The sequence below is a fragment of the Trichomycterus rosablanca genome, chromosome 1 (genome assembly GCF_030014385.1).
Source record: "Trichomycterus rosablanca isolate fTriRos1 chromosome 1, fTriRos1.hap1, whole genome shotgun sequence".
NCBI classification, from domain to species: domain Eukaryota; kingdom Metazoa; phylum Chordata; class Actinopteri; order Siluriformes; family Trichomycteridae; genus Trichomycterus; species Trichomycterus rosablanca.
This window is the reverse complement of record NC_085988.1, coordinates 35,118,644-35,190,732: the sequence shown is the minus strand read 5'-3', so window position 1 is coordinate 35,190,732 and position 72,089 is coordinate 35,118,644.

The following is a 72,089-nucleotide window of genomic DNA, read 5'->3' as shown; positions in this document are numbered from 1 at the left end:
GTTTTAATCTAATCTCCAGTAAAATATGTTTCCTCTCCTAAGTTATGGGCAAAATTAATTATTTTTCATACTGGTTTGAGGCATAAAAATGAGTGAGTCAGTTCGGAACTAATCACATTTGTTTCACATATCATCTCATCTCGGTGCGTCAGATAAGGCCGTCCTGAGGTGCAGACTATCAGAGGCTGCCTGATTTTAATTGAAATAAGGCATTTTGAGCTGCACTCACAGACTCAGAGTAGGAGTAGAAGTAGAACGAGATGTGAGTGATATAATGTGGTCATCATGTGTTTATGTATGAGTGGCTCATAGCCGGCTGCCCTGTGTGATCAAGGTTTCAGCCTTTATTAAATTTCATTTGAATTCAGACCCTGAAAGGCAGTTATTGAGGTTGGTTCTTTTTCTGTTATGTTAGGTGCTCTGCACTAATACATCTCTTTCTCTCTCGCTCACTCTGTCTAACTCATTTGATGTTCATTATATCATCATCTGGCAGCCATATCCCTTTCCTGGCACCCATTGGAGCGTACAAGAATAAACGAGAGAGAGAGAGAAAGAGAGAGAGTAGAGCACAGATGCTACATCCATGAAATGACAGCCATTAACTAATCAACTGCAGTTTATGTAATTGTTGAACATCTTTCGGAGCAAATTGTGTACATGGATTATTAACTGAATAAAAGCAAACATCTCCCCCTTTCTTTACTTCGTGCTTTCTCTTTCATGCGTAAAAGCACACACATATGTTCTAACGCTGTGTTGTGTAGATTTGTTTGGAGTCATCTTCACAGCAGCATCAATGGGCTTGAGCCATTTTTCTATTAGTGGTATTGAGGTGCTCTTCTTTTGTCCTGATTTCCTTTCAGTCTTCGTTTTAAGAAAACATTTTTGATAAAGTGATTACGATTAGGGAGAGGCGTACAAGCGTCAGTGGATGGTGAAACATTTACTTGAAAGGAATAAATTAATATAAAACTGATGTTTATTTTTTTCCTGTTTTAGTTTGTATGGGGTTTTTAATTTGTTTGCCCTTACATCATTGAAATCTGTTTCTTTTCATTGTTGTGAAGTATAATGTACACACAAACAGAAAAAGAGCATACTCCCTCTTATTAGTCACATTATAATCTATATACACCGATCAGCCTTAACATTAAAACCACCTCCTGGTTTCTACACCCACTGTCTATTTGATCAGCTCCACTTACCATATAGAAGCACTTTGTAGTCCATTTATTTCTCTACATACCTTTTTAGCCTCCTTTCACCCCTTTCTTCAGTGGTCAGGACTCTCCCAGGACCATCACAGAGTAGGTATTATTAAGATCGTGGATCATTTTCAGCACTGCAGTGACAATGACATGGTGGTGTTGTGTTAGTGTGTGTTGTGCTGGTATGAGTGGATCAGACACAGCAGCGCTGCTGGAGTTTTTAAATACCATGTCCACTCACTGTCCACTCTATTAGACAATCCTACCTAGTTGGTCCACCTTGTAGATGTAAAGTCAGAGACGATCATCATCTATTGCTGCTGTTTGAGTTGGTCATCTTCTAGACCTTCATCAGTGGTCACAGGACGCTGCCCACAGGGCGCTGTTGGCTGGATATATTTTTGGTTGGTGGACTATTCTCAGTCCAGCAGTGACAGTGAGGTGTTTAAAAACTCCATCAGCATTGCTGTCTTATCCACTCATACCAGCACAACACACACTAACACACCACCACCATGTCATTGTCACTGCAGTGCTGAGAATGATGGTCCTGTGGGGGTCCTGACCATTAAAGAACAGCATGAAAGGGGGCTAACAAAATATGCAGAGAAACAGATGGACTACAGTCAATAATTGTAGAACTGCAAAGTGCTTCTATATGATAAGTGGAGCTGATAAATTGACAGTGAGTGTAGAAACAAGGAGGTGGTTTTAATGTTATGGCTGATTGGTGTATATGTATGATTTATGGCATAAATATGCAGATTCCCCTTCTAATCATTGGGTTCAGGTTTTTCTGCCACACTTGCTGCTGTATACGATTAATGATCAAATAATCTTTTGTGACAGTTTGGGAAAGGCCCTTTTCTTCTTTCAGTATGACTATGCCCTTGTGCAAAAAGCCACATCCAACGAGACATGGCTTGATTAGACTGGTGTAGAGGAACTCCAGCAGCCTGTATAAAGCTGTGAACTTAACCGTTTTGAACACCTGTGGAATTACTTGGAACACTGACTGCAAACCAGGCCTTCTGGTTCAACATTGGTGTTTGACCTCAAAAATGCTTTTTTGACTTACTGGCCACAATGTCCCACATCCACACACATCTTGAGAAAAGCCTCCAAAAGAGTGGAGGTTGTTACTGTAAGAGCATTCAGGGGGTAATTTTATATTAAGGTGTCCACATACTGTATATGTATTCTTTTGGCCGTATTTTACCTGTATTAAGCAGCACAGTAACACAGCTGGTAAAGTGGATGCCATACAGCAACATGGGTCCACATGGCCAAGGTTCAGCCCTGGCCTCCAATTACTGTCTGTTTTTGCATATTCTCCCTGTGATTCTCTCCTATTGGTACTCAATTTCATTCAACGTGCCACAGATGTGTAGAAGATAAATTGCCTATTCTAAATGACAAATGCCCTTTCATCATAATGAGTAAGTAAATGAGAAAGTGTTAGCTGCCCGGTAATTGATTGGCACCCTTTCCTGGGTGTGTTCCTGCCTTTTTTTAGTGCCTCTGGGCAGTGATACAGTGTATAACAATTATATTTCCTGTTCTAAGGAGCTGACTGGAGCAAAGCATTCTGGGAGTTGTAGTTTTACAGCTCATAAAGACCTTACAGTGAATAAATAGATACATTTTCTAAGATGTGGTTCTGTTCTAACATATTTGGACTGTAATGCCCAAATTAGGGCATTACAGACTCACTATTTACTTTCTTACTACATATTTTAAGCAGCCAGTCCACCTAAGGGCTTGTTTTTGGATCAAAGTTAAGATAAAACTCAGGTCCCTAAGACTGTGATATGAAGCACCCACAACACCTTTACTGTCATTATCGCTGGCCTATTAATGCTGGGTTTTTTATTTGCACTTTTGCATTGTATTCAACCTACAGTCATGTGAAAAAGTTTGGACACCCCATGAAAACATTTGTCTTTTTAAACATATTTAAACATATGAACATTTGAGCTTCATTTGAACAGTACTGAGAGCTTATAACTAAACAAGAAAATGTAAAAAATTACTTTAAGTTGTAAAATGTAATGAACAAAATGGCCAAAAATGGAAATTTATTGTGAGAATAAAGGAAAAGCATTCCAGTAAATCCACCAAGAAATGGCTCAAAAGAAAGAAATGGAGAGTTCTGGAATGGCCATGCAAGAAACCCCTCAACCCTCACACAGCTGAAGAAATTCTGCATGGATGAGTGTGAAAAACTTTCTCCCAGTCAATGTCAGAGGCAGGTAGATGGTTATAGGAAACATCTAATTGAGGTTATTTCAGCCAAAGGGGGAAATACCAGCTATTAGGGCATAGGGTGTCCTAAATTTTACATTTTTGTTCATTACATTTTACAACTTTAAAAGTATTTTTTTTTTCAGTTTTAGTTGTTTATTTATATAAGCTCCATCTCTCAGTACTGTTCAAATGAAGCTCAAATGTCCATATGTTTAAATATGTTCAAAAAGACAAAGGTTCTCATTGGGTGTCCTAACTTTTTCACATGACTGTATATGATTTCAGCTGATGTTCAACCAGATTCTGATTAAAGTCTTTAGTGGTCATCAGAGAAGATTAGCCATAGCAGTATAGAGCTCTCATATTCCAGACACCCTGCATCCATATTCTTAAAGTTAATAAAGTTAATCTGTGCACTACAAGGCTAATCATGATTCAAACTCACGAAGTACATTTATCTATACATTGTTTACATTAACATTCATACACGCACACACTTCCAGCCTGACTTGTATGAGCTGGATGGCTCTAGCTCATTTAAAGCTACACACAGGGAACAGTGGGTAATAACAGTTCCTTATGTTGTGCCATGAATCTTATTTATTGAGCATAAGTGCTTTTTCAAACCACAGTTTACAGCCTCCGTTTAAACATCATCTATTTTATGTGGAACTGGCACCTGCTATTCCCTGTGGTGACATTCTAAAAAATGTACCTCAGGATAGCATAGTCACTTCAGCATGAATATATCCAATGATTTAGATCTATTGAACGCAGGTTGTTAAAAGCAAAGACCCTTGAGTCTCTTCACGAGTTTTGCTGATTATGAGTTTGTGTTACCTGAATAGAAATACTTATAATAGATTTTCATAACAATAATAATAATAGTAATAATAATAATAAAGAGTCCAGGATACATTTTAAAAATGCAATATAATAAAAACTTGATAATATTGTAAGGAAAACACTTCTTAAACAATAAAAAAAAAAACCTTAATACTATGTTTCCTAATTGCCTTTTTGTATGTGATTAGCACACATGTTTTGTAATGTTTGTTAGTGTTGACCTAAACATGCATTAATGATGGGAAGTACAGTAAACACTCCCTAATGTTTTTGGTCCTTACTGGACACAAAAATTAAAATCAAAATCATTTTTTATTTGATAACTATATTATTTAATATTTTCTGTATATCTTGCTTATTTAAGTTACCTTGCCATGTCTCCTAATCATCATGCGCTGGTACAATTGTTTATTGATTCGTTCATTGTACCACCTGTCCTATTCAGTGTCGTGGTGGGTTTAATTCACTGGGAAAAAGTAGGAAACACCCTGGACAGGTTGCCAGTCCATCACTGGGCAAACACACTCTTACACACATTCACACACACACACACACACTCAGGGTCATTTTGAATTTCCAATTAACCTAACTGCATGTCTTTGGACTGTGGTTGGAAACCAAAGCTCCTGCAGAAAACCCACATAGACACAGGGAGAACAAGCAAACTCCACAAAGAAAGGACCCAGACTGATTCATCTGGGAATCAAACCCAGGAACTTCTTGCTAAGAGGTGCCAGTGCTACCTCTAGCTGCCCTGCTACAACGAATTATTGTTACTAATTTTTGTTTGTAGCCTTATTTTGCATTATTGCAGCATGTGAGTAGGAATGAGCATATATAAATCTAATAGAGTGGCTGCTTTCCATACAGCACTCCATACGACACTCTATACAGGGCTTCTAGGTGTATTTGTTCCATGTAAGATTATATAAACAATTTTTATTAGACTTAAAAAGACGTTAAAGAATAATTGATAACTTTATGGTATATTTATATTGAATAATATATTAAGCTATTAATATTTTTATATTTATAATATTTATCTTGTCACCAGTTACATAATTAGGTTTAGTAACCTAAGTAGGGTACACTATAAATCAGGGGTGTTTTTAGACTTATGTTTATAACCAAGGTATACTTAGACCCAGAGTTTGGTATGTTTGGGCATGCTTTGACTAAAAGACTTAACTTTTTGACATGAAAAAATATTGATGATCTGAATAATCAAGCCAGTCTTATATGTGTGTGAGTGCAATCCAGCTGATGGGTATGTTTTCCAAAGTTCAGAATCCATCCTGACTAAGCATATGGACTAAGCATATTGTGTAAAGTTGACGTAATTGTATTCAAAATATGTGCTGTATATTCTACCCTGTATTTTTCAGTAAAATATGTGAAATACATTTAGAACAATAAATTCAGTATTTAGACAACCAGAGAAGTACTGTAGGACCTTTGGTCTAACATTATTTGGGACCTTTTAGAATAGAATGCCTTTATTTGTCATATATACATATACAGGTGTACAGTACAACGAAATTCTTTCTTCGCGTATCCCAGCTTATTTGGAAGCTGGGGTCAGAGCACAGGGTCAGCCATTGTACGGCACCCCTGGAGCCAAGAGGGTTAAGGGCCTTGTTAAAAGCCCAACCCAGTGGCTCATGACAGAGCTGGGATTTGAACTCTCAACTTTTCAATTGATAGCCCAAAGCTCTACCCACTAGGCTACCACTGTCCCACACAGACATTTTTGGTTGAACTCTATTTGCCATGCTGTTTTGATGAAGCATGGAGCGTTTGAGAGTGTCAAATGTTACAATGTTGGTAGCAGGCAGTTTAGACCAACAGTGAGGTCAGTTCCTCTCTGCTGCAGCATGATACACTTTGTGTGACAGTAGTCATTGGTCCTATAATTGTGTGTTTGTGTTTGAGTTTGTGTTTTTAGGTTTTCAAAGCCTTATCTTGATTCCTTACCTGGGCAATGATGATGTGAGGCAATGTTTTTTGTATGTAACTTAAGCAGTGCTCCACTGACCTACTTCACCTTAATCCCTTGATATGATGTTAATAGACTTCATGGGAGGGGACAGTCTGTATGTAAGGGACGGAAGAGGAAAGTAGACAGAGGAGAGAGTGAAACAGTGAATTTAGGGGTGAAAAAGATGTAATATAAAGGAAAACGTAAAAGAAACATGGTGTCATTTTCTGTCAACATTATGGCCAGCAAATGAGTTTAATGCCATTATGTAGCCTAAATCATTATCTCTTCTAATCACATCATCAGCTTTGTGATAGAAATAGAGGGATTATGGAGTGAACTCTTTGCATGGGTTACCAAGCATGATGGCCAGACAAATCACTCAGGGTAATAGGACTGTATTGACAAGGATATGGAAAAACAAGTCAATTAGCACCATCACCAGGCTACAAAGCTACTATTGATGAAAGCTTTGGTTTGGCCAGTAGCCACATGTGGATCAAAAGCCTGGACACCGATGCAAGAGGAAGAACTATGCATTTAGGCTTTTAAGAACAAGTGCATTGATAAACTGCTGAAAAGCTTATGGAGGAAGATGATAACCACCGAGTAAGCGTATAAGATGGCTAGAATATAAAAGTAGCTACTGAAAGCTACTGTCCCATAAGTTAGGGGCACCCACATGACAACATTGAAGGCAGTGTTATGACAGGAATTAGAAGACTAGGAAAAGCAAGAATAAGCTGGATTGACAACATCACAACATGGATTGCATTATCAGGGGCTAGTCTGCTACAGATAACATGAGAAAGGCACAGTTAGCTGTGCCTGAGGGAGGGGCAAGGAGGTTAACAGAGTTTCATTGTCACTGTACAACAGTGAATTGGAATTTTGTCACATTTTTTAATTAAACAATACCAGTAAAGTACAGTCAGCTACAGCAGAATTTGCAGGCATGCAACTGTCACATACATGTAAAGCACCTTTTGCCAGATGCACTGCCCCATGCATACACACTCACAAACTCAAGATCTTACACAAAATATCTTACCCTTACATGCACATGGAAACTGATTTACTGACCAATCAGAGCACACAGATACATTTTTTAATCAAAGATTCTTTGTCAGAATATGGATTTAATAAAATACATAAAATAAAAGGTCTCTCTAGCACTGCTGTTTACCCGTATTTGTTATGGTAAGGTAAAGAATTTCTTACATTTCCCATAAACCTATAAATACAAACCCTATCTCCAGAAAAGTTGGGTTTCCTTCACAAATGGCTGGTTTTTGCCCTTTTTATTGGACACTGGTTCATTGGTCTGGATGATCTTTTTAATTTTTGGCACATTTTCCACAAAAACAAGCTGAAACATGGACTTGTCTGACCACAGAACATGTTTCCACTGTCTTTTGGACAGTTTCAGGTTGCATTTCTTGATGCAGCGGCGGACTTAAATAAGTTAAATGACAATGGTTTTCCAAAGTACTCCCAAGCTCATGTGGCTATATCAATCAATCAAGTTTCTTAAACAATATCGGCTAAGGGCTTGATGGTCATGTACATTCAAAAGCAGGTTTCCACCTTGGTCTTTCCAAACTTGCACTACAAAACATTGGCTTTGAACTGTCTTTGACTGACAGTCTCTCTCATGAAGTTTGGCAAAAGTGGTCAACCACAACCCATCCTTGCTTGCAAAGACTAAACCTTTAGTGGATGCTCCTTTGATGCTCCTCGGTTACCTCACTTGTTACCAATTAAAGTGCTATTTGTGGAACCTTTCATGACAGTGTGACTGTCAGTCTTATACAGTCTTATTCTACTGTTTTTTTTTTTTTACTTTTCCAAAGACAAGGTTTGGTTTTATTGCATTTTTAGAAACTATGATAGCCAGTAATAGCAAAGTATTTGTCAGAATATGGTAGAAAAATGGCATCACCAAAATTCTAAACTAGGCCCTAAAATTAAAAACCTTAATACTGCAGTTATAAAATGCAGCACAAAGTAACAAAATTTTAATCTTGACAGCCCAGTGTTGGACCGTTGCTGTGGATGATATCCAGTATACAGCAATGAGGCATAACATTATGATCCTAATATTGTGTTGGTCCCTCTTTAGCTGCCAAAACAGCCCTGCAACTGCAACGCACTGTGTATTCTGACACCTTTCTATCAGAACCAGCATTAACTTCTTCAGCAATTTGAGCTACAGTAGCTCATCTGTTGGATCCGACCACACGGTCAACTTTGAGAATAAAATGGCCGCTCAGGTGGCGCAGCGGTAAAAAGAAACCTTGCTTTACCGGTTCGAAGCTGAGTGGCTATATGAGCAACGATTGGCCGGTTGCTCATGTGGGGGGTGGGACAAAGAACCGGATGTGGGTCTCTCTCTGTCAGAATGCGATTGCGTTCTCTGCCGGCTGATTGGAGGCGCTTACACAGAGATGGGAGAGGGTGCCCTTAGGGTGTGTCTCTCCGCATGCAACGCTAGGTGGCGCCAAACTCGTCAATGTGTGGGTGGCAAAGATGCATCTGGCTGCTGCTCGTGTTTCGGAGGGGATACGGGTTAGCTTCAATCACCTCCGTCAGGGCAGGGTTCGGCATAGACAGAGAGGAAGCACGATGCTAATTGAACAATTGGATGCGCTAGAAAAGGGGAGAAAAAGGGGTAAAAAAAAAAAAAAAAAAAAAAAAAAACTTTGAGAATAAAATGTTCACTTGCAGCTTCATATATCCCACCCACTAACAGGTGCCGTGATGAAGAGATAATCAGTGTTAATCACTTCACCTGTCAGTGGTCATAATGTTATGCCTGGTCGATGTATTAAATATAGGGAATTAAATATTTAAAATTATACTGCAATTAGTTTAAAAAACACATAGTAAGAGTCTTTTTCTGTTTTGTTGTGTTTAGCTTTTCTAGTTTAGCTGCAGTTGTCAGGCAATACAAGTGCTAAGAGCTTTAAATCAAACTTTGTCTCAGTTACTGCTGCTATTCTACAGTGTATTAGACAGTCCCTGGCCAGAGCACCTCAGGCTGACTTGTAACACTGTTACTTCTAAACTACCCTGTTTCCCTGCCAAAATTAAATCTAGCAATAAATCAATCTTTTACTTAAACACCTCTAGAAGAGAGAAAGGAAATAAAGGAAGTGAAAGGCGAGCATGATACGATCTTGTTCTTGCACGCTTGATAAGATCTTGACACATGTTCCTGTGAAACAGGTAATTACCTCACAAATTTCCTTGCCTTGCATCCATGCTGTCTAAATGGATCCTGTGATCATTCAAATCCATTAGACTGACATTTTTAGTTTGAACAGTTTAATGTTTTTGTAATGTCACAATGATCCCAATTATTTATAATTGTCTACAAAAACTGACAAAGCCTAATAATTTTACATACAATTTTACTTTATTTTAAACATTTAACAATATGTCTTGAGAGACTGGACGTTTTGTAAAATGCAGTGAACAGAGGAATCTGTGATTTGTTTACTCGCTAAAAAAATCTGTGTTTTTACTGAGCAGCTTGATTCTATTTAATAAATATAAACAACTTCTGCATTTAATGCCTACAACGCAGATGCATGTTTACTACTGTGTTTCTATTAATGGGACTTTTTAATTGTTTGGAAACTGAAGACACTAATTGTTTCAGTTTTACAAGTTGTATTCTAGCCCATTCTTGCTAGATGCAAGACTTCAGCTGCTCAACAGTCCATGGCTGTTGTTGTCTGATTCTTCTCTTTATGATATGACATACATTTTCAATAGGGGAGAGATCTAAGGGACTGCAGGCAGGCCAGTCAAGCACACCTACTCTGTGTTTATGAAGTCACGCACGCTATTGTAGCACATGCGGAATGAAGCCTGTCATTGTCTTGCTGGGAAAAGTCATTAACATAATACCTTGCTGAAATCCCAATAAATACCTTTGTGTCAATAGTACATGGGCATTGATGCACCCCTATCCCATGACAGTCTGGATGGTACTTTTTGTCTTTGGCAAGAAGAACTTGACATCTGATTTTTTTATTCAAAACAAGCTGAAATATTGGCTCATCTGACCACAGCACATGTCCACTGTATTTTGGTCTGGTTGAGATGAGCTTGGGTCAAGGTGGCGTTTTTGCAAATAATTAATGTATGGGTTTCTGTTTGCATAAAAGACTTTCACATTATAGCTCTTCATGCAGGGGCTATCAGTGTTAAGCCACAACAGTTGAACTCCAGTACTAATGTAGTACCACTAGTTAGTGAATTGGTGATTTCATGTTACATTATATTTAAAAGGTGTTGAGTTTTAAGGTATTTTTTCCAATAAGAATGTATGGGAAACCTGTTAAAGTGTTCCATGGTCCTGTGGAACTGCATATATTTTAGGCTAATGTAAAATAATGGGGTTGTTTTGGACAACATATACACTAAAAAAATAACACAAATATAATACAAAAACACTGAAATACAATTAAAAACAGTTAAAAATGTATATAAAAATACAATAAAACCTGCACTTTACCTTTACTTTATTGTTGCCAAGCGCTTAACAAAGCGGCTGTTCATTGTTAATTTAAAAAATAAAAAAAGTAAATTTTTTATAAAGGCTGAACACATTGAATTTAAGGGAAATGTCGAGTTTAGAGTACAAATTTCTCCACGAAGTGCGTTGAGTTTCAAAGATTTCGAGTTTAAGGGACGTCGAGTTACAAGGTACCACGGTAATTATTTAATAATAATAATAATAGTAAATGACTTTTTTATTTAGTTACACTATATGGTCAAACATATGTATAGATCTTACTTTGAGTTTGTTGGACATTTTTGTGAGAGCATTTGTGAGCTCAGACACTGCTGTTGGTTAAGAAGACCTCACTTGCAATCAATACTGCAAATCACATCAACAGTATTCAGTGAGGTTCATGTCAGGGCTGTGTGTAGTCTTTCACACCAAACTTGTCAAACCATACCTCCTTTTAACATATACTGCTTATGAGTAAATGGAGATTGGTGTCTAGTCAAAGCAACACACACCTAGGTCACACATGGTTTCCTGTTAAGATGATATGATATCAACAAAAAAGATGTGTCTCACAAAGAGTCTTTATCCCAAAATCTAGTGTTCTGTCAGAATTTTAAATATTGATTGCATGCTGGAAATAAAGATCAGAGTCCCTCAGTGCTGTAGGCCTGTCTCAGATGTAAGTGTAGACTTGCAGCTGATAAAAGCTGATGGTGTGTGATAGAATTAATCAAGATGTATTTTTCATAGCTGCCCAGACTAAAGGCATAGAAAATAATGTCTTTCCCGCATGCTGTCTTATATCGGCTTTCCTTTCCGGCTCTAGGCTGAGACTCTGCCAGCTGTAGTGTTGATAAGCAGACTGAGTGAGAGGCACAGAGACAAAGTGAAACCTATTAAATTGGTTTAATAAATGAGAAAAATATATATTCATCCATGTTCTTCGTCCTTATCACAGAATGTTTGGGTAGTATTGGTGGTATTTCAATTTTTGACTCTATTACATTTTCTTAAGTCATTTTAAACCAATTGTTCTTGTAGTAATAGTTTTAAGAGTGCTACATTTCGTCAAATTGTATTATTTATGAAAGCAACATTATTTATTTAAGCTTCTGTAAGAAATTATATGTGTATTAAAATTCCAATAGAGCTTTTATATCAGAAGTACATCAAAAACTGTCAAACCACTCATTCTAAGACCTTCAGTAAAATGTTTATGATCATCTGTGTGACTTCCCTGGTGACTTCAAACTTTAAAAAGAGGTAAAAACACTAAATTGTTTGGTTCATTAAAATCAGTTTGTTTTAAACTCCAGGCTGCTCAGGTGGCGCAGCGGTAAAACACGCTTGCACACCAGAGCTGGGATTTTGAATACATAGTATCCAATCTCAGCTTTCCGGCTGGGCTGGGCGGCTGCATGAACAACAATTGGCTGTTGTTCACAGGGTAGGACAAGGGACTCCTCATAACTGAGCGAATTACGACCTCTGCTGGCTGGTTGATAGCGTCTGCACAGAGTCGAGGAATAATGCTGATCAGGGTGTGGCTCTCCGTGCACAAAGCTGATCGGCATATTAACTCACCTCGTGCAGGTGAAAAGATGCAGTCGGAACTGCGCACGTGTCGGAGGGGGCATGTGACAGTCTCGCTCTCCTCAATCGGGGCGGGGGTCAGCTCCAGTGAAGAGGAAGCATAACGCAATTGGGTAAAAATTGGACGCACTAAAATCGGAAGAAAATAGGAGAAAATGCACTAACAAACTAACTCCAGTATATGGTTATGTATTTTTTGTTTATAAATTTTGTACAAGAGACATGGTGGCTGGACAAAATGCTCAGGACTGCTGTTTACCGAACTATGACTAAATAAAAGAAAAAAAGAAAGCATAAACAGTGGTCATTTTTATAAGGGTTGCTGTGTTCAGAAATAATCAACAGCATGACAGTCCTAATTGCTAATGATTTAATATAAGCGTTTCAAGAAATTACAATTGGCGAGTATTTACAAAGATAAATGATAAAAAATTTTGTATGTTGAATGTTTGTCAACACCAGTATCAGTAACAGTATAATGTACCACTGTTTGTTAAAAATGTAAATATGATTCTTTCTAATGTTTAATACAATCCTTAGGGTGGCACTGTGGTTCAGTAGGTAGCACTGTCGCCTCACAGCAAGAAGGTCTTGGGTTCGATCCCCAGGTGGGTCGGTCCGGGTCCTTTCTGTGTGGAGTTTGCATGTTCTCCCCGTGTCTGCGTGGGTTTTTTTCCGGGAGCTCTGGTTTCCTCCCACAGTCCAAAGACATGCAAGTGAGGTGAATTGGAGATACAAAATTGTCCATGACTGTATTTGACAATAAACTTGTGAACTGATGAATATTGTATAACGAGTAACTACCGTTTCTATCATGAATGTAACCAAAGTATGTAAAGCATGATGTTAAAATCCTAATAAATAAATTATACAACGCTTTTGTATTATTTTACTAGATCTGTTATTCTTGTTCCAAAGTAGTTATTTGGATCACTGCTTATAATAGGTAGGGTGACTTTTGCACACTCCTACCTAGTTGGTCCACCTTGTAGATGTAAAGTCAGAGACAATCGCTCATCTATTGCTGCTGTTTGAGTTGGTCATCTTCTAGACCTTCATCAGTGGTCACAGGATGTTGCCCACGGGGCGCTGTTTGCTTGATATTTTTGGTTGGTGGACTATTCTCAGTCCAGCAGTGACAATGAGGTGTTTAAAAACTCCAGCAGCGCTGCTGTGATCCACCACCCGAATAATACCCACTCTGTGGTGGTCCTATGGGGGTCCTGACCATTGAAAAACAGAGTAAAAGGAGGTTAAAAAATATGTAGAGAAACAGATGGACTACAGTCAGTAATGACAGGCTTGAATTTAATAAGATGATTAAGTCATTATCATATGACATTATGACATTGCTTAAAATAACATTTACAGTTATTACAAGCTTATAGCACTGTGTGTATGGCTCCACCAGTACTGTGTATGCAGAGGCAGACTGCACCTGCAAAGAAAGGTTTCAGTCTCCGTCTGAATTAAGTTAGTAAGGTTTTAGTACCAGCGGGGACGGGAGGGGGAGAATCCGACAAGGCAGAAAAAAATTGATGTATCGAGTTAGCTCATACTTAGCGGGAGAGCAAGGAGGGAAGCAGTGATGCGCGAAGTTGTATTATCAAATACAGATTTCCTGGCAAGCTCCCGAGACTCTTTCTGCTGCCGGCTTACGCCAACTGGCAGCCTACAATTTGGTGACTGAAACAGTCATGATGCTGATGGGCTGTCAGGCTGGTCAGCTGAAACTCTAGGGAGAGAAAAGTCGTTTTAGACACTATCATCAGGTTTTTTTAAAGATACACCCTGATCCTGACTTGTTGGTGTATAGAATCCTTTCCAAAAATGTATATGGCATGCCTGGCATTGCTAATGCCTTGTGATAAGATGCTATATTGTACCATTCAATATCCACACATGCATTTGAGATTATTGGATTAAATAAAATGACTATTTAAAGCACATTGACTTGGTAAACTTTGTGGATCATCCTATAGTGCATCCTGGTGCCTTCCTTTCCCTGGGTAAATGATACACATGTGCCCATCTGTCCACATTATCTACAAAAACGTATGATTTATTAAACCAAGTGACCTTCTTCCCTTGCTCCAATGTTTAGTTAGCTGTCTTTAATGAGGTGTTTTTGATAGTGGACAGGGGTTAGCCTGGGTACTTTGACTGGCCTGTGATTCAGCTCCATAGGTCCATAGCTCCATTGATGCACTATATGTTGTGACATATTCCCCTCTCATTAAAATAATATGCAATTTAAACCAATTTGTTAGTCTGATTCAAAGCCCATAGCTATCTTTGTCCTTTAGTATCAAGAGATCTAGTTTCGGATGATACTTCAACCCTGTCATCTGGCCAAAACAGGGCTATATTATGCTGTCCATATAACAAGCAACCACCATCAGCCCAGTATTTACTATATTCCTGACTGTGACGTGCACAATTGCTAGAAAAATAGGAGTTGCTATTCACATTTTTTGGGGTGCTCGTAATGTTTAGCTCATTGAAGTGTAAACCAGATTATATACAGTCTACTGAAAGTGAACAACGTTCACTAGGTCTGTGTGTCTTGCTCTCGGCTGAGACAGTCTTAAGTAGAACACAGCAAATCACTGTTGTTTAGTTTTTAGCAAAGGCTTATTAAAAATTTTAAAACAAGTTGATCTTTCTAAAAGGAACTGAGTATGAATCACAAGCTGTGCTTTTTGACTATTATCAGTATGTCTTCCATGGTTTCTGTATTATTGCTGTCACACAAAATAAAAGAGTTAATATAAAGTAACCTGGCTCATTGTTTGACTTTTAAAGCAATAAAACATCAATAATATAATACGTATAATACTGACTGACTATCAGGTTCAAGTTTCCTTTCTTGGGATTGACTTAACAATAGTCAATCAGTATTATTTGTTGCTGAATAGTTGAACCAATTTTAAATAATTGGGCATTTTTAGGTCAGTTGACTCTGATGGGCAAAATAATAACTTATGAAATGAGCATAATTAATTATAGTGCAGTCTGTGTATTCCTGTTAACAGTCTTTTGTCAATGAGCCTTTTAACAACCTTTCATGTTGCACTCAATATACACCGACGAGGCATAACATTATGACCACTGACAGGTGAAGTGAATAACACTGATTATCTCTTCATCACAGCACCTGTTAGTGGGTGGGATATATTAGGCAGCAAGTGAACATTTTATCATCAAAGTTGATGTGTTAGAAGCAGGAAAAACGAGCAAGCGTAAGGATCTGAGCGAGTTTGACAAGGGCCAAATTGTGATGGCTAGACGACTGGGTCAGAGCATCTCCAAAACTGCAGCTCTTGTGGGGTGTTCCCAATCTGCAGTGGTCAGTATCTATCAAAAGTGGTCCAAGGAAGGAACAGTGGTAAACCGGCGACAGGGTCATGGCTCATTGATGCACGTGGGGAGCGAAGGCTGGCCCGTGTGGTCCGATACAACAGACGAGCTACTGTAGCTCAGATTGATGAAGAAGTTAATGCTGGTTCTGATAGAAAGGTGTCAGAATACACAGTGCATCACATTTTGTTGCGTATGTGGCTGCATAGCCGCTGACCCCTGTCCACCTCCGAAAGCACCAACAATGGGCACGTGAGCATGTGAACTGGAGCACGAATCAATGGAAGAAGGTGGCCTGGTCTGATCATTCACGATTTTTTTTACATCACATGTATGGCCGGGTGCATGTGCACCACTTACCTGGGCAACACATGGCACCAGGAGGCACTATGGGAAGAAGGTAACCTAAATTTTGGATTGACATGCTAAAAATATATATATTTTGGAGAAATTGTACTTCATTCTTATTTTTTCTATATCTATCATTTTGGGTATTATGAATAAGGTACTGTATGGAGGCATTAAAACGTATTTTGTCTCTTTTTCCAAAACCAATGAAGACAGGTTTTTAAAAAATGACAGTGATTCCTTGTCTATGGTAAGCTGGTTTTGCATACTTGTATTTCTTATTCAGAATAAAACCTTCTTAAAAACTTGACAACCCCATGCAGGCCTCTGAGGCGAAAGCAGGCTCAGCCACCTTTGTGTCTTGCCTGGTGAAGACAACAGTTTGACAAACGCACAAGGCCCAGGTATTCTTGTAAAGCCATCTTTTGCCTTTTATCATATGTGAATCTGTTCCGATGAGCAAGGGCCCTAACTACATGTTGCTTTTTCTCAGCAGAGTGTTGTCACTCTCTTGGGGAAACAGATATTTGGGTGCTGAGGCACAGCAAAAGCTGCAGCTTGGCCTGACAGGATCGGTTCGAGATGCTTGGCCAGACGGGTTTGTTCCCTTCCTGCCACTTTACATCCACTGGCTCTCCGTTTAATTAGAATCACTTGTCATGTCCCGTTTATCACCTGGGCTTGGCCATGGCAGCTGTCAGCAAAAGAAATGTGATAGTTATTCATTGACTCGATAGGCATGCAAAAGCAAGGTCGTGGGACAGAATGCACCTTGAGATAACCGAGTGAGAAAAGTCGAAGTCTGTGTATGAGAATCTGTTAAAGAGAAGTGACGGCAGATGCAGGTATGGCATGATAATTAGGTGTTTTTTTTTTCATTACAACAAGCTGTACAAGCTTAATCATATTATTTTGAATCAGTGAATCACTTTCTCAGTCATTCAGGACATGTTTAATTTGTGTCTATTAAAATATACCTGAATAAAGTGAGATAATAAGCCTGTTGCTTGTGTGTTCTTAAAAGCTTGGTGTACAGAAGTAAAAAAACAGTGTTTTTCAGCCTGATTTGTGTAATTACCCCTTATTGCTACGACTTCTTTGGTAACATTCATTCATTCATTATCTATTTTACCACCGTAACGAGCCCACCTGCCGTGGAGATCGGTGACATGACTAGGTTACAGAATAAATTATGAGAATTAATGAAGCTTAGAGTTGATGTGTTCTAAAAACATTCTGTTACCTAAGCAGCAATACAGCTTTGATATTTGCGTCATGATTTCATGTTCTTAATGTCCTAATATTTTTTTTTAGCTTATTAAGGTGTGGTAACTCTTTTTTAATTAAGCATTTAAAATAGGTCACAAAGAGCGCTGTTATTACTACTGTCTGGTCTGTTTACTAACCCCCTACTGTTCTGCTAAGACACACATTACAGTGTAAGTGTAGTTATTTCACATTATATTGTAATTGTAATAAATGTAATATTTATATGTAAATTACCACACCCATGTGATAATCTGTCAGTAAATAACCTTTTTAATTAAAGAATTAAAAAAATAAAAGGCATACCATTATGACCACTGACAGGTGAAGTGAATAACACTGATTATCTCTTCACCATGGCACCTGTTAGTGGGTGGGATATATTAGGCAGCAGGTGAACATTTTATCCTCAAAGTTTGACAATGGCGAAATTGTGATGACTAGACGACTGGGTCAGAGCATCTCCAAAACTACAGCTTTTGTGGGAAGTTCCCGGTCTGCAGTGTCAGTATCTATCAAAAGTGGTCCAACCGGCGACAGGGTCATGGGCGGCCAAGGCTCATTGATGCACGTGGGGAGCGAAGGCTGGCCCATGTGGACCTATCCAATAGACGAGCTACTGTAGCTCAAATTGCTGAAGAAGTTAATGCTGGTTCTGACAGAAAAGTGTCACAATACACAGTGCATCACAGTTTTGGCAGCAAAAATGGGACCAACACAATATTAGGAAGGTGGTCATTATGTTATGCCTTATCGGTGTATATATATATATATATATTAGGGCTGTCAAACGATTAAAATTTTTAATCGCGATTAATCTCAGAATTTCATATAGTTAATCGCGATTAATCGCATTTAAAAAAATCTGTGTAAATGTTATAGAAAACAAGGATTTTTAAGTGAAATGTTACAATTACAATGGTGAACACATTTTATGCTAAATGTACTAATGTTAAAAACTGCTGGGACAAGAGAAAACTGTAAGGGAGTTTTATTCACTCACATACTAGGCAGTAATACTATCCAGTGGTTTAATGGACGTTTCTACACGAACTGAGTGTGTTTAGACTAGGGTGGCCAGATTCATAGTAACAAAAAGGAGGACATTACACCCCAAAAAGCCGGACATCTTATTAGGAACAGGGGGACATGCTACTGCAACACACAGAATGAATCCAGAACCCATATAACAGTTTTTGACCAATTTAAGCAAGAATTATATAACAAATGACTGTTTTACTCACTAAATGTTGTGTCTTTTCATATTTAGGTCCGTTCATCGCTGCCTCAAAAGTTTACTTTTTGGCATTTTCACCGCGTTCCTGATCATGAGAGCTGAGTGATTGACTCAGGTAGCGCGGTGTTTACAAAACAGAGAGGGCGGGCGAAATTCAACCACCCAATCACAGACTAGCATTTAGAGGGCGGACCTTCTCCGATTGGCCAGTGGTAGCTCTATAAGGAGTCAAATGAGGCTGTTAAACCAATGAAATACAAAGCATTTGTTTCGACATGTACCTGAGCCAATGGTAAATAATATTGATCAAAAATGAAACCAGTTCACTCCAAAAGGAGGATTTTTAAGTGTCCGTCCTAGCGTTACGTGAATGGAGGACTGGCAGCTTCTTTATTATGCAAGTGCATTACTACGACACTACGACGCTCGGTAACATTATGTTAACAAACCGCAAATAAAAAACGGTGGCAAGTCCGACATTAAAACGTTTGTTCTACCAGTCAAGTCTCAACATGAACTAGAATTTGCGTTAACGGCACTAATTTTTATAATCGCGTTAAATTGAGATTGCGTTAATGCGTTATTATCGCGTTAACTTCGACGGCCCTAATATATATATATATATATATATATATATATATATATATATATATATATATATATATATATACACATACAGTGTATCACAAAAGTGAGTACACCCCTCACATTTCTGCAGATATTTAAGTATATCTTTTCATGGGACAACACTGACAAAATGACACTTTGACACAATGAAAAGTAGTCTGTGTGCAGCTTATATAACAGTGTAAATTTATTCTTCCCTCAAAATAACTCAATATACAGCCATTAATGTCTAAACCACCGGCAACAAAAGTGAGTACACCCCTAAGAGACTACACCCCTAAATGTCCAAATTGAGCACTGCTTGTCATTTTCCCTCCAAAATGTCATGTGATTTGTTAGTGTTACTAGGTCTCAGGTGTGCATAGGGAGCAGGTGTGTTCAATTTAGTAGTACAGCTCTCACACTCTCTCATACTGGTCACTGAAAGTTCCAACATGGCACCTCATGGCAAAGAACTCTCTGAGGATCTTAAAAGACGAATTGTTGCGCTACATGAAGATGGCAAAGGCTACAAGAAGATTGCCAACACCCTGAAACTGAGCTGCAGCACAGTGGCCAAGATCATCCAGCGTTTTAAAAGAGCAGGTTCCACTCAGAACAGACCTCGCGTTGGTCGTCCAAAGAACCTGAGTGCACGTGCTCAGCGTCACATCCAACTGCTGTCTTTGAAAGATAGGTGCAGGAGTGCTGTCAGCATTGCTGCAGAGATTGAAAAGGTGGGGGGTCAGCCTGTCAGTGCTCAGACCATACGCCGCACACTACATCAAATTGGTCTGCATGGCTGTCACCCCAGAAGGAAGCCTCTTCTGAAGTCTCTACACAAGAAAGCCCGCAAACAGTTTGCTGAAGACATGTCAACAAAGGACATGGATTACTGGAACCATGTCCTATGGTCTGATGAGACCAAGATTAATTTGTTTGGTTCAGATGGTCTCAAGCATGTGTGGCGGCAATCAGGTGAGGAGTACAAAGATAAGTGTGTCATGCCTACAATCAAGCATGGTGGTGGGAATGCCATGGTCTGGGGCTGCATGAGTGCAGCAGGTGTTGGGGAGTTACATTTCATTGAGGGACACATGAACTCCAATATGTACTGTGAAATACTGAAGCAGAGCATGATCCCCTCCCTCCGGAAACTGGGTCGCAGGGCAGTGTTCCAGCATGATAATGACCCCAAACACACCTCTAAGACGACCACTGCTTTATTGAAGAGGCTGAGGGTAAAGGTGATGGACTGGCCAAGCATGTCTCCAGACTTAAACCCAATAGAACATCTTTGGGGCATCCTCAAGCGGAAGGTGGAGGAGCGCAAAGTCTTGAATATCCGCCAGCTCCGTGATGTCGTCATGGAGGAGTGGAAAAGCATTCCAGTGGCAACCTGTGAAGCTCTGGTAAACTCCATGCCCAGGAGAGTTAAGGCAGTTCTGGGAAATAATGGTGGCCACACAAAATATTGACACTTCAGGAACTTTCACTAAGGGGTGTACTCACTTTTGTTGCCGGTGGTTTAGACATTAATGGCTGTATATTGAGTTATTTTGAGGGAAGAATAAATTTACACTGTTATATAAGCTGCACACAGACTACTTTTCATTGTGTCAGAGTGTCATTTTGTCAGTGTTGTCCCATGAAAAGATATACTTAAATATCTGCAGAAATGTGAGGGGTGTACTCACTTTTGTGATACACTGTATATATATGGTAAATGCATGCTGGTTTCACTGACCCTACCTGTTCTTTTATCTGTTTTACATTCCTATTCAATCTGTGTTTTTGCCTTAAGCAGTTATATACTGTAGATATACAGTGGGGGCCAAAAGTCTAAAACCACTAGTAAAAAAGCTTTTATTTTGCATGTCTCTAGGATTTAGTACAGTGGTTTCATTGCAAATTATATAAATACCATTAAAACAAGGTACCACTGTATATCCCCATTTTATGTCATGTTATAACTTCAAGGTCAATACAGTGGTACCTTGTAACTCGATGTCCCATAAACTCAAATTCTTTGAAACTCGATGCACTTCGTGATGAAATTTGTACCATTTAACTTGATGTTTCCCTCAAATTCAACATGTTCAGCCCTTTTTAAAAAATGCATTTATTTAATTTTAAATTAACTATGAACAGTCACTTTGTTCAGTGCTTGGTTGAGCAGTGCAGGTAAATGTCATCAAATGTGCATATGAGACGAATCTGCATGTTTGTGGAATAACCATCAGATTGACTCTGAAAGCTCCACATGTATCTGTGTTTATCTGGATTTTCCTCCTGTTTCACTTTAAACTTGTGTTACAGCTCGGGGTACTGAGAAATTGTGAGAATCAGCTTTTCCAAGAGAGTCTAAAATGCTTATCGTAAAAAAAAATAATAAATAAGCTCAACCGGGATAAATGTACTAAAAGAACGACACAGGAACACTAAACTTCTCTTAATTAGTACTATTCATAATTTCTACCCACTAATGAAATTCCTCACTTATCGTTTTAGTACACATTAGTGTAGTCACGTTAGGTTTTGTGCATCGCCACAAATTTTAATGTAAAGAAAAGCGGAAAAGCACTCATGTGAATGTGCCTTTACTGAACGAAATACGGTATTCCAAGATCAAGCATCTCTACGATTAAGAAGCATAATGAAACAATAAAGAAGTAAAGATAAAGTGCAGGTTTTATTATATTGATTTTTAACTGTTTTCAACTGTATTTCAGTGTTCTTATATTATATTTGTGTTATTTTCAGTGTATGTAAGTGTCAAAAACAACCCCATTATTTTACAGAAGCCTAAAATGATGTTACTTGGCTGTCTCTGTCTTTAAGTGCCTTCAAAAATCCAGTTAGGTTTTGGTCCAGTAATTGTGGAGAACATTCAACACTCCTTAATCTCCAAGTAGTTGCTGAAAAGCTTTCAGGTTATAAAAACAGTGGATCAAATCCAAGATACAAAATACCAGCATTTTCACTAGTGGTTGTAAATTTTTGGACCCACTATATATGTATATACACACATACCTGGAACCCTTTAGCTAACTGCTTTTCAGTTGGACTTGTGGACATCCATCCACTGGCCATGTCATTAGCCAGCAGTTTCGGAGTCCAGGCTCTACTCCTGCTATTCCACCTTTCTCTCAGGCTGCTGTCAGCACCCTCACTCCTCCAATAAACACTCTCACTTCTCTTATTCTCACTTATTACTTTCTCTCTTTTTTCCACTACTCTCCCCCTCTTCTTTTTTAGCTTTTTTCTGATCACTGATTGATTTTGGCCAGCTTCCCTATATTGCACCCCCAGCCACTTTCCTAATATTAGCACCGTAGGCCACATTAAACAGGCAGATATGCATTGGCTGCCACGGCCGGTGAAAAACGAGCTTTGGAAAGGCAATAAATTGCATCCAATTTAAAGATGAAGGCAGAAATAAATTTCTCTTTTCCAAAGACTGAAGAAAGAAAAGGAAGAAGGAAGAATGAGGGTGGGGGTATGAGGCCTCCAGATAATGTCATCCCCACCTTTTATTTTTCTTGGCAAAATATTCTTTTGAAAATTCCCCTCCTGTATTTATTCATTTAGAATTTGCACAACAATTTGTGTTCTTATGCTCAAATAGCTTTTTTTTTCGGGTCATGAAAATAATCACTTTTGCCTCGCCTGACGTGTTTTGAATCTCAACTCGACGATGTTTCGACTCTGAGGCAGTATTTAATGAAAGAGTTTTAATCAGACATGATTTGGCATAGACGCTGTTTTTGTTTCTTCTTTTTATCTCTTCTCATTCTACATCCTTACTGCATTATTTAAATGAACTGAGACGTAGACTCTTCTATTGTAGCTGTTAAAGATCCAGCAAATGAGCACTTTTGTGGGGTAGTTTCTAAAACGATTAAAGGAACTGTCTTCTAATGGGCACTTGAACACAAACTCATTTTCTTTTAACTGGCTGTTTCTTAAATGCCTCCAGAAGCTTAGATTTTCTTTTCCTGACACACGCACCTAAATATGTTTTTAAATCATAAAACAAATCACAAAACCACTTTAAACTGAACAGGTGTACATCTTATCAAATACATACATAAAAAATAGACCCTTTGTTTGTGCAGCACTGCCTAAGAGTCTTAAGAGAAAGGTAAAATGGGAAACAATCGTCTGGTGTGTTTTTGTACATGTGAAAGACAGTGTTATGGGCTGTTGCTTGTAATGCCCTTGCTGGTGAAACAGAAAAAAGAGAAATCATGAGAGTAAAGCACTCTGAAGAATTGTAGCCCATTTTGCTTTTTTCCACTTCCCATGTTTCTTTTTACTTAAAAAGAAAATGTTTCAATTTCTTCAATGTGGTATTTCTGGGTTCTGACACCTAAGCTGTGTGAAAACTGACAAAAAAGAGAATTTTACAGTTTATTTTGTGTCAGATTTCATGTGAACCAGAAATTAATCTTTAAGTTAAAGCTTAGAGACAGTGACAGGGCCCGGCAGCCACCCAGGGGCCACATTAGCACTATTAGGTTGTGACTGTTCAATATTGTTGACAACCAGGATTGCTGGTGCTATAATATTGCAATTAATAATGATTAATTGTCATGTCTCAAAGACTGACATTAAAAAAACATATATTCATTCATTTATTTAATGTCATTATTTATCCCAAAAGCCATTTCTAAAACTACAGAAAAAAGGCAGAGTGAACTACACATTACACTAATGAGAAGGTCCTGGGTTCGATCCCCAGGTGGGATGGTCCGGGTCCTTTCTGTGTGGAGTTTGCATGTTCTCACTGTGTCCGCGTGGGTTTCCTCCAGGTGCTCCGGTTTCCTCCCACAGTCCAAAGACATGCAAGTGAGGTGAATTGAAGACACTAAATTGTCCATGACTGTGTTTGATGTAACCAGTACTACCACAGTAACATTACACTTATGATTACACTAATATTTTTAAGTATAATATTAAGTATCTGGATCACTCACTTATACACAGCTTGAAGTAGGGAGTTTCCCCTAGTCTTTAGTTAAGAAGTGTTAAAGTAGCACCCAGGTGGCACAGTGGGATATTCCACTAGCACACCAGTGCCGAGATTCTAAACTCCTCAGTTTGAAATTTGGCGTTGCCACCGGTCGGCTGGGTGCCATCTATCAGGCATAATTGGCATTGTTTGCAGCAGACACGGTTCTGCTAGGGCGGGATAACCGGACTATGTGCATGGGGTCTTCAAACGCTGTGTAAGGACCCTGACTGTCAGATAGAGAGGTGTGTGTGCAGAGTGCATAGGTGAAAAAGGGTTCCGCTAAGGGCTGTGCGTGGGTCGGAAGAGGCGTGAGCATCAATATACCCACCCCAACAGCAATCAGGGATCTCCAGCAGTGGAAGACAAATTGACTATGCTAAATTGAGAGAAAATGGGAGAAAATGCATAAATAAATAGAAAAAAGAAGTGTTAAAGTTCTAAGCTTACCCTGGTTTGTCACAGTTACTATACTCTAACCTCTAACAACTTTACACCACAAAAATGATATTACAAACAGATATTGTTATGTTTTTGTGAGTCATAATTGGGGTGTACAGTTGTATTTCGCACTTAAATCACATAAAAATAGACTTTAGACTTTACGTGTAATTGGTCCTTAATGACTCCAGACTCAACTCAGACACATTAAAATAACTGTAAACATCTTTACATATATACTACAACAGGTATAACCTGTTTATTAAGTTGTTGCCCTTTTCCACAGTAGTTCCTGATGTGACAGGTGGGACCCAGTTACCTAGTCACAGCTCTTAATCTTAGTATGCCACATAAAGACATACGAACTGTAGTGTGGTTGCCCTTTTAAAAGAGCATTGTCTCTGTCAGAGTGGAACTGGCGTTTAGTCTTGAATAGTTGGGTTGCAATGAACAGCTTTTAGTCTTTTGAGTTTACCTGTTTTTACATCCTAATTGACAGTGCTGGACAGTGCAGCAGTTTAATTTAAGTTAACGCTTGCTTGTTTATTGAGCATGTTAGCAATGTGCTAATTTAACTATTGTGTATTGTTGCCTATCTAAGAGCCACTGTGCTTTTTCTAGTGTCTTTATGCAGCTAGTTTACTGAGCCAGGACAGCAGACGGGAATGTTGCTATCTGCAGCCGAATTGTGCTTATGGTTTACTCTGTGAAGAAAGCTAACCTATTGGTGTGTTCTAAACAGTAAATACTCATACTTGAGGATAAGTGCTTTCAGAGCAACCTATTATCCTTGAAGTACTTAAGTAACTAGCTCTAAGATGCAGTTAGGCCGTGTACATGGAATTGTTTTGTTGGCATACCTTGCCCTTTGTGGCGGGTGCTAATGGCTGGTATTTTTACAGGATCCTGCAACTTGCTGAGCAGAGTCAATCATTATTTTCTTCCTCTCTACTTTTGTTGTTGTTGTTGTTTTTGCTTTATTGGTTATTATTTAGAATTATTTTGTTTAAAGAAAAAAAATTGGTTTAAACCAATGTGTTCGATTGTTTAATAATGTATATGACCAGCAATTGGTGAAGACCATTAGGTCTGAGCCAGAGTGATGGGTTCTATGTTAACAGTTGGGTTAACAATTGCTTTATGTATTTGGTGGCTTTTTTGTGGTGATTTGCTTTAACCTCGTTCTTGCCTTCATCTCTTCATTTCTTCACCAGTCTTTTTTTGTGACGCATCACAACATCCAGTATCAAGTGTAAACAAAGCAGCATTACATGGCTACAGCGGAAGCACTGTACAGTGATTTAAAAAGTGAGTGGCAACGTGTAGAAATGTGGGAAACATTAAAGACACTGGATCTACCACATCAAACTTCATAAGGCATCTAAAAAACACACCTGTATAGGTTTGTTCAGTGCACAAGTTACTTATTTGTCATTCCAGCTTCATAAAATACAATTATTTTCCATTTGCTTACTCTAAGCTTACCTTGGTTTGACATAGTTAATATACCTGTTTATCTGCAGGTTTAAAGAATTTAGATACACATACTGACATTGTTGCAGTTTTCAAGCAAGGTATATAAAAAACCAACAACTTTACACAACAAAAATGATATTACAAGATATTACAAATAGAGATTGTTATGTTTTTGTGAGTCATAATTGGAGATGTACAGTATTTTGCACACAAAGTTAATCTCTTGTGCATTTCTTTTCTAAACGTATATATTAGTTTTGTTACATTTACCAAGTATGATATGTGTACGTTATAGTATTTACTAGAGACTTGACTTAGACTCTAGCCTAAAGACTAATTACTTGTCTTGGACTCTGGCCATCCTATGAACCATGCAATGGACATCCAATAAACAGCTTTTAGTCTTTTGACTTGTGACTTGACTTGGACTTTTTGTGACATCTCTGAACTTGCACAAATGCACTGTAAAATTGTTTTTTGTACACAGTATGACAGAAGTAGTTTTATGTCTCTGAAACTACTCACATGAGATCATTTTATGCAGTTTTGGTTAAAGAAAGCCAAACTGTCTGCAATACTTTGATTTTCCTAAGATATGATTAATTAATTAGAAAGACTTAATGGTAGATATTAAATTTTAAATCACTTAGCATCAAGCTCAACAAACTTACTTGTCTTGAGTCAGCTTGAGGTGTAAATAAAAGAGTTCAAATCCGTTTGTAAAATGTAGTAATTCTACATTGTATTGGCTGTAATACAACAGTTGAGTTTTTCTAACACTACTACAACATGACAATTTAAAAGATTTGTTTAGTGGGATAAAATATTTTAGTGACTGATTCCCATCACTTGAAGGTCATTGCAGTTTCTGTATACGTATCAGGTGTCAGTTCACAGGCAAAAACCTGGTCTGTGAAATTACTTGTGCATTTCCACTGCCATAATGAACTAGCGTAAATGTATCTTGCACTTCTATAATTAGATAGGTGGCAAAATTATTTTTAAGTTCAGAGGCATCCATTTGGGAGCATGAATACTATTATGATCAGCGCAGTAGTATTCTTTTGGGAGGAAGACTGCTATATGAGCATATCAATTATATGAGCTAATTTCTGGTGTTAATAACTGGAGTAAAACACACATCCATCAAAAAGGCTGTTTAGTACATTAAATTAACTTTGTGATTTCAATAGAGATTATTATGCGTTACTGTATATAAACAACTCGGCTAGTTAGTGGATCCGTGTATTAAGGACTAGTTTATTTGTCAGAAGATGCTCTAACATAGAATACCCTCTTCTCATTTATCCAGTTCTTTAAATTACTGCTCTGCTAGAGCTGCCTCAGTCAACAGTAAGTAATGTTATTATGAAGTTAAACCATCCAGGGGAAACAATAGCTCAACCATGAAGCTAAAGCATATGGTCTTATTATTAAAATAATTGGTCTTCAGTTGCAAAACACACTACCATGTTCTATACTGCCTCTAGAGTGGCATTTAACCCAATGGACACCACTGGACATACTGGAGCAGTGAAAACATATTACCTTGGGTGATAAATTGTTCTTATCTATCTTATAGTCTGACAGGCAAATGGTGGACACCAGCAAAACAACACAGGCTTAATGTATAGTGCTGATTGTAAATTTTGTGTAATTATAATCTGGGTCTGTTTATAATGGTTTAAGGCACTTAGTTTTAGAGAATGTTAAAGCTACAGCACACGGTATTCTAAAGAATTTTGTGTTTCAAACATTGTCACTATTAGTTTGGGAAAGGCCCTTTAATGTTTCAACATAAAAGCCTCTCCATGACTAAGTGAGGTCCAAGAAGAATTAGTTTGTTGAATGATGTAAAGGAATTTGACTTATTTTAGTCTGACCTTAACACCATCCAGCACCATTATTGGACTTTTCAGTGCCCAACCTCACTAATGCTCTTGTAAACAATACAGATTGTCACATTAATGTATTATAATTTAATCATTATTGTGGTGATAAATGTGGTGGCACAGCTAATAGAGTGGGTGAAGCCTAGCAACAAACCAAACCAAACATCACCAAACCAAATTTTCTATCTTTATCTGTGCACAGAAACACGAGAATTGATTGGATCCTCTAAATTGCCAGAGTTATTATTGGTAAGACGATAAGTGTGTGGTGCCCTGTAGTGGATTGTCCAGGGTGTATTTCTGCTTTGCACACATTGTTTCTGATTGGCACCAGCTCCATCGTGAACCAGACCCAGGTTATTTAAATATAAATAAATAAATGATCAATAAATCAGCACTAGGGCGGCACGGTGGCTTGTGGGTAGCACTGTTGCCTCACAGCAAGAAGGTCCTGGGTTCGATCCCCAGGCGGGACGGGGTGAGGCGTTCCGGGTCCTTTCTGTGTGGAGTTTGCATGTTCTCCCCGTGTCTGCGTGAGTTTCCACCGGGAGCTCCGGTTTCCTCCCACAGTCCAAAAAAAACATGCAGTCAGGTTAATTGGAGACACTGAATTGCTCTATAGGTGAATAGGTGTGTGTATGTGTGTGTGTGTGTGTTTGTGTGTATGTGTCTGCCCTGCGATGGACTGGTGCCCCGCAATTGGATAAGCGGTTAAGAAAGTGAGTGAGTGAGAGTGAAATCAACATTAACTTTATGTCAGACTGACTCTCTTTTCATAGTAAATAGTCAGTGGGTATAGGCATCATTCTATACTGTATGTGAATATACCTTTTTATGTTTCTACCTATAATCCCCCTGTTTCTACCTATATCAGTACTGCACCCCTTTACTCTCTTGCCTTGCTTTCAGCCCTGTAAATTATGTAAGTTTAAATGGCAAGATGGGAGGCCTAACATCATGGACCTTTTAAATTCCATAGCTATGCATTTTTAACTAGTGTCTGCACTGCGGTTTGACTAGACATGGGTTACTTACCGCATGTGCATGTAGGCTGGATAGGAATATTTCTTACCTCAGGCAATACTTGCCTTGTGCAGTGCTTTTAAACATTGGCTTTTTATGTTGTTTGTGCATGGCACTTTAGAAAAAAAGGCTTATAATTTTTAGTGTCAATAAATTTAATAAATTTTTTATTTTCAAATGCCTACATTTTAGGCACTTTAAAGTCGTCTTGAACTCAAAAGAATATATTTTATAATATATTTTAATTAGGGCTGTCGAAGTTAACGCGATAATAACGCATTAACGCGACCTCAATTTAACGCGATTAAAAAAATTAGTGCCATTAACGCAAATTCTAGTTCATGTTGACACTTGACTGGTAGAACAAACGTTTTAATGTCGGACTTGCCACCGTTTTTCATTTGCGGTTTGTTAACATAATGTAACCAATCGTGGTAGTGATGCACTTGCATAATAAAGAAATAAATACACGCTATATTCACAAGTTGTCGGGAGCAGAACACTTTATTACACTTAATTAACTTCTTCTTCTGTACCGAATACCGGAAAGCTGAGTCGAGCACGTTAGTTCATGAACTATGGAAGCCCCAAAGGGTCAAAACACACTCACTTCGTGTAGAAACGTCCATCAAACCATCGTCACGATACAACCACAGACAAGTCTGATACAATAACTACGCCTTATCCCACCTAACGCACCGCTGATCTACAATGTTTGCTGATGGAGAAATTCTAACCTACAATCTGACATTTACTGCCTAGTATGTGAGTGAATAAACTCCCTTACAGTTTTCTCTTGTCCCAGCAGTTTTTAACATAAGTACATTTAGCATAAAATGTGTTCACCATTTTAATTGTAACATTTCACTTAAAAATCCTTGTTTTCTATAACATTTACACAGATTTTTTTTAATGCGATTAATCGCGATTAACTATATGAAATTCTGAGATTAATCGCGATTAAAAATTTTAATCGTTTGACAGCCCTAATTTTAATGTTTAAAGGGAATGTCAGTGATTTTTAAGAAAGCTACTGTAACTATCCCAAGCTGAACCTTAAAGCAAATACTTAACAACCAAATTAAGCCCCCTCCTATAATGTTGTCTCCAGAACTATGCCGCACACACACACTCAAAATGCATAATATTCCTTATTGTGCTGATTGGTTGGATATTTCTTTCTTGACTGTACATAACTGACACCCTTGCAACAGTTGCCTCAAAAGGAAACTACATTCATTATTCTTTGTATTTTGTTGTTTCTATATACTTCTGGCAAATGAAAGTTGGGAAACATAAGGTTTTATTGTGTTGTTTTAAATGGTCTGTGTACTACAGTATTTACACTTCCATCCAAATATACAGTAGAATGTACCAGGAAGTCTTTGTACAACGCATTGCCTACAATGGACTTACTAAGGCTGTGGGCTGCCACACTGTTAGTGTGTTCCATTTGCTGAAGGGAAATCGATGTTGAGTCTTCACGGAACGCTGATTCTGTCTGACTCCTGTGGAATAATTAAAGAGCCCCTTGCCCCCTTACCGCCATCATGATGACTAATGCACCTCGAGGAATTCAGCTCTTACATAAATCGATAGCATTTTTATTTATTAATTTATTTATTTTCTTGCCAGTAAGAGCTAGAGATTTCCTCCTGGCGGTTATGGGTCAGTGTGTCACTGTGCCGTGTCAGCGATGGTGATCCATTCCGACAGGCTCTCTTTCTGCACAAGTATAGAAAAAAACACACATTCCCTTTTCCATCATAGTAGGGCGGAAGATGCCGTATTAGTCACATGGAGGGAGGGCACAACATTCTTGCTTTATTACATCAGAAGATTAAATAAATGCCATTGCAGGGCTAAATAATTTAAGGTTAAGACATCTGCTTCATTTGTTTACACTCCATTCAACTTTGCAGACAAAAACAAAGAGGCCATAGAACCATAGAATCTATGTATATAAATATAGCAATGTAATTATAAAACATTTAATAACATTACATGTTATTAAAATAAACAATTCACTACTAATTAAAGTCTGATGTTATCAGTGTAAGTTTATTATTTTATTTGTTTCTGGTTTCACTGGAAAATCACTCACTCTCTCACTTTTTTAACCGCTTATCCAATCAGGGTTGCAGGGGGGTGCTGGAGCCCATCCCAGCTTCAGTGGGTGCAAGGCACATAGTAACATCCTGGACGGGGCGCTAGTCCATTGCAGGGCAGACACACATACACACACACACATTCACCTATAGGGTAATTCAGTATCTCCAATTAACCTGACTTCATGTTTTTGTACTGTGGGAGGAAACCGGAGCTCTCGGAGGAAACCCACGCAGACACGGGGAGAACATGCAAATTCCACACAGAAAGGACCCGGACCGCCCCGCCTGGGGATCGAACCCAGGACCTTCTTGCTGTGAGGCGACAGTGATACCCGCCGAGCCACCGCGCCGCCCACTGGAAAAAAAAAAATAATAATAAAAATAATAATTACTGCTGGTAATAATTTCTGCCCTGTTTGGAAGTGAATAATCGTATTAAAGCTTTAGATCTGGACAATGGTCTCACAGCCATTGGACAATAGCTTTTGGGTGCAGTTACTTCTCTTGATCACCGTTCATTTTGATGTTCATTACAATAAAACCTCAACAACAATTTTAGTTTAGGATTAAATTTAAGACTCACACGTATACCCATTACATTCAGCCAAGAGAAAATGAGACATGGGCAGGCATTAGGCAAAGGCCTGTAAGGTAAGGAAACATTGAATCAATATGCTCTAATAAGAATTGACTGCTGACTTTGATCATCAGCCTTGGGAGTGCTTTAGCTGAATGCTGTCAGATTGACTGACTCAAATATTCATCAGGCAGGAGGATCGAGAAAGGAGGGGGGCACTGCCACATATACTCAACCAGAGAGTTAAACAGACACATTTAACAAATCAGGTTTTATTACTGCTCAACATGAAAGATCAGACATTTTATTTTAAATAATCTTGTCTTTAAATTCTATACAAAGCATATTGGGACTGTGGGTTAACACTGACAGAACGGGTCAAGCTGAAGTGTCTCAGTTGTCATATTCTGTTGTTAAACAGTAAGCTGATAATGTAGTGTGTCAGACCTTACCTGCCCTTTCACTGCTTCTGACTCTAATACATGTATCTGCCTTAACTTAAGCCAATTTGACTTTTAAACAGCAGTTTATATATTGAATGGGCACTTTTCTTAAATTACATTCTCTAATACTCCAGTATTAGAAAAAGATCATAAAACTCATGTGTTTCTATGCTTTAAAAACTCTTTTTACCACACCACAAATTTTATGGCATCATATATTTACTTTGGCAAGTCAGTTAGTGCAGCTGCTTTGTTAACATCAAAGTCATTTTAAAAAAATTATTATAGACAGAAATATTTCTGCTATAATACACTATATATGATTTTCCATTGGCCAAGACCTTAGAAAACAAAAATCCTGTAGACCACCACAAGTCTGGTTCCTCCATAGGAGCAATTTGCAAAACACTTAAGATACTACAAGCAACTGCACGAACAATTGTACAATTGTATGCAAGCATAAAAAACAAAGGGTTTTAATAAGCCCAAAGACAACAACACAAGAAAAGTTGTGACATTTTGTAAAATGCAATAAAAAAAAGAGTCTGTGATTTGTTAATAATGTTTTCACTGACCAACTTCATTGTAGTTTGTAAATATAAACATATTTAGAATTTGATGCCTGCAACACTTCAAAAAAGTTACAATCAATGCAAAATAAGAGTAAAAAGTTTAAAGAGTATTGAAGATACAGTGTTTTGAAACATTCCATAATAAACAGGTGAATTGGTAACAGTTGAGGGAATCGTGATTGGGAATAAAAGAAGGATCCACCAACAGCTCAGTCTGTACAAGCAATGATGGGTCGTGGCTCACTACTGTTTTCCAAACTTAAGAGAAAAGTCAGTACGTTCAAAAAGAACATTTCTCAATGCAAAACTGCAAATAATTCACCATCTACTGTTCATAATATTGTGAAAAGGTTTAGGGAATCTGGAGAAATCTCAGTCCCTATAGGGCAAGAATGGAAACCACTAGTGGAAAATTGAAGTGGAGAATTAAACAACGGCAGCCATGGACTGCTGAGCAAGAATTGAGAAAAAATCGTCTGCTCAGTGGTAAAACAGTTAAATAAATATCCAAGAAATTACCATATCACAGATTGTTGTACTGCATTTTATGAAACATCCAAACTTTTCTGGAAATGGGGTTTGTAAAATAGATGACATCATGAAGTAGAATTACGTAGAAATAATAAAGAAACACTTCAAGTCATCATTCAAAAAACTTGATCAAGACAACAAGATAAATGTATTGGAGTGACCATCTCAAAGTTCTAGACCTGAAAGTTTGTGGGCTAAACTGGAAAAACAAGTACAAACAAGGAGGCCAACAAACAGGCTAAAGTTCTAAAAAAAATAGGAACTTCTAACAAATACTAAGAAAGTGAATGTTTTGTAAAAAAAAAAATAGTTTCTTAGCTATTCTTTTAAAATGATTATTGTGGAAATAAAGTATATGCCTTTATTGACCTAAAACATGAAACATTTGGTGACATAAAATATGTACAGTATGTGTACATACATACATGTGCAGTATTAAGATTTGTCCAGATGGCCAAGCAATCTTTATGTTGTCTGTGGCTTAGAGGCTTTAGTGCAAGAGAAAAGCCCCTGATCCTGCTTTATCTTTGTCAATATCATCAGCAACAAGCATCAGATGAGCTTTAAGAAGCTGATTTAGAATCAGTGGCTTTTTTTCTCGCACAACTAAGAGATAAGGAGGTGTTGAATAGAGGACAACGTAATTTAAATTCTAAACCCAAACAGCTGCCATTACCGGTTGGCTGAAAAAAAGTGTGGTGCAACCCGGCAGGTAATGCTGCTGTAAGATGCATCTCCTAACAAGCCCAACTGTTCAAAGGCTTTTCCATGCTCTGGAGAACATGAAAGGCATATTTAAAAATTTAAAGTCCTGATATGTTCCAGTGCTGTAAAGCGGCAATAGGAGAGCAGATTTCCTCTTCACTGTAATCCCCCTGTTGCTTGCTTAGTAAATTAATTAAGATGTTTATGACAGATGCCTGTACCTAATGGAATGTTTATTGGCTTTTGTTGCTAATAGTTTCTGTGCGTAAAGCTTACTATTCTTTTCAATACTTTAGTAAAGTATAGTAATGTATTGGTTCTATGCATAGTGGTGGGTTATTCTGTATTACATGCATTTTCTGTGCTTAAGTGCCTCATTTTGCATAAAAATAACAAATGGACAGCACGGTGGCTCAGTGGGTAGCACTGTCGCCTCACAGCAAGAAGGGCCTGGGTTCGATCCCCAGGTAGGGCGGTCCGGGTCCTTTCTGTGTGGAGTTTGCATGTTCTCCCCGTGTCTGCGTGGGTTTCCTTCGGGAGCTCTGGTTTCCTCCCACAGTCCAAAAACATGCAAGCGAGGTGAATTGGAGATAGAAAATTGTCCGTGACTGGGTTTGACATTAAAACTTGTGAACTGATGAAACTTGTGTAACTACCGTTTCTGTCATGAATGTAACCAAAGTGTAAAACATGACATGAAAATAACAAATAAGTGTCACATTATTTTACAAAGGCAGTCAGAGGTCTATTACACTATCCCACCACTGCTAAGGTCTGAAGCGTAGAGCGGCCTACACAGTCATGGTGCCCTGTCCAGTGTGTTCCATGCCTTGTACCCAGTGTTTCCCAAAGAAACCAAACCTGCCGTGACCCTAATCAGAATAAAGCAGTTGAAAGCAGTTGAACGCCGTTGGCCAGTGATAGCTCAGTGGTTAAGGTACTGGACTAGTAAACAGAAGGTTGCCGGTTCAAGACCCGCCACCACCAAGTTGCCACTGTTGGGTCCCTGAGCAAGGCCCTTAACCCTCAGTTGCTCATTGTGTGTAAGTCGCTTTGGATAAAAGCGTCTGCTAAATGATGAAAATGTAAATGAAATTATTTTACAATCGCACCTTAATATGAACACATTTTCATTTTATCCCAAAGCCCAAGATAATGTGACCATCCAACCATATATAGTCAGTTAAAAGCATACCCTTTTCATATAAATTTTTGTCAAGACTTGTGACAATTTGTATTAGTTTGGCTAGGATACAATAATTTTTTCAATCGAGATATAGATTATAAAAAAAGTATTCATTTTCTTTTTTTTTAGTTTTTGGTTAAGTCACTGTTACAGCCAGTAGTTTTCTGGCTTAGGCTCAATTAGGTGATGTACCAAGTTTGACGCCACTGGTGTACAGCAGTCTTGAGGTCCTGACAAATGTGTTTGATAAGTACTACTCAAAGACATACATCTCAATTTTTTTGCTAATTTCAGTGTTGCTTTGCAGTGTGCATTCTGTACTGTGTACTATGTATCACAGTAACATTGGTCTATTCGCCAAAGTTAGGAAGAAAAGCCAACCGGTCACCTTAGGATAATGTGACAGTTTTTGGGACAGTGGTAACCTAGTCGGTAGAGCTTTGGGCTATTGATTGAAAGGTTGAGTTTAAATCCTTGCTCTGCCATGCAGCCACTGTTGAGCCCCTGAGCAAGGCCCTTAACCCTCTTAGCTCCAGGGGTGCCGTGCAATGGCTGACCCTGCGAATAAAACATTTAGTTATACTGTACACGTGTATGTATATATGACAAATAAAGGCATTCTTCTGCATTTTTCTTCTTATTGCTTAGAGGAAATTTCTCCAGATTTATCTAGGCTCTTTAATCCCAGAATCGATAATAAGTTAGAAGGTGCTTTGTAACAAGCTTGGATGCTGCTATGCTGAAAAAGACACACCACAACCACAAAACAACGTTTAGTCTTTTATTTCCAACAAAATCCCATGATTTTAAGTAAACGTGTTATAGTGAATTGAAGAAAAGCTTGATTTAAAGAAACTCCACTAGTCAAACTCCCACAGACATACTTCAAAGTCTTGTGAGAAGCCTTCTCAGAAGAGTGGCTGTTGTTATAGCTGAAAATATCACATATACACTGATCAGCCGTAACTGATATGCTAAAAAAGACACACCACAACCACAAAACAACGTTTAGTCTTTTAATTTCAACAAAATCCCATGATTTTAGGTAAACGTGTTATAGTGAATTGATAAGTAATGACTCAAAACAAGTGTAACACAAAAAACACATTAGATCTGTGAATCCATGGTAGTGTACATATTCTATATACACTATATCACTTAGTGGCTAAAATATTATATTTTAATTATTTTTAAATGTTGTTTGTCACTGACCCTTAAGCACATTATTCAGATTTATGTGCAGAATCTAAATGTTTCTTGCAATATATCCACATTTATGTGTAATGTTCTGTCTCATCTGTGACACCTTTTTTATGAATCTCCTCCATTGTTTTACTGTGTAAAAACAAACAGAGATTACCTACATTTCATAAGCACATACAATAGTGATAGAACTGGAGTGAAGCAGCCGCCATGAAGCATTACAGAGAGTGACGCCTAAGTGTGTGATAAAACATTAAACAACATTGAGCTAAAAGAGCCTCCATTTCCTACATTTGGATGCTGTTAAGAGCTCTGAGAATGAAGTCCATGCTACATGGCAGACTGGGATCAGTGAGTTTATTTTTATCACAGTCATTTGCTATATGTGGTGTGGTTCAGCCAGATCCAAAGGAAAATGCATCTTTGCATTGAACCTAACAACATGTTTAGCAATAGTCTATGTATGGCATGAATGGTGGCTACGTTTTTTAGACACCTCTAGAGCAGGTTATCACTAAGCCACTGTTAATAATGAGAGTTTTACTACATTCGGTCCAGAACACACAGAACACAATAGAGAAGGCAGTTCACGTTCTTTGTAGTTTTGTACCACTTCTAGTGTAAAATTCCTGATCTCACATCTGAAGCAGCTATCACAGAGCTCTAAAGTGCTCTTGTTTGTCATTGCCAGACCTGCGCGACAGTCCAGAGCCTCTTAGGCTCTTTTTAGTCAAACTCAGACAGGAAACAAAGAAAGGAAGCTAGCGAGTGTATATAAGGTCCGTCAGCTTTCTTGGTAAAACAGAAATGTTTCCTGTTAACATGATGTTTTGTTCTTTTGGGTTTTTTTTTGGTCAGAGACAATTGTCTGAACTCTGTGTGACCCTGGCCAGATGAACAGGGGGGCAATCATTGTGCCTACAGTTCTTTTCTCTTTATAATAGCTTACTATTATTTAGGACCCACAGCAGAGGTGGCATGAATGAGGCGATTGTTACAACAGATGCTCATCTTCCTAAAAGATAAGACAGTGATTCTTGATTCAGTTATAATAGCGTATAGTCATAGTTTCTGTTGGCTTTAGTCTGGTTGGTTTTTTATTGTAAACTGTGTGTGCACTTAGGTGAATAAACAAGGGTTTGGACACTAAAACTACAAATATACTCTATACAATTTATTTCCATAATAATTTTATAGTGAATGTAGTTTTAATCATTTGTAGCATGCTATATAAACAAAAGTTTTGGGACACCCCTTTTTTATTGAATCCACATGATACAGCCACAACAATTGCCAAAAGGTATAATAAATCAGTGAAATTAAAAATTCATACAGTGGGGCCAAAAAGTATTTAGTCAGCCACTGATTGTGCAGGTTCTCCTACTTAGAAAGATGAGAGAGGTCTGTAATTTTTATCATAGGTACACTTCAACTATGAGAGACAAAATGAGAAAAAAAAATCCAGGAAATCACATTGTAGGATTTTTACAGAATGTATTTGTAAATTATGGTGGAAAATAAGTATTTGGTCACCCACAAACAAGCAAGATTTCTGGCTCTCACAGACCTGTAACTTCTTCTTTAAGAAGCTCTTCTGTCCTCCACTTGTTACCTGTATTAATGGAACCTGTTTGACCTCGTTATCTGTATAAAAGACACCTGTCCACAGCCTCAAACAGTCAGACTCCAAACTCAACCATGGCCAAGACCAAAGAGCTGTCGAAGGACACCAGGAAGAAAATTGTAGACCTGCACCAGGCTGGAAAGAGTGAATCTACAATAGGCAAGCAGGTTGGTGTGAATAAATCAACTGTGGGAGCAATTGTAAGAAAATGGAAGACATACAAGACCATTGATAATCTCCCTCGATCTGGGGCCCCACACAAGATCTCATCCCGTGGGGTCAAAATGATCATGAGAGCGGTGAGCAAAAATCCCAGAACTACACGGAGGGACCTGATGAATGACCTGCAGAGAGCTGGGACCAAAGTAACAAAGGCTACCATCAGTATACACACTACGCCGAGAGGGACTCAAATCCTGCAGTGCCAGGCGTGTCCCCCTGCTTAAGCCAGTACATGTCCAGGCCCGTCTGAAGTTTGCCAGAGAGCATATGGATGATCCAGAAGAGGATTGGGAGAATATCATGTGGTCAGATGAAACCAAAATGGAACTTTTTGGTAAAAACTCAACTCGTCGTGTTTGGAGGAAGAAGAATGCTGAGTTGCATCCCAAGAACACCATACCTACTGTGAAGCATGGGGGGGGGGAAACATCATGTTTTGGGGCTGTTTTTCTGCAAAGGGGACAGGACGACTGATCCGTGTTAAGGGAAGAATGAACGGGGCCATGTATCGTGAGATTTTAAGCCAAAACCTCCTTCCATCAGTGAGAGCATTGAAGATGGAACGTGGCTGGGTCTTCCAGCATGACAATGATCCCAAACACACCGCTCGGGCAACGAAGGAGTGGCTCCGTAAAAAGCATTTCAAGGTCCTGGAGTGGCCTAGCCAGTCTCCAGACCTCAACCCCATAGAAAATTTGTGAAGGGAGTTGAAAGTCCGTGTTGCCCAGCAACAGCCCCAAAACATCACTGCTCTAGAGGAGATCTGCATGGAGGAATGGGCCAAAATACCAGCTAAAGTGTGTGCAAACCTGGTGAAGACTTACAGGAAATGTTTGACCTCTGTCATTGCCAACAAAGGTTATGTTACAAAGTATTGAGTTGAACTTTTGTTATTGACCAAATACTTATTTTCCACCATAATTTACAAATAAATTCTTTAAAAATCCTACAATGTGATTTCCTGGATTTTTTTTTCTCATTTTGTCTCTCATAGTTGAAGTGTACCTATGATGAAAATTACAGACCTCTCTCATCTTTCTAAGTAGGAGAACTTGCACAATCAGTGGCTGACTAAATACTTTTTGGCCCCACTGTATATACTGTATATGCTTCCAACTTTGCAGCAACAGGAAGGTCCTTCCCTGTTCCACCATGACTGTGCTCCTGTGCACACAGCAAGTTCTATAAAGACATGAAGAAAAGCTTGATTTAAAGAAACTCCAGTAGTCAAACTCCCAAAGACATACTTCAAAGTCTTGTGAGAAGCCTTCTCAGAGGAGTAGCTGTTGTTATAGCTGAAAATATCACATATACACTGATCAGCCATAACATTAAAACCACCTCCTGTGCTGGTATGAGTGGATCAGACACAGCAGCGCTGCTGGAGTTTTTAAATACTGTGTTCACTCACTGTCCACTCTATTAGACACTCCTACTGGTTGGTCCACCTTGTAGATGTAAATTCAGAGACAATCGCTCATCTATTGCTGCTGTTTGAGTTGGTTGGTGGACTACTCTCAGTCTAGCAGTGACAGTGAGGTGTTTATAAACTCCATCAGCGCTGCTGTTTCTGATCCACTCATACCAGCACAACACACACTAACACACCACCACCATGTCAGTGTCACTGCAGTGCTGAGAATGACCCACCACCCAAATAATACACTGCTCTGTGGTGGTCCTGTGTGGGTCCTGACCATTGTAGAACAGCATGAAAGGGGGCTAACAAAGCATGCAGAGAAACAGATGGACTACAGTCAGTAATTGTAGAACTACAAAGTGCTTCTATATGGTAAGTGGAGCTGATAAAATGGACAGTGAGCGTAGAAACAAGGAGGTGGCTTTAACGTTATGGCTGATCGATGTAGGTCTCTCAATTTTAATACCATTTGTTTTTGAGATGGGCTGTTGAACAAGCTCATGATCAGGTGTTCAAATACTTTTGGTCACATCGCGTATTCTGTGGTTATTTCTGCAATAACTAATAGGTTATAATAAATATACTTTACAATTAGCTTGTCGTAGTCACTGTACAAAGTACAATAACTGTACAATTTACCAATTAACCACAGAGGTGTTAGACTTGGGATTTAAAGTGAATGTGCCTAGTGAAATGGCAAATTCTTCAGGCATATAACCCTCAGAACACTACACTACAAAATCCATCAAATTGTCTCACTTAAACACTTTTACCTACATTAATGGTTTAATGTTTCTACAGCTGTTTCTGCCCTTTTAATCTACTCATTTGTTATGGACAATGCGGTTGCATTTGATCATATTTTGATTAAAATGTATTTTTACAATCTTTATTTTTTTCTTTTTACAGAACAAACTAAATAAACGCTGTGGTTATATCATTAATTGGGCTCTGTTGCATCATCCAACAGCTCTCTTTATGTGGATATTTTTTAGATGAAAAAATATGTTTATTTGTTTTGGCTTTCTGTCTATACTGAAACCACATTAAGACAGTATAAAAAATATTAAAATTGTCATTTTGAATTGTATTGTAGATAGAGAATTTGGGGATTTTCTGCATTGTAGTTCTGTAATAAAGTGGTCACATCATTCTAGCACAAGCATTTCCAAAATGCAATCTAAAACAGACATTACAGTCTGTGTCGGTTTATAGCTTTGGCTTGGCCATTCGTATATTACATGTTATACATAAGCAGTTTTACCTCATTAGCCAACAAAAAAGCATAATAAATAGTATGTCAAATTGTAGTTTGATGTATTTTCAGTTGGTGGTATGTGTTTTTGGACAGAGATACTGACTTGTTTTTGTTGGGAATTACAACCCCAAATCAGAAAAAGTTGGGACAGCATGGAAAAAGCAAATACTAAAAAATACAGAGTTTCTTACATTTACTTTGACTTTTATTTGATTGCAGACAGGATGAACCGCTCACGATTTGTCTGCTCAACTCATTTATTAATAAACATCCATTCCTGCATTTCAGGCCTGCAACACATTCCAAAAAAGTTGGAACATTGAAGCATTTACCACTTAGTAATGTTACTTTTCCTTTTCACCACACTTAAAAGACGTTTGGCACCGAGGATACCAAGTGATTTAGTGTTTCAGCTTTTATTTTGTCCCATTCTTCCTGCAAACACGTCTTAAGATGTGCAGCAGTACGGGGTCGTCGTTGTCACATTTTCCGTTTCAAAATTCTCCACACGTTCTCTACTGGGGACAGGTCAGGACTGCAGGCAGGCCAGTCCAGTACCCGTACCCTCTTCTTCCACAGCCATGCCTTTGTAATGTGTGCAGCTTGTGGTTTTGCATCGTCTTGTTGAAACATACATGAACTTCGCTGGAAAAGATGACGTCTTGAGGGCAGCATATGTTGCTCTAAGATCTCATTGTACTTTCCTGCATTAATGCTGCCATCACAGAAGTGTAAATTACCTTTGCTAAGGGCACTGACACAGCCCCATACCATTACAGACCCTGGCTTTTGGACTTGTTGCTGATAACAGTCTGGATGGTCCTTTTCGTATTTGTTCCAGAGCACACAGCGTCCATTTTTTTCAAAGAATGATCTGGAATGCTGATTCATCTGACCACAATACACATTTCCACTGTGTGATGGTCCATCCTAGATGCCTCCGAGCCCAGAGAAGTCGATGCCGCTTCTGGACATGGTTAACATAAGGCTTCTTTTTTTGCACAGTAAAGTTTTAAGTATCATTTGTGCATGTAACTCTGTATTGTAGAGCTTGACAAAGGTTTGCCAAAGTAATCCCTTGCCCATGTGGTTATATCAGCTGTTGTTGAGTGGCGGTTCTTGATGCTGTGCCATCTGAGGGATCGAAGATCACGGGCGTTCAGTTTAAGCTTGCACTCTTGGTCTTTACGCACTGAAATTCCTCCCGATTCCATGAATGGTTTAATGATATTATGCACTGTAGAGGAGAAATATGCAAATTCCTTCCAATCTTTCTTTGAGGTACATTGTTTTTAAACATTTCAATCATTTTCTCACACATTTGTTGACAAACTGGAGATCCTCTGATCATCTTTACTCATCAAAGACTCAGCCTTTCCTGGATGCTGCTTTTGTACCAAACCATGATTACAATCACCTGTTGACATCACCTGTTTGGAATCACATCATGATTTAGTTTTTTCACCTCATTACAGCCCTAAATTGTCCTTGTACCAACTTTTTTTGGAATGTGTTGCAGGCCTGAAATGCAGGAATGGATGTTTATTAACAAATGAAATGAAGTTGACAAGACAAAACATGAACTATCTTGGGTTTAAACTGTCTGCAATTAAATAAAAGTCAAAGAAAATTTAAGAACACTGCATTTTTATTTTACTGCATTTTCCATACTGTCCCAACTTTTTCTGATTTGGGGTTGTACATACATAATATATGGGCGTTCACAATGTGAACATAAATGTGTAGAAAAGCTAAGATTGCATTAAAAAAACTGAGCTTAAAAACTGTGTTAGTATGGACAACTGACAACACAATTCCAAAAAACATATTATACTTCAGAGCCAAATTCAAAAATTCAATCTACGGTACTTCTATTATTTTTTATACACCCTGGGACAAGTTGTTCTTTTATTGTTTTATTCTTGCCAGTTTTTGATATGTAAGAGGGGTTGATTACTAATAATTTATCAAATCTTTATATAAGACGTCTTTTACAATTTCAGGAATTTGTAGTCTGGGCCAGGCATTAGGTTTTGGCTTTTTCAGTTGAACTTCAGCCTCTTCAGCTGGTCTCTTTGTGACATATGAATAATTGCAGGATATTGCTGTTTTAAGTGTGACTGCAAGCGAGAAATTTGGAGTAGCTCCTCTGATGTACACTGCTCTCTAATAGGAGAACCTTTGATCTATTTTGAGCTGCAGAGAGCATGCTCAGCCTTCAGGTTTTAATTATGAAAAACATGAAAAATGGATGGTGTGCAAAGTGCCAGTCTTGATGACAGTCATATAGAGGAACAGGCATGGCTTCTTTCTGTCTCTGATGTATTGGCAAACACACTGAGAAACAATTTTCATGTCCCGGTCCAGGGGGTACACAGCATTTTCATGATATTAATGTGATCACTGGCTAACCTCTAATTCCACTCATGAAGCACTTATTACCTGCGAGGTTTGTTAGGGTAGTTAGCTTTATTGGTCAGGGCTTAGCATGGGCCACATTTTTTCTCCCACTTGTACTATTAAACTAATGTCCATCTCCTGTCCGGCGTGCTCCAGGTCTAGGCAGATCTCTGCACTTTTTTTATTTCATGCACACTCCCACTCTCCCCAGCCTAGACTGAGTGTCCGACAGGGATTATAAGAGATGTTTAATTCATCTGTGCTCAACCTGCTTGCTTAACATTCTGTCTGCTCTGCCACATCCAGGTGTCTGAGGAAAAGAAGGGAGGAGGAAAGTGAAAAAGATTTAGATGAAGCACTAACAGTTCAAATAAGGGGATGTACAAGGGAGAAATGGTGGCAGGCTTGCATTTTAAGATGTGGTTTAATTTGGAAAGCACCCCGGCCCACTGCTTCTTTCACAAGTGTGTGAGACGCTAAAGATTTCACATAAACTGTCTTGGTGAGATGAGAAAGAAAAACAACACATATCTAGTGGTTTTGCAGACACAAGACATTGTTTTCTGTACGACAGTGGTTTTCTATTTGTGGCCATTCGCTGATTTTATACTGTAGCCTCACTATAATTGCTCATTAGTAACATAATAATGTGCTTTATATATACATTACTTTTTATTTTCAGTCAGACATCTTAAAGTGACTAATACAATATCATAACAAATACTCCTTATAATATACACCGATCAGCCATAACATTAAAACCACCTCCTTGTTTCTACACTCACTGTCCATTTTATCAGCTTCACTTACCATATAGAAGCACTTTGTAGTTCTACAATTACTGACTGTAGTCCATCTGTTTCTCTGCCCCCTTTCATACTGTTCTTCAATGGTCAGGTCTCTCCCAGGACCATTGCAGAGCAGGGTTTATTTGGGTGGTGGATCATTCTCAGCACTGCAGTGACACTGACATGGTGGTGGTGTGTTAGTGTGTGTTGTGCTAGTATGAGTAGATCAGACACAGCAGCACTGCTGGAGTTTTTAAACACCTCACTGTCACTGCTGGACTGAGAATAGTCCACCAAGCAAAAATATATCCAGCCAACAGCGCCCCGTGGCAGCGTCCTGTGACCACTGATGAAGGTCTAGAAGATGACCAACTCAAACAACAGCAATAGATGAGCGATCGTCTCTGACTTTACATCTACAAGGTGAACCAACTAGGTAGGAGTGTCTAATAGAGTGGACAGTGAGTGGACACAATATTTAAAAACTCCAATGGCAACTCTTAATGTTATGGCTGATCAGTGTATATATATATATATATATACACTTTCACACTTTACTATCAGATAAAGATAACCCAAGTAAACTCAAAATACAGTTTTTGTTTGAAGAAAATGTATCCAACCCCAACTGACTGTGTGTAACAATGTAATTAACCTCTTGTTTAAACAATTAATAAGCTAAATTAAATTGATGATTTGGTTGCTTAAATAAACTTTTCATCAGTGGGATCATCAGTGGGATGTAAACAAAAATGTTTTAACAAGTAGCACATTATGATCTAAATAAATTTCTAAAAAGAGAAGAATATTTAAATATCCCAGAAAGGGTTACAGAGACATTTAAAATGCCCTGGGACTCCAGCAAACCACAGTGGGAACCCATTCTGACCTGAGAAAACCTAGACCCATGGTAAATTATCTAAAAAGTGGCTGGTCCACCAAACTTATTTTAAGAGCCTGTTGATCACTTTTTAAACATTATATTCAAGAAACTGCAAGCCTTAGCATTCTGTATTTTACCAGGAAATGTACAAAAAAAGTAAAGCACATTAAAGAAAATGTATATTTTACAATATATACTACCTGGTATTGATATAATTATAAAGATTTAAAAAATACCTGTCTGTTCATCTGAGTTACTTGCTGTCTTTAAATACCAATTAAAGACCAACTACCAAGTACTTTGAAAAAATGGAAACTTAACAATTATCATTTTTAACCTATTTTTTCTGCAATTGTCTGCAGTTTTTAACATAAAATTAAACATTTTTTACTTTTACTTTCTTCTGACAGGGGTTTAGATAATTGCTGGGTTTCTGTTCTTAGTCTTTTGTCTACAAGTTCTAACATACTGTATATGTACTGAGAAGTTTGCATTGAAGTCTCTGGGTAAAAATGTCTGCTAAACATTGTAAGTATAAAAAGTAAATAGTTGTAAAAATAAATAGTAGTAAAAAGTTAGAGAAGCATGTCCATGTAATTTAGGAATATCATGTTTATAATAACTTACAGCTACAAATAAATAGCATAGTTACTAGTGCATGAAAGGTAAAAAATTGCTTTTGGCCACTGGTGAAGCTTACATGAGATCCACTACTGTACAGTGTTCAGAGCTATGACGTTTTGAGGTGAATGACTACGAATATGAGAACAGGAAAATCATAAGTGGAATTTTTCACTATCTTCATTATGAGTCATAAATAGCAGCTTGAGAATTAAGCTCTGTAAACACTCAATCGCAGTGCATTAATCTTCTGCTTGTTCAGAGGAAGCACCCAAACCATGTGGCGTATTGCTGTGGTTTTCTGCAGTACAGTTTTGCTGACAAACATCGTTGGCACTCTGGACCGCAAGCGAGTGAAATCTTAAGGGGGTTGAAGGAGGCGTAGCATTTCACAGGTGTTAAAACAGTAACTGTGCTCTTTGTGGCTTTGGCCAAAATTTCCAAGCAATTATATATGGTGATGGGAATGACATTTATGTGAATGTGTTAAAAGCTCACGCAAATCAGCATGACAGAGTTGTTTATATTGTAAATGGACCTGTTCCTTTATATTTCTGTTACTAAAGTACAATTTTTTCAAACAACAGACCATCTTTTAGTCTAGAATCTACACAGATGTCCTGCTTATTACACACATCATACAAATACTGAATACCAGTGGTTCTTTTTATATGATGTATTTAAACTGCATTACAAAACCCCCAAAATCAAAAATAAAATTATGTGCAGACAAAAATGAAAATAGCCTTTTAAAAATACACAATGAATCAATGTGCAGTGTATATATTTTTTTCCTCTATAATGACTAAAGTTGAGGATTTACATACTCTGTTAATAAATGCACAGTTTTATCCAAACATGTCACTCATGTTTAATGTTTTGTTGATTTTTAAAAGTGAAAGTAAGTTGACAAATCATCTGTAGGACAATATATATATATATATATATATATATATAATAAACAGTACCTAGAAAATCAATGTAGCATAGAATTAGATTATATTAAAACATTTAATACATTTAATATTTATTATATGTTTTTTGGGGGTTTTCTAAAATATGACAAGCTCTTGTTTACCTTAATTAATCATATAATCACTGCTTAGATCTTTGATCATTTAGCAGAATTGGTTTACCATGTAAAAAGTGCAGTATGTCATATATTACAATAAGTGCAATATGTAATATATTCTTCATATTTTTAATGTATATATTATATTTTTTCATGATAATATATGTATATCACTGTTTTTCACTTAGTTGAATTTGTTTCTGGTTTTTTTTTTGTTTTTTGTTTTTTGTTTTTTTTTGCTGTAACAAGTTGATTTCCTCAAGGGGATCAATAAAGTCTTATCTATCTTATCTTATGTTATCTTATCTGATCTTATCTGATCTTATCTGATCTTATCTTATCTTATCTTATCTTATCTTAATGTCTCTATGCAATCATCAACTAACTTGGGTCCAGCTTGAATGTGCCAGTTTTGGAGTAGAGGCTTCTTTCTGGCATGGAATCATTTAAATGTAAATCTTATTTGACTGCAGACAGTTGTATCTATGTAACTAATAACCAAAACTAAATTATTTGAAAAAGTAAAGAACATTAATACCAGTTTTGGTAAACAATATCACACAATTGTCTACTGAAAAAATAAGCTTTTATTTGTACCTAAATTAACATAATATAATATAACAACAAATGTACACACACAATTATATTGCCTCTTAAAAAAGAATAACTATCCATAATGTCTATAAATATTCATAATGTTTATAATGTCTTTGTATTGGGCTTATTTGTGCTTGATATAAGAAATAAAATTGCACAAAAAGTAGAATCTCAATGCAAAAAGGGATGGAAATACACAGTGGCGTAACTAGGAGCTAGACTTCAAGTTCAAATTCCTGACTTTTCATGCACAGTTTTAGTTGTTTTTAATTTTACTTGTGGTTGAGTTCATGTAGTGGAGGGCTTCCCCCCCTTGCCTTGGGCCCCAGTGCACCTGCCCCCCCGTAGTTACTCACCTGGAGATACAGGACTTACAGGACTGCATCTCTATTCAATTCAGTTTAATTTACCAATAATTAAGTATTTAGCAGGATCGGGTTTTGTTAGAACATCAAGAGATCTTAAAGAAATCTTGCTGCTCAGATCTTCTATTCCAGTGTCATTTCTGAGTATGAGAGGAGAAGTCCTGCAAATTTGTGTGCACGGGAAGAAACTCATCACACATAGACAGTCAGAGTAAACTTCTGTTTTATTGTATGAAGAAGCGAGTTTATATAGCGATGTGTATGTCTATGTCTAAGCTTAGTGAAATTCAAATGGTAGAGCACAAAGAGAATTATTCACGGGCATAGCCCAGCTAATGGTTGTGGGTTGTTAACATTCGGCGAGGGAAAATAAAACCTGGTTAATCAGGTGTTGTGGTTAGCTATTGCTGAATGAGTACCTCTATGGCAACACAGAGGCCAGAGGAGAAGGACCAGGTCGCCAATGGTTTATAGATACCTTGATATTTTATCAGGTTTTAACGGGTTTTATGTGTAATTTCCTGTGCATCCCAAAACCAGATGTAAATTGGTCACACATGGACAAAAGCACTCTCTTTGTTTATCATTTAGACCACTTTGTTTTAACTTTGCCAGATATTAATTGTATGAACTGTACATACATCAGATTTATTAATTCATTAAATGAGCCATTTTTAAGTAATGTAAGGAAATTATGCATTTTTTTCTTCTCTTTATTAATTTTTTACCCATCTTTTTCTGATTGAGGACGACCATGGCTGTCGTGCGCCCTCTTTGACATGTGTTCACCTACTATGGACGGGGTCTCACAGAGCACAGTATTACATAGAGATAGCCACACACTGCCATCCTTGATCAGTCATGCCTCACTGCCATCACCTCAGCCAGCCGGCAGAGATCATAATTGCTCCATCAACAAGTTCTGCTTCAACCATTGTCACCCCCCTCCCAGACACACAGCCTTTTGTGTCTGTAAAGGCACCTGGCTGGTCATTAACACAGCTGGCATTTGAACTTGAGGGCTCGAAATTCACTGCACCACACGATTGTCCAGGAAGCATTTTTTCTGACCACCTGTTTTGGGGCTGGTTTTGAAAAGCAAATCTTGTAAACCTGACAATGGTCAGATTACGGTTTCATCAATTTGCACTTTTTCTTGCACTTTCTCATCTTTGTACATCCAGCCCTTACTGGATAAGCAAAACACAGCGAGAATCCAACAGGCAGCATTTTTGTCAAAAACCTTTGTAATCCATAATCCATGTGCAGGACTATGTGCAGGACTAAATATAAATTATCCATTATGTTTCTATCTGGTATTCCCACATCACTGCCTTTAACGAGTCTAGAGTCAGTAGACGTGATCCATCTGTAAAGTGAGGGACTATTTCTTTGTAATCATCGTTTGTTTAAACATTTGGCTGAATGGGTCTGTGTTGCGCTGCATATTAAGCATAACAATAGCGCTTATCGGCTGTGTTCCCTGTGGAACAATTAAAATTCCATCAGGGTCTCTGATCTGCCTGGCAGCCATACCTGCTGTTCATGTGCCCTTCCTGGGCTCTTGTCAATCCCTGCGGCTGCTATGTATTATTCAGGAGACTCCAGACTATGTTCAGGACTCACCTGGAGCCTCACAGGCCCAATAAAGGAGCTTGGCACTGGGAAAGATAGAAAATTTTAAGCTAACAAGAATTGCTTTTCCTTCAGCCTGTAGATTACAGCTCCACCAAATGACTTTGACTTGCGATGACCTCCACACATGGTCAGTTAATGTCACAGACATTTGCTTAAGTTTTCTTTTTCTTTTCATGCCAAATCCTGGTGTCTGGTTTCAGTCCTGTTCTCGTTTTGGTCTTGACGTGAGAGCAGCATAATTTCCATGTCCTCTAAAAGTAATTTGGATGTAAATCTGCTATTTGCAGAGAGCTCTCTGGCTGTGTGGCAGGAGGAAACCTGTGGATCAGGCAGAGTTGGGTTGCTTTTAGTTAAAACCAATTAGAACTGACCAGAAATAACAGCGCCTGGAGATGAAGAAGTCATTTTTCTCTTTAACCTCCCTGGAGAGAGAGCGAAAACTCTCTCCATGGAGTTACTTAAGTGTTTTAGAATATTAGGAAAGGGCAGATGATGAAAATCGTTGTGCTTTTTTAATCATTGCATTTCAATCTTGCATCTTGTCATCAGCTTAAGTGTGTCAGCAAAGAATGTTGGCATGACTTTGACAAAAGAAAACTTGAGAAAATATGTCCTTGCTTTAATTCTCTGTTTGTAAATGTATAACCTGTATAATTCACTTTCTCACTGATCTGTTGATACTGATATTAGTGTTGTAGCACAGTCATATGTCTGTTACTGGTAACTGTCTGTGTGACATTTTATTTTGTCCCTTCAGTATGTTTTCTTTGGGTACTTCAATTCTGTGTGTAATGCCCTGCAATAAACTACTTTTTCATGGTATATTTCCAAGATAGGAGGACAGACCTTGACCCTGATCAGAGTAATGTTGATTGTGAAGATGAACAAATAAATAAATAAGAAATGAATGATTGAATTAAATATGAAATAACATGCATTCTCTATACACGAGCAGACGATGTGATGATCCCTACTTTTTAATTCTGTAGACCTCATAGCCTCATGCACTTTAGAAAATGCCACCGATAAGGATAAATCCATTGTTCATGTTCATTGCTCACCAGCGACCTATAACTGCCCATGTACCATCCCATGTAAATGTGACCTTTAATTAGACAGATATAGATTAACATTACAGATAGAGTTTATTTCAACAAATTTTGCATTCAGAAATAATTTTCCATTTCTTCACTATCATTATAATTCTGAAGAATGTCAGCTGATCCAGGAAAGATCCTGTTCCAGTCTGCTATAAATGCATAATGGTTCAGATATATACTGAAAGCTACCAAGACTACTGGTGAACAGTCTTTTCTTTTGCAGTTTTCTTGTATTCATTACCATTACTATTAAAATATTACCATTAAAATATATTTGTTTGTTTTTACAAATTAAAATCAGCATATTAATTTGACTGACAGGATGAACACTTCAAAAAATACATACATTTGTATGAGTGTTTGAATATTTAGCACTTCCAAAAAGCAAGTAAGCCCATTTGTGAAATTGACTATGTCAGTTCCTTTGTACAAATGATCTTATATTCCTGAGTTTTATCCTTTTTATTAAAGCACAAGCTCAGTCGACTTTGACCATGTGGATTTAATTGAATGCATTTACATCCATTCTTGCATCCATGTACATTTTCAACTTTTTTATTCACTTGTTGTTTATATGATTTGGCAAAACAATGCAAAATAAAAGCATGTTCACTAGTGGTCTGAGAGTGTTGGCCACCACTGTGTACAAAATAACATGAAATATGAGCTCAATGTTGGAGTTACTACGTACATTACAATTACAAACACAGCTGGACAGTTTAAAGCTTTAACATTTCATTTCAAAGCATTTAGAAATTAACAGCATTTCAAGAAGGATTCAGTCTAAGCTAGAGGTAAAAGGTAAACCTACCTCTGTTAATACAACCCCAAATCAGAAAACGTTGGGGCAGTATGGAAAATGCAAATAAAATAAAAAGTCTGAGTCTTTGATGAGCAAAGATGATCAGAGGATCTCCAGTTTGTCAACAAATGCGTGAGAAAATTATTGAAATGTTTAAAAACAATGTACCTCAAAGAAAGATTGGAAGGAATTTGCATATTACATTAAACGATTCAAGGAATCGGGAGGAATTTCAGTGCGTAAAGGCCAAGAGCGCAAGCTTAAGCTGAACGCTCGTGATCTTCAATCCATCAGACAGCACTGCATCATGAACTGCCACTCAACAATAGCTGATATAACCACATGGGTGAGGGATTACTTTGGCAAACTTTTGTCAAGCACTACAATACGAGTTACATGCACAAATGCCACTTAAAACTTTACTGTGCAAAACGAAGCCTTATGTTAACCATGTCCAGAAGCGGCGTCGACTTCTCTGGGCTCGGAGGCATCTAGGATGGACCATCACACAGTGGAAACGTGTATTGTGGTCAGATGAATCAGCATTCCAGGGCTTTTTTTGGGGGGAAAAAGGATGCCGTGTGCTCCGGACCAAAGACGAAAAGGACCATCCAGACTGTTATCGGCAACAAGTCCAAAAGACAGGGTCAGGGTCCCAACTTTTTTGGAATGTGTTGCAGGCCTGAAATGCAGGAATATTTATTAATTAAAATGTTTATTAATAAAATAAATGATGTTGACCAGACAAAACATGAAATATCTCAGGTTCATCCTGTCTGCAATAAAATTAAAGTCGAAGTAAATGTGAGAAACTCTGTGTTTTTTTTATTTTTTATTATTGGCATTTTTCATTCTGTCCCAACTTTTTCTGATTTGGGGTTGTATATTGTTTGGGGTTTTCCAATCAAATCAAATCAAATCAAAGTTTATTTGTCACATACATGGTCATACACAGTACAACTGGCAGTGAAATGCTTTAGTGACTGCTCCGCCACAGTAATTACAAAAACTACAAAATAGTTAAAAAATATATTATACAGAAAATATAGAATGTATATAAAAGTAAGAATATAGAAACATTAGAAAAAAAATAACAATATAATTAAAAAGAGCAATTTAAAGTAAAGTGAACATCAGAAGAATTAACAATGTAATTACAAAGGGCAATTTAAAGTGAACAAGTGTGTAAAGTGACAAGTAGTGCAGAAACTGTGCAACATAATGCTACATAATGCTATACAGATGTGATAATATAATAAATACACAATCTATACATATACATACATATACATATAAAACAGTATACACGCATATACTTATATACACATACATATGTCCACATATATACACATACATATACATATAAATTGGGTTGTGCACATTGTGTAAATTGGTCCTAAATGCTATTTTCATTGAGGACTCGAATAGCTTGTGGGAAAAAGCTTCTTCTCATCCTCTCCGTTTTGGCTTTTAGAGCACGAAAACGCTTCCCAGATCGTAACAAAGAAAACAGTCCATTACTGGGATGACTGGGGCCCTTTACTATCCTCCTGGCCCTTGTCCAGCACCGTTATTGCCCTAATATTGTCCTAATCTATATGCCTTGACAAGTAAACATATTAATGACAGTGAAACCAGCATTAGGCTCCATCTATGCTTTCCATCCCTCTTCTGGTTGGCCTCTCTACTCCAGCAGAAGTGCTACTTTTCTATGATGTTACTTCACTCAGTGTGCCCTTGTACAGCCAGAAACCTCCATCATTTTCCTTGTCTCCAAAGACTGAGCACTGAATGAGAATAAGTGAGAAGCAGCAGTCAATAAATCAAACATTTGGATCGGCAGCAGCCTGCAGGGAAAGACAGCAAGAGTCCATGGCCACCCCCTTGGGACAGGCCTCACATTAGGAACTTCCTCGTTTGTGTATTTCTGCCACAGGTTAAATGGATCACTCCCATTAGCTCAGTGAGGGGCTCCATTACATGAAGGAGACTGTAACTTTGAATGTCACGGCGCACTGAACCCCCCAAGCAGCATGGTCACTACCTACAAGGAAGGCAGCCTGACGATAACCATCCATGATCATCATCTGCTGTCAGGCGCTAAGGAAGCCGGAATTATGACATACAACCTGTCTGGCAGAGAGCAGAGCCATGAGAGAGGAGCTCTCCACGGAGCATACGTTTTTACTACCCTAGCCACTTATTTACTACTGATCTCAAACAAATGCTGTAATATGGTGGAGGTTAAAGGCTAATTTACACTGAATTGGGTTATCCACACTAGCGCTGAACCCATGTCTCACGCTGCACCTTTTTTGGTAGTGTTTTTTCTACTCACACATTAAATACATTGAAACTAAGGGATAAATTGCATGAATAAAAAAAGTATATTGTGAGAAAAAATAGCACAAATTATGTCCCCTTCACTTTCAATGTGTGTTGAATAGAGTACACACACACTCTAGTGCACTTATTGGTAAATATAATGAGATTTGAGCCACAGACCTTTTCTATATGCACTTTATTTTCAATACTAATATCTGTTTTAATGGAATAATCCTCTAGGGCAGTTAGGGCAGTTGTAGCCTAGCCAGTAAGGTACTGAACTAGTAATCAGAAGGTTGCTGGTTCAAACCCCACCACTGTCAGGTTGCCACTGTTGGGCCCTTGAGCAAGGCCCTTAAACTTCTATTGCGTAGACCTTATATTGTAAGTTGCTTTGGATAAAGCTGAAAATGTAATGTAATGTAGTTTCACACTGATGTAGTAAGAACAAGATAAACACAGATGTGCAGGTTATTTACTGTCCCATGTACCCATGTCATAATACAGATGTTTTGTTTTGTAATTACAGCTGTGCAATACTTATGTAAAATGATTCTAGTTCTTTAATGTGCTAAATACCAGCAGAAATCAGTTAAAACTGTAAAACTGGGAGGATTTATTGTTGGTGTCTATGCAATGCTTGATCAGATGCAGACACCACCCTTACAGAATGCATCTAATGTAAATTTGAAATTAGAACCTTTTCTAGGTAAAGTAGGCCTGTCTGGCTGTGTAGTGTTTGCATATACAGTGTATACATATTAAATCTAGCAGGAGGATGCCTTGGACATTGACAGCTTCACCTGACTTGACTTGCTATGCATAGCAAATGTAATAAAACGCATTTGTTTCCTGAAGATTATTCACTTGACTATGTAAAGTACACCAGCACATCATTAACTGCAGACAGGACTGCTTCAAAGCATTAACTTAATTTTTACATCTAAGGCTTAAAAATGCAGGTAAGAGATCAGAGATTAAACAGCTCTCATGGAATGAATTATGAGTTTCATACACCTTTTGCTTTAGATTGGCTGATGCAAAGAGCTGAAATAATTATTATTAAGTCTCTACCCTTGAGACGACTTTCTTAAGGCCTGTGATGAACTATAAAAATATTTTTTTTTTATTATTGTGCTGCATTTACCTGCCTGATTTTTGTATTGTTACTTTCTTCACATTTTTCTATTCACTTTGATTACAAATAGGTGTTCAATAATGAAAGAGGTAAAAAATGAAGGAAGGGAGAAGAAAGAAAGGGAGGGAAGGAGGAAAAGGGTGGATGGATTAATAAATGTTATCTGGGTTAATTTTGTTTTCCAGTCTTAGTAAAATGAGGATCATGCCATGCAGGGAGGAAGGGAAGAAGGTTGGGCAGATAGACAGACTGACAAATGGACAGATGAAAGGAAAATGCATGGCAGAATGCCCCTCCCCTATTACAATAATAGAGCTTCAAGTATCAAGTAGCAGCTGATACTCTGCAAGCTTTACATAACAAATCATGTGACATATCACTCGTATAAAGGTCATGGGTTCCATTCCCAGGTGAAGCAGTCCTGTTTGTGTAGAGTTTGCATGTTTTCCAGTGTCCATGTGGTCTACCTCCGGTTTCCTCCCACAGTCCAAAGACATGCAGTTAAGGTTAAGTGGAGCTACTAAAATTGCCTTAGGTGTGTGTGTGTACCCTGAGATGGACTGGCGGCCTGTCCAGGGTAATCCTACCTTTCACCTAGTGAATTATACCCACCGTGACTCTGAATAGGATGAAGTGGTGGTAAAACAGACAATGAATGAACTATGTAGTATTGAGAAGTTTAATGTATGATCAACATGATGTATCACCTATAGAAAACAGAGTTAAAAAAATGTAAAGAAGATATATTTAAACATGTAATAATGACAGTAGGCTTTTATTAATATAATTTTAAAATTTATTTAAAGCACTACTTATACCAGAGCTCCAAATGATGGCTGAAACCTAATACTATCATACAACACTCACACCCTCACAGTGAGTGATGTGCTAGGGCAGCTTTAGGTCAAGTAACATCAGCCTGAACGTTTATATTATAACTGTGTTCTTTCTATGTATTAATGCATATGTGAGTAGTGTTTGTGCATTGTGGTTACCACTGTGGTCTGTTTGGGGCCGGTAGATAAAAAGTTTAGAATTATGCCATGCATGTTTTCCAGTATAAAATATGCCATAGTTATCAGCCGGTAAACTCACACTGGCATGAATGGCAATTGTTAGATAGAAAAAATGGTTAAATGGCTACGAAGATATGTTTATATTTGTTTTGTTGTTTCATTGTCCAAAAAAGAAAGCAATATGATTGTTCTCCACTTGATGCTGTGTGATTGAGCTTTACCATCTGTCAAAAATGGCTTCACCTTCAAACTGACCCCCTCATTTTATTCCTTAGCAGAGCAGACACAGCCTGGCAGGCTTGTGAGAAGTCAGGGCCTGGACCCGACCACCTTCTGGTCCAAAGTCACTTCACTCTGGTTCTATGGTTCTTTTCCCTTGTCCTCTCTGAATGACACACAGAGGAGGAAGTGGGCTAGAAAGCCACCCTTCCCTCCGTCTTGTAGCAACAGGCCATTTTTCTCCTGTTGCCAGTAATAATTTCTGAGCAAGTACATTCTTTCATATTACTAAATGACATTGACAGAATGGCTGTCGTGATTTGAGAGGGATTAGAGATGGATACTTTTTTGATAGGGGCAGGAGAATACAGATGGAGATGATCGAGCAATGTGAACAGACAGGCTGGGAATAAGTGATAAAGTGAGCAAAAATAAGATTGCACTCCACAGTTTTTTTTTACTGTAGACTAAGCCTGTTAGCATGGTATCTGATATCCAGCTGCTAATTTGTTTTTGTTTTGTTCAGAGGGTAAAAGAATGCTTTTGTGCACTGGTCACATGCTGACTACATGTCAGCCTCAAGCACTGCTGTATCGATTCATCTCTGCGGTCAATTCAGAGAGTTAACAGTGCAAACCTCTCAGCATAATCACTTTCTGATTTTCACTATTACTGTGCATTCATACTGTATTATCACTATTTTTTTTCACTATTACTGTGCATTTATAATGAATTATCGCTGTGCATTATTACTGTGCATTCATACTGTATGTTAGTACTGTGAATTATTACTGTGAATTATTACTGTGCATTCATACTGTGCATTCATACTGTAAATTAATACTGTGAATTATTACTGTGCATTCATACTGTATGTTAGTACTGTGAATTATTACTGTGCATTATTACTGTGCATTCATACTGTATGTTAGTACTGTGAATTATTACTGTGCATTATTACTGTGCATTCATACTGTATGTTAGTACTGTGCATTTATTCTGTTCATTATTACTGTGCATTTATACTGTGTATTAGTACTGTGAATTATTACTGTATATTAGTACTGTGAATTATTACTGTGCATTTATACTGTGAATTATTACTGTGCATTCACACTGTATATTATTATACTAGTATAAATGCACAGTACTTACATACAGTATGAATGCACAGTACTTATATACAGTATAAATGCAAAGTATGAATGCACAGTACTAAAACACAGAATGAATGCACAGTACTTATATACAGTATGAATGCACAGTATTTATATACAGTATGAATGCACAGTACTTATATACAGTATGAATGCACAGTACTTATATACAGTATTTATATACAGTATAAATGCACAGTACTTATATACAGTATGAATGCACAGTACTTATATACAGTACTTATATACAGTATGAATGCACAGTACTTATATACAGTATTTATATACAGTATAAATGCACAGTACGTACAGTGTATCACAAAAGTGAGTACACCCCTCACATTTCTGCAAATATTTCATTATATCTTTTCATGGGACAACACTATAGACATGAAACTTGGATATAACTTAGAGTAGTCAGTGTACAACTTGTATAGCAGTGTAGATTTACTGTCTTCTGAAAATAACTCAACACACAGCCATTAATGTCTAAATAGCTGGCAACATAAGTGAGTACACCCCACAGTGAACATGTCCGAATTGTGCCCAAATGTGTCGTTGTCCCTCCCTGGTGTCATGTGTCAAGGTCCCAGGTGTAAATGGGGAGCAGGGCTGTTAAATTTGGTGTTTTGGGTACAATTCTGTCATACTGGCCACTGGATATTCAACATGGCACCTCATGGCAAAGAACTCTCTGAGGATGTGAGAAATGGAATTGTTGCTCTCCACAAAGATGGCCTGGGCTATAAGAAGATTGCTAACACCCTGAAACTGAGCTACAGCATGGTGGCCAAGGTCATACAGCGGTTTTCCAGGACAGGTTCCACTCGGAACAGGCTTCGCCAGGGTCGACCAAAGAAGTTGAGTCCACGTGTTCGGCGTCATATCCAGAGGTTGGCTTTAAAAAATAGACACATGAGTGCTGCCAGCATTGCTGCAGAGGTTGAAGACGTGGGAGGTCAGCCTGTCAGTGCTCAGACCATACGCCGCTCACTGCATCAACTCGGTCTGCATGGTCGTCATCCCAGAAGGAAGCTGACGCACAAGAAAGCCAGCAAACAGTTTGCTGAAGACAAGCAATCCAAGAACATGGATTACTGGAATGCCCTGTGGTCTGACGAGACCAAGATAAACTTGTTTGGCTCAGATGGTGTCCAGCATGTGTGGCGGCGCCCTGGTGAGAAGTACCAAGACAACTGTATCTTGCCTACAGTCAAGCATGGTGGTGGTAGCATCATGGTCTTGGGCTGCATGAGTGTTGCTGGCACTGGGGAGCTGCGGTTCATTGAGGGAAACATGAATTCCAACATGTACTGTGACATTCTGAAACAGAGCATGATCCCCTCCCTTCGAAAACTGGGCCTCATGGCAGTTTTCCAACAGGATAACGACCCCAAACACAACCTCCAAGATGACAACTGCCTTGCTGAGGAAGCTGAAGGTAAAGGTGATGGACTAAACCCAATTGAGCACCTGTGGCGCATCCTCAAGTGGAAGGTGGAGGAGTTCAAGGTGTCTAACATCCACCAGCTCCGTGATGTCATCATGGAGCAGTGGAAGAGGATTCCAGTAGCAACCTGTGCAGCTCTGGTGAATTCCATGCCCAGGAGGGTTAAGGCAGTGCTGGATAATAATGGTGGTCACACAAAATATTGACACTTTGGGCACAATTTGGACATGTTCACTGTGGGGTGTACTCACTTATGTTGCCAGCCATTTAGACATTAATGGCTGTGTGTTGAGTTATTTTCAGAAGACAGTAAATCTACACTGCTATACAAGTTGTACACTGACTACTCTAAGTTATATCCAAGTTTTATTTCTATAGTGTTGTCCCATGAAAAGATATAATAAAATATTTGCAGAAATGTGAGGGGTGTACTCACTTTTGTGATACACTGTATATACAGTATGAATGCACAGTACTTATATACAGTATTTATATACAGTATGAATGCACAGTACTTATATACAGTATGATTGCACAGTACTTATATACAGTATTTATATACAGAATGAATGCACAGTACTTATATACAGTATGAATGCACAGTACTTATATACAGTATGAATGCACAGTACTTATATACAGTATTTATATACAGTATGAATGCACAGTACTTATATACAGTACTTATATACAGTATTTATATACAGTATGAATGCACAGTACTTATATACAGTATGAATGCACAGTACTAATATACAGTATAAATGCAGAGTATGAATGCACAGTACTAATATACAGTATAAATGCAGAGTATGAATGCACAGTACTAAAACACAGAATGAATGTACAGTACTAATATACAGTATGAATGCACAGTACTAATATACAGTATGAATGCACAGTACTTATATACAGTATGAATGCACAGTACTAATATACAGTATGAATGCACAGTACTTATATATAGTATGAATGCACAGTACTTATATACAGTATGAATGCACAGTATTTATATACAGTATGATACACATACTAATAATACACATTACTAATACACAGTATGATTGCACAGTACTAATGCACAGAACTAATACACTGTATGAATGCACAGTACTAACATACAGTAGTAATATACAGTATAAATGAGTATGAATGACCAGTACTGTGTATTAGTACTGTGTAGTTATACTGTATATTAGTACTGTGAATTATTACTGTGCATTTATACTGTGAATTATTACTGTGCATTCACACTGTATATTATTATACTAGTATAAATGCACAGTACTTACATACAGTATGAATGCACAGTACTTATATACAGTATAAATGCAAAGTATGAATGCACAGTACTAAAACACAGAATGAATGCACAGTACTTATATACAGTATGAATGCACAGTATTTATATACAGTATGAATGCACAGTACTTATATACAGTATGAATGCACAGTACTTATATACAGTATTTATATACAGTATAAATGCACAGTACTTATATACAGTATGAATGCACAGTACTTATATACAGTACTTATATACAGTATGAATGCACAGTACTTATATACAGTATTTATATACAGTATAAATGCACAGTACGTATATACAGTATGAATGCACAGTACTTATATACAGTATTTATATACAGTATGAATGCACAGTACTTATATACAGTATGAATGCACAGTACTTATATACAGTATTTATATACAGAATGAATGCACAGTACTTATATACAGTATGAATGCACAGTACTTATATACAGTATGAATGCACAGTACTTATATACAGTATTTATATACAGTATGAATGCACAGTACTTATATACAGTACTTATATACAGTATTTATATACAGTATGAATGCACAGTACTTATATACAGTATGAATGCACAGTACTAATATACAGTATAAATGCAGAGTATGAATGCACAGTACTAATATACAGTATAAATGCAGAGTATGAATGCACAGTACTAAAACACAGAATGAATGTACAGTACTAATATACAGTATGAATGCACAGTACTAATATACAGTATGAATGCACAGTACTTATATACAGTATGAATGCACAGTACTAATATACAGTATGAATGCAAAGTACTTATATATAGTATGAATGCACAGTACTTATATACAGTATGAATGCACAGTATTTATATACAGTATGATACACATACTAATAATACACATTACTAATACACAGTATGATTGCACAGTACTAATGCACAGAACTAATACACTGTATGAATGCACAGTACTAACATACAGTAGTAATATACAGTATAAATGAGTATGAATGACCAGTACTGTGTATTAGTACTGTGTAGTTATACTGTGTATTAGTACTGTTCAGTTATACTGTGTATTAGTACTGTGTATTAGTACCGTTCATTATTACTATGTGTTAGTACTGTTCATTAGTACATTGTATTAGTAAGATAAGATAAGATAAGATAAGACTTTATTGATCCCGAAGGAAATTGCAGTGTCACAGTACTATACAAATTACACAATTACAGTTACAATTTACAAATTACAGTACAAGTTACACAAGGGAAGACAGACAAAAAACAACACAATTAAACATAAAAGGGCATAAGCAAAAAGACAGGACATTATCATAAGCAGCCGCATACATATTATTGCACTAAGAGAAAAATATATTATTTTACAAAAGTACTGTATATTGCACTAAGATAGATAAGATATTGCACTGCAAAAGAAAATCAACACTGTTCGGGTGGCAGGAGATCCGTAGTGTTCCTGGAATGGGGAGATTCATTGTAGAGTCTTACTGCAGTGGGAAGAAAAGATCTCACACGGCGCTCTTTAGTACAGCGCAGCTGTATCAGTCTACCACTGAACGTGCTTCTCTGTTTCTCCACTGTAGTGTGCAGGGGGTGTGATGTATTGTCCATAATAGAAAGCAGCTTATTGAGTGACCGTTTTTTTGCTACCTCATCCAGAGTGTCCAATTTGACTCCAACAACAGAGCCAGCCTTCTTAATTAGTTTGTTTATTTTGTTTTTTGCACCTTTGTTGATGTTGTTGCCCCAGCACACAACAGCATAGAATAAGGCACTAGCAACAACAGACTGGTAGAATGTCCAAAGGAGTTTAGTGCACACTCCAAAGGACCTCAGTTTCCTCAGAAAGTACAAACGACTCTGTCCTTTCTTGAACACTGCACAGGTATTAAAACTCCAGTCCAGTTTGTTGTCCAAGTGCACACCCAGGTACTTGTAAGTGTCAACCACCTCCACTTCCGCTCCATTGATAGTGACTGGTGCCAGGGGAGGTCGGAGTTTCCTGAAGTCCACCACCATCTCCTTTGTCTTACTGATGTTGAGCTGCAGTTTGTTCAGTGTACACCAGTCAACAAAGTCTGAAACCAGCTTCCTGTATTCCGCCTCCTGCCCATTCCTGATACACCCCACGATGGCCGTGTCATCTGAGAATTTCTGCAGATGGCATGTGCCAGAGTTGTATCTGAAATCTGAGGTGTAGATGTTAAACAGGAACGGTGCTAATACAGTCCCCTGGGGAGCCCCCATACTGCACATGGCCATGTCAGAAACACAGCCCTGCAGTCGCACAAACTGGGGTCGACCAGTCAGGTAGTCCATTACCCAAGAGATGATAGACCCATCCACCTTCATCTGCCGAAGTTTCTCCCCAAGTAAGACAGGCTGTAGGGTGTTGAACGCACTGGAGAAATCAAAAAACATAATCCTCACAGTGCTGCCTGTAGTGTCTAGATGGGAGTACATTCTGTGCAGCAGATAGATAACAGCATCATCCACTCCAATGCTGTCCTGATATGCAAACTGCAGGGGGTCCAGGTCAGCTCCTACCAGTGATCTCAGGTGGCCCAGCATCAGTCTTTCCAGTGTCTTCATCAGGTGGGAGGTCAGAGCAACAGGACGATAGTCATTTAGTGCCACTGGTTGCTTCTTCTTTGGGACAGGAACCACACAAGAAGTTTTCCACCCGAGTGGGACCTTTCCTAGGCTGCAGCTCAGGTTGAAGATGTGCTGAAGGACTCCACACAGCTGCTCAGCACATAGTTTTAATACCTTAGGCTGAATGCCATCCGGTCCAGCCGCTTTACACTGCTTGAGTTTCTTCAGCTCTTTCTTCACCTGGTCAGCAGTAAAAGTTGGTACCCTGCTGCTAGACTGGTCCAGAGTGTGGTTGGGGGAAGGAGCATTCATGTCAGGTGAGGTGTTAATGTTTGGTATGGTGGAGGTGTGGGCTGTGAATGATGATGGCTGTTGTTGTGCTGGGGTGTTAAGATGCAAGACGGCTGGAGACAGAGCAGAGGACAATGGGGCAGGAGGAGAGTCGTTGTCAAACCTTAGAAAGAACTGGTTTAACTCATTCGCCCATTCATGACTGCCCTCGTTTGATGTTGATGTTCCTGAGCAGCGTTGATTAAAGCCTGTGATGTTTTTCAGGCCTCTCCACACCTCACGAGCATTGTTTTTCTCCAAATTGGCCTCCAGCTTAGCCCTGTACTCGTCCTTGGCCTCCTTAATCCTTATTTTGAGCTCTGCTTGTACCCTCTTTAGCTCCTCCTTGTCCCCTGTCCTGAAGGCTCTCTTCTTCTGGTTCAGGAGGGACTTTAGGTTGCTTGTAACCCATGGCTTGTTATTAGAAAAACATCGGATAGTTTTAGAGGGTACAACAGTGTCCACACAAAAGTTTATGTAGTCCGTGACACACGCTGTTATCTCGTCAATGTCCTGATTGTGAGGGTCACAGAGGACATCCCATTGTGTGGCCTCAAAACAGCCCTGCAGTGATTCCACAGCCTCAGGTGACCACTTCCTCACTGTTATGGTGGATGCTGGTTGTCTTTGGACCAGGGGCTTGTACTGTGTATTGAGGAGTACCAGGTTGTGGTCAGATCGTCCCAGCGGAGGGAGAGCTGTGGATTTGTATGCTTCTTTGACATTAGCATACAACAAGTCCAATGTTCTGTTTTCTCTAGTCCTGCATTTTACAAACTGGGTGAATGTAGGCAGGCATGATGAAAGTGAAGAGTGATTGAAGTCTCCAGACACTGTGATGAAGGCACTCGGACTTTGGTTCTGCACTCTAGCGATAGCTGAATGAATGACGTCACAGGCGATGTCCGCGCTGGCGGATGGAGGAATGTACACAGCACACAGAACCACTTTCGTGAATTCTCGCGGCAAATAATACGGACGCATTCCGATCACACACAGTTCAATGTCCGGCTGACAGATCACTTCCTTCACCGTAATGTGACCAGGGTTACACCATCTGTTGTTCACAAACACAAACACAAACACAAACACTGTGCACTAGTACTGTGCATTAGTACTATGTGTTTGTACTGTGCATTAGTACTGTGCATTCATACAGTGTGTTAGTACTGTGTGTTAATACTGTGCATTTTTACTGTGTGTTAGTGCTGTGTGTTAATACTGTGCATTTTTACTGTGCACTAGTACTGTGCATTCAGACTGTGTATCAGCACTGTTAATTAGCACCGTATGTACAGAGATACAGAGATGCACTCATTGCCTATGGGCTTCAGCTACAGTAAACACTCAATGATCTGCCTAGCATTCCAAACATGTTCCGCTCTCGGTTTTCATTACGCAGAGGTCAGCCATCACAGTGAGGCAATTGGCTGGTTGGTATTGTGACGGCATGCTGACCTGGTTGACCTTGCCTGGGCACAGCCTGTGTCATCACTGAGCAACTTTGTCACAGTCATCAGCCGCCTTTGGCCTTGGGTCAGTGTCAGGATTTAGAGTCTCCACATTCCACAAGGCTGTTGGTGTTGCGTTTTACTTCCTCTTACAATTGCTTCTTTGTAGAGAATCAGTTATGTATTAAAATCATGCATGTTGTGTTTGTGTAATTACTGAAAAATATGAAAGTTTATTGTATGATTTTGCTCATTTGTTTTACAAGGTTTGTTTTTATTTTGCAGGTATTTCAGTCACAAAGAAGACACACACTTGTGAGTACTGCATAGTTTCTTTCACACTAAAAAGTTTAGGATTAGTTTCAAAGGTAATGAAATTCATGGAACATCAGCTAGAGACTTTGACAAACTTACAAATTCATAAAATTGTGCGATTTATTATTAAATTATTTAAGTGGTGTTGTTATATTAAAAGCATGTACATTCTTTCATAGTGCATATTCATACTTGAAATATGAAAAAAGTGAAGGTAAAAAATGAATCATTACTTATTTGGAAAGGGATAACCCTCTAAAAGCACTCGGGTGGCACAGCGGTAAATTACACTAGCCTGCTACCACTGGGATTTAGGGCTTGAATACCTAGGGCCAGTCAGTTATCTATGTCGGGAGGACGGCTAAACAGCCTAGCTGTTGAAAGGTGCACTTGTCAGTGTGCCCTCAGTGCTGGTCCCAAGCCTGGTTTAAAATGAGAAAGGGTTTTTTTTAATCTGTCAACACTCGGGACACAGACATCCACCCTATCCAAATTAGGACTCTGCTATTTTAAATAGCTACAGTTATAAAAGGATATTTTGAGCACTCAACATCACTGAGAGTGAGATTCATTACATTATCATAAGTCTCACATTACAGGAACAAGTCTATTAGCTTATTAAACTGATTCTGTTTCTCTGTTAAGATCATATGACTCTTTTATTCCAGTTCTTTCCGAGAGCATTTTGTTGTCTGTGCTGCTTGCAGCTGAAAAACAAGGATGTGGTTTGCATGTGACCTTTTGCGAGGGAGGTTAACAACTCTAAACTGTCTTTTTTGTATGCTGGCTTGGCTAGATACAGATCAGCTCAGAGCGTTTAAATCTCACGGATTAGCTTGTTTTATCTCCAGCATCCTTCATGAGAAAGCTGTTGCAGGATACACAGGCTATAGGCAAACAGTGTGATGAAACCTTGATATGATAACAAGCCTAAAGTCATGTGCATATAATTTGTAATTAAAAGTAAATAAATAAATAAGCTTTCCGTTTAGCATAGTATACTCATATCATTACATATGTGGCTTGGTTACTCCTTTTATTCAAGGTGTATATTTTACCATGTCTTTTCCTATTCCACTTGACTAAAGAGTGTTAGCTTTTCTTCCTTTCATCCAGCAGCCTAGCGCTATCTTAATTCGAGCCCCGATTGCCCCTGCTTAAGAAAGAGAAAGCAGAATCAAAGAGCATGTTTCAGGAGAGCGGGTTCAAAGCTACGGACACAGTCTGGTCCTCACTATTTAATCTCGGTGAAAGAAATGGTAATGACGCGTGTCACTGGGTGAAAGCTGAGTGAGAGAGAGTTAGAAAGTGAGTAAGTGAGGGAGTGAAGTGCAGTGGAGGCATGCCAAGTGCTGAGGTCTCAGGTCAAAAACCACGCTGTGCAGTAGAGATGATTCAAAGGTTCAAAGGACATGAAATGGTGGGAGGAAAGAACTTGTCAGTTACAAGCAGGACATTTACTGTAAAGTCTTAATAAAGTCTGGGTTTAGTTTGTCGTGTTTTAACATCAGACTGCATTTTCCCCATATTTTTTGTAGCTATTGATAGCAGCACCTTGAGATCTCAGTCATGGGTCATTCATTCATTTTTAACAGCTGCTTTATTCTGGTCAGGGTCATGCTGGATAATATAAACACTGAGCTCAAGTCAATCCATTGCAGTACAATAGACATTAATGTTGTTTCACTTACACCTACGTGCCCTCATCTTCATGTATTTAAGAAGTGAAAGCAAACTGTAGTACATGAAACCTGAGTCACCAGCTGTATTACCCAGCTTTAGTCATTTTTTAAAAATACGGACACTGCCTTCATAGACATGTGAATTACATATATATTACATTATAGCATTGTGTCTTAAAGTAAGCTTACGAAAATCTAGCTAAGACTTTCCTCCTGACTCCTTGAGTTAAGTGTAAGGACAAGGCTGCCACTATTGCCACCAATTATGTTACATTTTGGAGCACTGGTGGCTTGCTGGGTAAAGTATTGGACAATTTGTGAGAGGGTTCAAGTCTCAACATTGGCAGGCAACTTACAGTACATTGTTGGGCCCCAGAGCAAGGCTGCTAACACACAGGTGCCTGGGGTGCATCCTGCCCAAATTGTAGGTTTCTGACAGATGCCTAAAATGTAAAAGGATGCGAAATCCCAACACATTTTACAATTTGCAGGTACAACAATGTTAATGTTTCTGTTCCATAACATCAGTAAATACTATCTAAATGTTTTGGTAATATCTGTTCTATTAATTAATAATGGGAAGGTATATACAACAAGAGTCAGAAGTCCATCTCAAACTAGCAGTTGTTTGTTTATTGTTTTAGTTCAAAACAAAGGACAGTGGTAGCCTAGTGGGTAGAGCTTTGGGCTACCAATCTGAAGATTGTTGATTCAAATCCAGGCTCTGCTATGCAGCCACATTTAAACTGTAGCCATTAAGTTAGGATAGGTGTCAGATTGGCTACATTTAAGTGAATATGTAAATACATTGTAAATTAAATAGTTTACCTGTTCTTTAGCTACTTTATCAAACACAGTATGAATTCCAAAACCTCATTCCTCGAAAATGTGGCTAAATAACTAAACTGCTAACAGACATGCCTCTTAAAGAGGTAGATTTATTGAGTCAAATAGACCTGGTGTTTTTTCTTTTATCAAATTGTAAAAAAAAATTGGCATCTGAAAATATGGCATGGATATGTTGAAAGTATAGTTTGTTACATAATTTACTCAATTTATGTTACTTACTATGCCATCATCACTTTGCAATGCTTGGCTTTACAGATGGTTCAGCTTTTTCCATTGCCCTCTGTCTCAGGTCGCCGGTAGCAGACTAGCTCCTAATCACACAATTCATGTCATGATGATGTCAGTCCAGCTTATTCCTCACCAGTCTTAATCATCTTTGAAGTTCTTTATAAGTCCTGTCATAACACTGCCTATAGTGTTGTCATGCAGGTTAATTAAAAGCGGCTGGTTTTGAACCTTCCAAAACCAGATGTAAATCACCCATATCCAGGTTGTTGGGAACAGTTTTTAGGTCTTTATTTTTAGGTAAATTAAGTTGCTGTAATCTTATAGTAAAACCTAATCTAGCAACTATGCAATGTGTCATATGCATTTTCTTTATTATTATTAAGGAAAATGATTCAGTCTAACATTTAAGCTTTGGTAACTCCTTTCTGGCAACCCCTGTACCTTCAGCCTTTGAATATGTAGTTTAAAAAAAATACTGTTGATGTTTTTTTCCAAAACATTATCCATAGTTGACCAAAAAAAGAAAGCAATTTAATTCCTAACTTACAAAATTATATTGTAAAAAGGCTTATTCTTTAAAGAGTTTTATCAGAGTCAGTAACCCTTTAAATCAGTGGTTCTCAATTAGGAGGCTGAGGCCCCTAGGGCGCCTCAGTAGGTCTAGATGGTGGTCCCATTGCATTTAATTGAGAGTAAAAAAAAATAGTAAAAAAAAATCACACGTGATGGAACAGGCAAAAGATTTAGATTTTGTTGTGTATGCAGATCCTGCTAAGGTAGACCAAAGTGAGGAAGCTCCCATTACCAGCCCACCAGAAGTAAACTACTACTCACTACATTAACCAAAATCAGAAAATACCAAGATATATATGCCTTAATAGTGGATTTATTGATTTCCCATGAGCAAAAACACAATACCTTTTGTCATTCTTGCTGAAATCGTAAGAATAATATCATTAACCCTGTCAAGGGGGTCCCAGAAATGTTTTTTGAACACAAGGGGGTCTAAGAAAAAAAAGGTTGAGAACCTCTGCTTTAAATGGCTTCTCAAGTTACGCATCATCTCCTTCCTACGCCCAATCAATAGTGCTAACCTCAGCTAAGGTTTGTTGACTTTATTGTATGTATATTATTTGAAGTCACAATTTAGGACCCATTGCAGTGATATAATTTATTATGTATGTATTATGTTTTTATTGAGCTTTATTTAACTGTATGTAGTTAGGAAACACATGCACGCATACAGAACAGTCCTCTTCACTTATCTTTCCACTCTTGCCTGAGTAATCTAGCTCCTTCATACTGTTTACTCATCACTTTATCAATATAAATAACAGGGACAGCTGTTGTCTAGCAGTCATTTACATTTACGTTTTCAGCATTTAGCAGATGCCTTTATCCAAAGCGACTTACATTACAGTTACAGTTTACAGTCTGAGCAATTGAGGGTTAAGTGCCTTGCTCAAGGGCCCAACAGCAGCAACCTGGCATTGGTGGGGCTTGAACCAGCGACCCTCTGATCACTGGTCCAGTACCTTAACTACTAGGCTACAACTGGCCTCTCCTTGTACAGATTAGCTCATAATAAAGCAAAGTCCTCTCTGCAAGATAATAGATGCTTCACTCTTCCTCCTGATGACTCCACCACGGCCACTTCTATCTCTGATCACTGCTTTTTTAGCTGTATCAGAGATGTGCTGCATCAAATTCATGGCCATGAAATAATTTCAGAAAACTTAATTCATTCCTTTGATGTCCTCTAGTGAATGGAATGGTTGAATTTTCTGACAGCTTCTATTTAATTCTCCATACAATGCAATTCACAGTTTAGTTGGTCTACACTTGAACCCGACAGATTTATTTGCACAGTATGTTTACTTGCTGTAGTGATTCTCAAAGGCTCCGTGCTTTCAACTAGCTCCTTTGGTAGGTAATAGACTGAAAAGTGAAGACAGGATTTGAATACTTTGGAGAAAACTACTGTATGTCTGTTTCACTCACGTTTTTAGTTTTATTTAATTACCTATTGATTTGACTTATATAATTTGAACTATTACCAGTGATGATTAAGCCTAGTCCACACTAACATGGGTAAATAAAAATGTTTCATGTCTCATGTTTTGTATTTTTATCCACATCTTTAAGGTGGATAATTTTTTTCCCAAAAAGGCTCTTCACTGCATAACATATATTATATTTGAAGGTTGCAACACTGGCTAATATACATATAATCTGCATATGTCGGGTCAGCTTAGACACTGAACAAAAATATTCATGAACTGTGCTAAACAAACATCAAGGCTACATTTGCTGATCTCCAAAGTAACTACATTTATTTTTAGGCTTTTGGTACTTTTATCCAAAGCAACTGACAATTATGACTGAATGCAACACAAGCTATTAAGATTTGAGTGCCTTACTAAAGGTCAACTTGTTGTGGTGGGGCTTAAATTAGCAACCTTTCAATCAATTCTCCAGTACCAGCCGCTCAGGTGGCGCAGCGGCAAAAAGTACGCTAGCACACCAGAGTTGGGGTTTCGAATACATCGTATCGAATCTCAGCTCTGCCTTCCGACTGGGCTGGGCGGCTGCATGAACAACGATTGACCATTGTTCATGGGGTAAAAAAGTCGGATCATAGGTCCTCATAACTGGTGCAACTGCGGCCCCTGCTGGCTGACTGATGGCGCCTGCACAGGGCTGAGGAATAATGCTGAACACAGTGCCCGTCGGTGTATGAACCCGACTCGTGCAGGTGAAAAATGCAGTCTGTACTGACTGTACATGCCGGAGGGGGTTGAGAGGCGTCCTCAGTCAGCAGTGAAGGGTCAAATCAGTATAGAGGATGCAGTCAGGGTGATTGGACATGACTAGATTAGGGGAGAAAATTGGGGGGGGGAGTGGGAAAAATAGAAAATAAATAAAAAAAATTATCCAGTATTGTAACCGCTAAACTAAATTGCCCTGTCTAATTAGCTTAATCCTATCTAAAAAGGCACATCCCTAAACATTTGCATCATGTACAAGCCATTGCTATGTCCTTTATGTAGTGTACAGATGAAGTGAATATAAAACCATTTGTCATTTATTCCACCTTATGTAAACTGCATCATCAAAACAAAGAGCCGGCCGGTGTGGTGGCACAGTGGGAAGCACTGTCGCATCACAGCAAGAAGGGCCTAGGTACAATTCCCTGGTCAAGAAGCCAAGGTCCTTACTGTGTAGAGTGCATACTCTCCCTGTGTCACCAGGGGTTTCCTCCAGGTGCTCCGGTTTCAACCCGCAAGTCCAGAGACATGCAGTCAGGTCAATTGGAGCTACTAAAATGCCCCCAAGTGTAAGTGTGTGTGTCTGCCCTGTGATGAACTATTAGCCTGTCCAGAGTGTTTCCTGTTTTTTGCCCTGCAAATCAGAGCCATTGCGACCCTGACAAGCAAAAAAGGGGTGGTAAAACAGACAAAAAGTTTCCACACTTTTATATTTTGGTTGGAAATGGTGAGGGCAGGAGGAGTAGCAATTGGTCGCGTCTGAGAGACTGTCAGTCTCTGAGAGACTCTCAGAGACTAAGAGAGAGCTTATAGTCTGGATTTAGCGCCATCTGATTTAGACCTTTTTGGACCACCCAAAGAAGCTTTAAGGGGAAGAAGATTTTCATGTGATGATGATGTGAAAGCAGCGGTGGATCAGTGGCTACGCACTCAACCAAAAACTTTTTTTTGCTGGAGGCATTAAAATGCATCGGAAGGTGACTTTAAAAAAGTGATGTCATTTGTTTTTGAAATTCTTAATTAATAGAGGTTTAAAAAAGTATGGAAACTTTTTGAAGAACCCTCTTATGTATGTATGTATGCTGACTAGACCTGAATAAATGACATAAGTTCTGCATAAAATGCTTAGGTTCAGCGTACATCTGCACTTACATATATACTATATACAACCCAACTATATATCGCAGTCCATGTCTGTGAGGAAAATATAGTGTGTGTTAGAGGTGTTAGTGTTGTAACCTGTTGGGAAGATAAGTAAACTGCTGATAAAGGACAAGAGCTGATTCTACAAGAATACACAAGCCCTTATGTTTGTTTGTGTGTGTGTGTGTGTGTGTGTGTGTGTGTGTGTGTGTGTGTGTGTGTGTGTGTGTGTGTCCCATGGCGCTCATGATCTCTGGTCCTGTGTGTGATTGCTTTTGTAATCATTTCTGCTTAGTCCACACACAGCAGCTAAAAGAACATCTGAGAAGCTGATGGCTGCACTGAAGTACAAAGTCTATTTGTGAACCCGTGTAACTAAATTAAACACCTTGTACACCTGGAATTTACAGTTCTACTTTCTTCACTGTGTGTGTGTGTGTGTGTGTGTGTGTGTGTGTGTGTGTGTGTGTGTGCGTGTTCATACAACACATACACTATCTGGTCAAATGAAAGCGGGCACCTGATGGACATTGACAGATAGACATCTAATTCCAAAACTGTAATCATTAATAAGATAACAAAGCTTAACTCAATTATCAAAAACAATTCACACCCACTTCATACCCTGGAGGTGTTTTGACAGAGCACCCTCAGTCACAGACTGATTCTTCCTAAATGCAGGACTGAATGCTACAGGAAATCTTTTCTTATAACTGCTATCAGACTGTTCAACAATTCATAATAATCCAAATAAATCATTTATAATAAATACCTACTTCTGTATGCTATGCATGCACTATTAAACCAATGGTTACATACCTCAATAAATACTAATTTTGTATGCTATGCATACACCATAAAAAAGTTTACATGTATATAGTACCATACTGTACATTTTTATTCTTATTGCTTGTCTTTACACTGTAAGT